Genomic DNA, 69557 nt, shown 5'->3' on the forward strand with positions numbered 1-69557 from the left:
CTGGAGTGCGTCCTTAATTATTTCCTGAAGATCAGTTCCCAGGGGTGAAAGCACTGTATCAGAAGTTAAGTGCACTGTTGTTGTTTTGTTTTAAGATTTTATTTATTTATTTGACAGATAGATAGATCACAAGTAGGCAGAGAGGCAGGTAGAGAGAGCCGGGGAAGCAGGCGCCCTGCTGAGCAGAGGGCCCAATGCGGGGCTCCATCCCAGGACTTTGAGATCATGACCTAAGCCAAAGGCAGATGCTCAACCAACTAAGCCACCCAGGCATCCCGAAATATATAGTTAAGTTACAGCACGGTGGGTTCTCAGGGATAGCAAAACTCACAATGGAGCTTGGGACACTTCCCGAGGCTCAGCCACCGCCCAGGGGCACTATGTAGTGGCAGGAGTTGAGCGGGGGTAGAGAACTCAGGAAAAACCGGACAATGGAACAGAAGTGAGACCTCGGCTGGAATTCCAGCCTTCCTGTTAACCAGTCTCCTCCACAAGGTGGCAATGGTGAGGATGCTTCTCAGTCACTGACAGTCCATACCTCACTGGGAAGGGAGGGATTTTCCAATCTTACACTGAGAATTGTAGGGGCGGAAAGGATCTCAAAAGACCGTCTGGTCCTTCTGTGAGTGAAGGGGACTGGATTTCCCTCCAAAGCTACTCCATCCTCCATGTCCGATGTCAGCTACGGGCCCACATGTTGACAGGGGCACAATGGGAAGTCATCCCCAGTCCTCTCTGTTCTCCGTTATACCTAATAAGACACACCAATAACAAGTGGACTAGTTCAATGGGTTTTGACAGGTGGATACACCCATGTAACCCACACCTCAATCAAGATACAGAACATTCCATTGTTTTTTCCTGCCCCTTGCTTTTCATCCCTTGTCCCCTGACTGCTGGCCCCAAGTAACCACCGATTTGCTTTCTTTGACTATGGATTACTTTGCATTTTCTTTTTTTTTTTTTTAAGATTTTATTTATTTGAGAGAGAGAGTGAGCAAGAGAGATCACAAGTGTTGGGGAGGGGATTGGGAGGGGGGCAGAGGGAAAGGAAGGAGAAGCAGATTCCTGGCTGAACAGGGAGCCCCAGGGTCATGACCTGAGCCCAAAGCAGCTGCTGGAAGCTACCCAGGTGCCCCAGCATTTTCTTTATAATGCATTTATGTAAATGATATCATACAATATGTTTTCTCTCTCTTTTTCTGCAGGGTGTGGGGACGCCTGGCTTCCTGTCCCCAGCACGTTCATGAAATTCATCCACGTCATGTGTATCAAGAATTTGCTCCTTTTTATTACGAGTAGGACGCCTGTGTACAGAGGTACCACACTTTGATTCTCCACAGTCCTGTTGATGGATATCTGGGCTGTTTTCCCAGTTTGGGCCACTGTGAACAAAGGGGCTATGAATATTTGTAGAGAAGTCTTTGTGCAGACCTATGTTTTCATCTCAGGTAAATACGCAAGAGTGGTATGGCTGGGTCACAAGGTAGTATCTAAAAAACATACACTGTCCCATTCTCATTCCCCTGCTTCACCCGTTCAGCGGTTTCCTGTTACACTGGGAATAAGCAGGCTTCCCGCTGAGCAGGGAGCCTGATGTGGGGCTCGGACCCAGGACTGTGGGATCATGACCTGAGCCGAAGGCAGAGGCTTTAACCCACTGAGCCGCCCAGGCACCCAGATTTTATTTTTAAGTAATCTCTACACCCCACATGGGACTCAGACTCATGACTCTGAGATCAAGAGTCACATGCTCCACCAACTGAGCCAGCCAGGCCCCTCTGCAGTGCTGTGTTTAAAAAAGCAAAAGACAGGGGCACCTGGGTGGCTCAGTGGGTTAAGCCTCTGCCTTCGGCTCAGGTCATGATCTCAGGGTCCTGGGATCGAGCCCCGCATCGGGCTCTCTGCTCGGCAGGGACCGTTTCCCCCTCTCTCTCTGCCTGCCTTTCTGCCTACTTGTAATCTCTCTCTCTGTCTAATAGATAAAATAAAATCTTTAAAAAAAAAAAAAGCAAAAGACAGAAGGGGTGCCTGGTGGCTCAGTGTGTTAAGCCTCTGCCTTCAGCTCAGCTCATGATCTCAGGGTCCTGGGATCAAGCCCTGCATCGGGCTCTCTGTTCAACAGGGAGCTGGTTTCCTCCTCTCTCTCTCTGCCTGCCTCTCTGCCTACTTGTGCTCTCTCTCAGTGCCCCATGAATTGATATTTTTAAATTAAAATACAATTACATTGTAAAAATGACACTGCTCAATTGGTTAAGCGTCTGCCTTTGGCTGAGGTCATGACCCCAGCGTCCTGGTTTTGAGTCCCAAATCAGGTTCCTTGCTCTATGGGGAGCCCACTTCTCCTTCTGCTTGCCGCTCCCCCTGCTCATGTTTGCTCTCTCTCTCTCTCTAGCAAATAAACAAAATCTTAAAAAAAAAAAAAAAAAAGACATTACAGACATTAACATGAAAGAGACTCAACTGCTTAAGAGTGATTCAAGGGAGACTTGGAAATATTTCTTGGAAAAGAATGAACACTGACCTGATTTTTGGAGAATGGGAGGCAGGCAGTGAGGAGGGCATTCCGGAAGAAGGGGCTGGTGGTTGAGTTTATGAGAGCCCCAGAGGAAGGGCAGCAAAAATGGAAGCTTCCAGCATCTCCTGCTTATCTCCCCAGGTGGTTCAAAGAGTGGATCCTAGCAAGCATGTCAGCCCTCTGGAGGAAACTCTTAAGAGTCCAGGAGTCACAGGACAGACAAGGATTTAAACCCCAGCCCTGCCACCTGCCAGCTGTGCAGCCTTACTCATGATAACCTCATCTTTCTGAGCCTCAGTTTCCTTATCAATGAATGCGTGTGAAGTTGAAGGTCTGATACTTAGCTGGGTGGTTTAGGGCAAGTGGCTTAACCACTCTGAGCCTCTGTTACCCTAACTGTCAAATCTGGATAATAAAATATATGCCTCCCAAAGTTGTTATGTGCATTCAACAACAAGAAAAATGCAGGAAAAAGGCTGAGAAATTGAAACTCTAATTATCATGGGAGTGGGATTAAGCCTGGGAGAGAAAAAGACAGATTTAGGGATCTAACCAGTCACCCAGGGGTTGCAGAATCAATATCATGGACTATTATTAATCATATTAATAGTTATCATTATATAATCATTATTATATTAGAATTATTATTATATTAGAACATTTATTGTTTGAAGTGTGGGATGCACTATGTTAAGTCTTTTACATTATCTCATTTAATCCTTGCGAAAAACCCAAGGTGGGGTTCATGCCTATTTTATAGGCCAGGAAACTGAGGCTCATGAATAAGGTTACTGGCTGGAGGTCACACGGGTACAAAGTGGTGAAGTCAGAATTCAAAGCCAGGACGGGGGGCACCTGGGTGGCTCAGTGGGTTAAACCTCTGCCTTCGGCTCAGGTCATGATCTCAGGGTCCTGGGATCAATCCCCGCATCCGGCTCTCTGCTCAGCAAGGAACCTGCTTCCCCCTCTTTCTCTCTGCCTGCTGCTTTGCCTGCTTGTGATCTCTCTCTCCCTCTGTCAAAAAAAAAAAAAAGAAATCTCAAAGCCAGGACGGTCCTGACTTGAGAGTCCACGGGCTGGCTCACGAACGGGAGCATGGGGGCACACAGCCTTAGGAAGGCCCTGCTGCCTCTGAATTGGGAGGGAAGGCACGGTCTGGGCTCCCACTATCCTGCTGAAATCCTTCAGGACACCAGAATAAGGGGTGCCCAGGTGGCTCAGTCGGTTAAGCGTCTGCCTTCAGCTCAGGTCATGATCTCAGGGTTCTGGGATTGAGCCCCACATCAGGCTCCCTGCTCAGTGGGGAGCCTGCTTCTCCTTCTTCCTCTGCCTGCCACTCCCCCTGTTTGTACTCTTTCTGTCAGATAAATAAGTAAATAAATAATCTTAAAAAAAAAAAAAAAAAGACACCAGAATAAAACCCAGTAGTTTTCCAGGACTTCTAACCCCATTAAAAGACCCAGTGTGGCTACTTTCTCCCTTCTCAGCTCCAGTCACAGTTCCTCTGTCTCCAGACCCCTGCAGGGGCTGTTAACTCCTGTAAAAATTCATCCTCTCTGTCCTGGTTAACCGCTCTCTTTTAGTTCACAGCTCAGCTACCCCCTTTTCCAGGAAGCCTTCCCTGACCACCGCCCAGGCTTGGAAAATTGGTCCTATGACCCGTACCAAAGCATTTAACTCTGGGTCAGGCATCATTGGAAGAACTTTTCCTGTATCATGTAATACAAGATCTCTATGGCAGTTAGTCTCATCAGAATCATTTGGGGGAAAAAAAAAACTATATATATATATATATATAGTTTTTTAAAATTATTATTATGATTATTTTATTTATTTATTTATTTATTTTTGCCCAAAACTACGCTCAGAAATTCTGATTTAATTGTCTTAGAATGCAGCCTGGGCTTCAGAATTTTTATTTATTTTTTATTTTTTAAAGATTTTATTTATGTATTTGACAGAGATCACAAGTAGGCAGAGAAGCAGGCAGAGAGAGAGGAGGAAGCAGGCTCCCCACTGAGCAGAAAGCCTGATGTGGGGCTCGATCCCAGGACCCTGAGATCATGACCTGAGCTGAAGGCAGATGCTTTAACCCAATGAGCCACCCAGGTGCCCCTGGGCTTCAAAATTTTTAAAAGCTCCCAGCTGTTTCTTACAGACATCCTGAAGTGACTTGAACACTAAGAAGATTGTTTGGGGGTGCTGGTGGGTCATTTCCTTGCTGAGATGGTGCTCAGGCTCTCTGTCCCCTGGAGTTAGGGGTCCAGATTGGCTGGGGTAACAGGGAGGGAGGGTGGGGTGACTGTTGGCTCCATGGGGGGTGTTGGTGTTTCCAAAGATATTTCCCTGTGTGGTGGGGAGGGCCAGGACTACCTCACCCAACACAGTCTTTTCTTGCTCTCTGTCTGGAAAGGAGCTGGAGAACAAACCAGTGTTGAAACTGGATGTGAATTCACACCCCTCCCTCTTCCCTTCCCTAACGGGCAAACTGCCGAGACATCCAAACATATACATCAGACATTCTCCAGGTGCTCTCCCTACGTGGCTTTGTGGGCGAATACATTGGAAGAGTCTCAGGGGAGCTGATTTGGGGACACCTCTCAAATGCAAAATAGGCATGGCCTTTGTGCTGGCAATCAGATCTACAGAAATTTTCCCTAGAAATACCCCACAAGGGGCGCCTGGGTGGCTCAGTGGGTTAGAGCCTCTGCCTTTGGCTCGGGTCATGATCCCAGGGTCCTGGAATCGAACCACGCATCGGGTTCTCTGCTCAGCAGGGAGCCTGCTTCCCTTCCTCTCTCTGCCTCTCTGCCTCCTTGTTATCTCTATCTGTCAAATAAATAAATAAAATCTTAAAAAAAAAAAGAAAAAGAAAAGAAATACCCCATGAGTAGGCAAAGCTGCACAAGCAAGGATGTTCATAGGAGCATTGCTTCTAATCAGGAAAAATGAAAATATGTCAAATGTCCATGTTCAGGAGACTGGTTAGCTGAAGTGATATATACCATACAGGAAGAGGGGAGCTATGTACTGACATGGGTAATATGCCACCATTGTATTATTTAGCAGAAGGAAAAGAGAATTAGTAGCACTGAGGTAGAGTTCAATCCAATGTTTGTTAATAATAATGTTGACATAGGAATAGAACAATTTGGAAGAATAGTCTTACTTATCTGTGGCTTTCTCCTCTAGCAGCGGAGGCAGGTTTATGGTGCGGGATCTTAGACTGTCTCTTCGTATATACAATGCTTGGATTTTATATGCAAAATTACGTGCAGTAATTTTGTAACCAGAAAAAATTATTGTGAAATTGTGAATTAATAATTATTGTGAATTAATAAATATTGTGAAATAATATTATTGTGAAACAGAAAACAGTATGTTAACATCATATGGATTCACTTTCAAACACCTATTTTTATGTTGTCTGATTTTTACTGCAATTAAAAAAAAAAAACATTGCAACTCAAATTACCCAGCCAAAAGAAGAGTCCAGTATTGCTGAGAGCAAAATGTCACATGGATGTTCTGTAACTTTTCCCTTTTTAATTTTTTTAAATTTAAAAAAAGATTTTATTTATTTATTTGACAGAGACACAGCGAGAGAGGGAACACAAGCAAGAGTGGGAGAGGGAAAAGCAGGCTTCCCGCCAAGCAGGGAGCCCAATGGGGGGCTCGATCCCAGGACCCCAGGGCCATGACCCAAGCCAAAGGCAGATGCTTAACGAATGCCTAACTTTTCCCTTTTTAAAATAAAAACATTATTTTGTTTTCTTTATTTGTTCATCTTTTCAGTGGTTTTCCCATGCTTTTGTGTTTGCCCACAAATTGGCCATTATTTCACTTACTTGCTATTAGAAATTCTAAGAAAATCACACACATACACACACACACACACACACACGCACGCACGCACACCACATCACATAGGTCAGTGTTTGCCAGAGCGTCAGCTGACATTCTGATCAATACAAAATTTGCCACAAGAGCACCATCTTCTATTTCCTCCAGACCTGGGTCAGTACTCTGATTAGCCATCTCGACAAACCAGCTAAGGTGGAAAGAAATGGTTGGGGTGCATTTCCAGACCACACCATCAGGGATAATTATATCAACATTTCAACCTCTGGGTAGCACGCCTGCCTCCTTTTGAAGTTCTTAAGCAATCAACATGGGGTCTCCAGGATGTTCCCCCTTTTTCTTTTTTTCCAAAGTATTTTTTTAAATTTAAGGTATGTACTTTTTTTTTTTTTTTCAAGATTTTATTTATCTGACAGAAAGAGAGAGAGCATAAGCAGGGGGAGTGGCAGGCAGAGGGAGAGGCAGACTTCGGTTGAGCAGGGAGCCCGAAGCCCCCTAGGTGCCCTGCCCCTCTTTTTCTTCCCAGAATGCCCCTTTGAGAAATGCTCACCGACCTCTTCTTTCCATCATGTTTGCTCAGTTCTGATACAATGGCTTCCTGGGGACTCTTGAATTCCTGTCCTGAATGCAGGGCATCTCTCAGCCCTGGGAAACCTATCCGGGATTTTCCGGAGAAGGAGTGACATTAATTTATCTTACTCAGCCAGATTTGATGACTGATCAGGAAGTAGTTTAAGAAGGTGGTCATGGGGGCACCTGGGTGGCTCAGTGGGTTAAGCCTCTGCCTTCGGCTCAGGTCATGATCTCAGGGTCCTGGGATCAAGTCCCGCATCGGGCTCTCTGCTTGGCAGGGAGCCTGCTTTCTCCCCTCTCTCTCTCTGCCTGCCTATCTACCTACTTGTGATCTCTCTCTGTCAAATAAATAAAATCTTTAAAAAAAAAAAAAAAGAAGGTGGTCATGGAAAGCAAAGGGCTTTTAGTCTCAAATTGTTTCTATGGCAAGTGTTCATTCCACAGATTACTGATTACTTTTATAGTAGAGACAGAGCAGTTACCTTAACCAGGTGCTTAAATTCAGCTTCACTGACAGTGGAAGATGCAGTGCAAAGTTCACAGAGACGCCCTTCAACTTCTCTAGAATCTAATCAAGCTGGGAAGTCCTGGTTATAGGAAATACAGGGTGACAAAGGAATATGTTTGTCAACACCTCCCTGGGACACCATCAGATGAAGTCAGAATGTGGGACTTCTGCAAGATACCTGTCTTGGGCTCTTCCAAAAAAAAAAAAAAAAATCAATGTCATAAAGGAAAGAGGAAAGGCTGGGAGGCTTGTCTAGATTTTATTTATTTATTTATTTATTTACTTATTTTTAAGATTTTATTTATTTGACACAGAGAGAGAGATCACAAGTAGGCAGAGATGCAGGCAGAGAGAGAGAGGGGAGGAAGCAGGCTCCCCGTGGAGCAGAGAGCCTGACACGGGGCTCGATTTCAGGACCCTGGGATCATGACCCGAGCAGAAGGCAGAGGCTTTAACCCACTGAGCCACCCAGACGCCCCTATTTTATTCTATTTTTTAAGATTTTATTTATTTATTTTACAGACAGAGAGAGATCAGTAGGCAGAGGCAGGCAGAGAGAGAGGAGGAAGCAGGCTCCCCGCCGAGCAGAGAGCCCAACGTGGGGCTCGATCCTAGGACCCTGAGATCATGATCTGAGCTGAAGGCAGAGACTTAACCCACTGAGACACCCAGGCGCCCCGCTTGTCTAGATTTTAAAAGACTGCACATGGAAAGTAAAATGATGCAGCTACTCTGGAAAATAATCTGGCAATTCGTTACAAAACTAAACATGTAATTTCCCATATGGCCCCAGAGAATTAAAAATGTATGCTCACACAGAACTTGGATTTGTTCTTTTCCTTCTTCTTCTTTAGGAAGCCCTATGCTCCTATGGGCTTGAACTCATGACCCCAAGATCCAGAATCACATGTTCTACTGACTGAGCCAGCCAGGGGGCCTTCCTCACCAAAACTTGTACAGGAATGTTCTTAGGAGCTTTACTGGTCAGACAGCAACCCACGTGTCCTTCAATGGGTGAAAGCTTGAACAAACTCATACTTCCATCAACGGAATGCTGCTACTCAGTGAAAGGAATGAATTATGGATTAACCCAATAACCTGGATGGACCTCAAGGACATTAGGTTTGGTGAAAAAGTCAATCTGAAAAATTTACATACCCTATGATTCCATTTATGTAGAACTCTGGAAAATGCAAATTATAGTGACACAAGGGAGTGGGAAGAGATGGGAGGTGGGGATGGATTAAAAAGGAACACCAGAAATTTGGGGGCAGTGATGAATGTGTTCACTATCTGGACGGCAGTAATGATGTCATGGGTGTACATTGTCTCAAAACTTATAAAATTGTGTGCTTTGAGTATGTGTGGTTTATTGAATGTCAATTATAACTCAATAGAGCTGTTTGTTAAAAAAAAAAAAAAAAGGAATGGGAGAGTGGTTTCTGTGAGAACTAAATGAAATGAAGCGTATTACGTACTTTTTGTGTAGTCCGGTACACAGAAAGTACTCAGTGGCTGCTGTCGGAACTTGGCTGGTCTTCTGGATGGTTCCATCACATCTCCCTGCTTCTGTTCTTCATAGCACTGGAATCATCTGTAATTTCCGAGTTTATCTGTTCGTTTGCTTACTTGTGGTCTCAAGACTGTGAGCTCCTTAAAGCAGGGACTGGGTCTAATTTACCGCGGGGGTGGTTTTCCCCTGGGCCACACATCAAGTGTTTGATGGGTCACGGTGGCCCACCCATGTCCAGTTGGATCTGCCATGCGCAAGGGTAGGACTCCCGAAGGCTTTTGTCCAGGGACGCCCCTGGCCTTCCTAACACAGGACAAGACTAGAGGTAGCTGGTGTTGTGGAATCCAGTACACCCCTAGATGTAAGGGCACTTGGTTCCAAACACAGCTATACCTTCTGTTGGCCTACTAGTTGCTTTAAAAAGCATTTGGTTGAGAAATGCCTAGGTGGCTCAGTGGGTTAAGTCTCTGCTTTTAGCTCGGGTCATGATCTCAGGGTCCTGGAATGGAGCCCCACATGGGGCTCTCTGCTCAGCAGGGAGTCTGCACCCCCCCCCCCCTCTCCCCCTACTTGTGATCTGTCAAATAAATAATCCTTTAAAAAAAAAAACACACACTTGGATGAAAACACTGCACATTCCTATTTTTACAAGTCTCCGACTTTCTGAAAAAAGCCAATGAAGAAAGCAGACTTTCACCTCCCTCAGCTTGCAACAAAAGCATTCTTCTAAAATTGTAATAAATCCTACATAAAGTAACTTGAGATAGTGATGAACTAAACAAGTAAAAGATTACCAAATTACATGACTACCCTCACACTACTTTTTGAAAACAAATATATTCAGTCTCCGTAGAGACTGTCAAAAATTGCCAATGCCGACTATATTTCAAGTCGTCATGGCGGGGTATTGGGAAAAGTTTTCAATTAGCAATAATCGCGCCTCGGATAAACCTCATTGGCTACGATACTGCCACTGCGCAAAGCTAAAAATCTATAGCACCCACCCTGCTCCCCCACGGATGACAACTATCTTATCAGTGAGGGTGAGTTACTGCCAGCGAGTTCGTGGATCTGATGCGTTCGGCTTCCAGCAGTTATAGTTAAGGTCCGTCTGCGCGGGAGGCTTGTGGTTGTTGGATCATCTCGGGTCGAACACTCAGATTTTGGAATTGAGAATGCATTCGCAGGGGATGCTGGGTAATCTTATGCAAATCCTCATGACATCACAGAGATGACCAGGTTAGACCTGAATTTTGAGTTAAAAAACCTGAGCGGCGATTTTGAAAGCTGGGAAAACGAGTGAACCAGAAAAAGACGAGTGACTGCAGGCGGAGCGTGGGTCCTGCAGAGGACCAGATGGGCAAAGGCCTCAGGAAATATTTGTGCAATCTCGAACGTTACAGGAACAAAAACCAAAATATTAACCCAAAAACAAGACAAAACACCCCCCACCAACCTACGTTGCTACTGGATTTAAACACAAAGTGACAATAATCATACCCCATCCCATAACTAGCGCCCAACACGGTCTTCTTAACAAAGTCGATAAAACCAGCGAATAAAAACACTATTGTTAAACCAACATATATCAGTCTCCGTAGAGACTGTCAAAAATTGCCAATGCCGACTATATTTCAAGTCGTCACGGCGGGGTATTGGGAAAAGTTTTCAATTAGCAATAATCGCGCCTCGGATAAACCTCATTGGCTACGATACTGCCACTGCGCAAAGCTAAAAAGCAACGCCCCCTAATCATTACCCCCAATAGGCAAGGTTCCTATTACAGAAATGCGAGTTTGAGTCTCATAGAAAAACCATCAGCTATTATTTTATTGAAAATTATACAACCGTATAAAGATCCCTCGAAAATGCATAAGCTATTTCTAAGGATTTATTTCTTGATTTCACTTAACTAAGTTTTGATGGAGAATGAAGCAAAGCATTATGGGAGGGAACATGCTAATAGCCTCATTCATAGAGTGAATTGGGGCCGATGAAAAATGGGCTGTGTCAGCGTGTGTTCACTTGGCTACCGATTCACCGCGTACTATTATCTCCAAGATAGTTTTTTTCATAAATTGGAAGAAACTACTTATAAAATAAAATTCACCATTTTAACCATTTTTGAGTATACAGTTCAGTAGCATTAAGTACGTTTATTCTTTGCAACTACTTCTCCACCTTTCACAAACTTTTCCATCACCCCAAATTGAAACTCTGTACCCATTAAACACTAACTCCCCTACCCATTCCTTCCTATCTCAGCCCCTGGCAACTTCTATTCTACTTTCTGTCTCTACAAATTTGATTCCTCTAAGTATCTCATATAGGCAGAACCATACAATATTTTATTTATTTATTTATTTATTTATTTTAATGATTTTATTTATTTGTTAGAGAGAGAGAGAGCGCGTGGGAGCACAGGCAGACAGAGTGGCAGGCAGAGGCAGAGGGAGAAGCAGGCTCCCTGCCGAGCAAGGAGCCCGATGTGGACTCGATCCCAGGACCCTGGGATCATGACCTGAGCCGAAGGCAGCTGCTTAACCAACCGAGCCACCCAGGCGTCCCAATATTTTATTTTTTGTGTCTGGCTTTTTTTTTTTTTTTTTTAAGAATTTATTCATTTATTTATTTGAGATAGCGCCCACGAGAGAGCACAAGACAGGGGCTGGGAGCGGGGCGAGGGAGAGGGAAAAGCAAGCTCCTAGCTGAGTAGAGAGCCCCATATGGGGCTCTATCCCAGAGCCGAAGGCAGACACTTAACCAACTGAGCAACCCAGGTGCCCCTGGCTATTTTTTTTTTTTTTAAGTTTACTTTTTTAAAAGTTTACTTACTTAAGTTTACTTTTTAAGTTTACTTACTTTTTTTAAGTTTAAGTAATCTCTACACCCAGCGTGGGGTTTGAACTCACCACAATAGATCAAAAGTTGCATGTTCTTCCCACAGAGCCAGACAGACGCCTGTCTGGCTTATTTCATAGGATAGTGTTTTTTTTTTTTTTTTTAAGATTTTATTTATTTATTTGACAGAGATCACAAGTAGGCAGAGAGGCAGGCAGAGAGAGAGGAGGAAGCAGGCTCCCCGCTGAGCAGAGAGCCCGATGTGGGGCTCGATGCCAGGATCCTGGGATCATGACCTGAGCCGAAGGCAGAGGCTTTAACCCGCTGAGCCACTCAGGCGCCCTCATAGGATAATGTTTTAAGGTCTATCCATGTTGTAGTATATATCAGAATTTCATTCCTCTTTACGTCTGATTAGTATTCCATTGTTTGGAATTTTATTACCCATCCATTATTCTATGAATCTGCATTGCTTCTACTTTTTGGCATTGTGAATAATCCTCCTACAAACAGAGCCATACTAGTATCGGTTTGAGTCCTTGTTTTCAACTCTTTTCTGTGTATAGTTGGAAGTGGAAATTCTGGGTCATATGGTAATTTTGCGGGGGTTAATTCTTTTTTAATACCAAAAGGTGTTTTTTTTTTTAAGATTTTTATTTATTTATTTGTCACAGAGAGAGAGTGCGTGCACAAGCAGGTAGAGTGGCAGGCAGAGGCAAAGAGAGAAGCAGGCTCCCGGCTGAGCAAGGAGCCCAATGCAGGACTTGATTCCAGGACCCTAGGATTATGACCTGAGCTGAAGGCAGTGGCTTAACCCACTGAGCCCCTGAGGCGTCCCTAATGCCAAAAGGTTTTTTGTTGGACACCTTAATTCAGAGAGAAGAGGCTGAAGAAGGCTATTTTTATAGAAATGTTCACAGTTTAGGGGCACCTGGGTGGCTCAGTGGGTTAAGCCTCTGCCTTAGGCTCAGGTCATGATCTCAGGTCCTGGGATAGAACCCCCAAATTGGGCTCTCTGCTCATCGGGGAGCCTGCTTCCTCCTCTCTCTCTCTCTCTCTCTGCCTGCCTCTCTGCCTACTGGTGATCTCTCTCTCTCTCTGTCAAATAAATAAATAAAATCTTAAAAAAAAAAAAAAAGAAAGAAATGTTCACAGTTTACAAAGTTTGAAGTAATTTTCGCTCCCACTGCCTGTTTTCTTTGGCAAGTGGAAAGCTGTCAGAAACTTATATCTGAACTTCTTTCTTCCCTGAACTATATTCTCCAACATACTTTTACTTTTTGCTACCCATTAAGATGTAAAAAGCTGTCTCCAAGAAAGTGACGTTTTTCCTAACATTTTATTGTATTTTAAAAATTTTTATTTATTTACAAAAATGTTATTTCTTTGTGAGAAAGATTGAGAGCATGAGGAGGGGAGGGGCAGAGGGCGAGGGAGAAGCAGACTCCCCGCTGAGCAGAGAGCCTGACACAAAGATTTAAGACCCTGAGATCATGACCCCAGCAGAAGGCAGATGCTTAACTGACTGAGCCACCCAGGTGCTCCCCAACATTTTATTATAAAAAATTTCAGGGGTGCCTGGTGGCTCAGTGGATTAAAGCCTCTGCCTTCAGCTCAGGTAATGATCCCAGGGTTCTGGGATCAAGTCCCGCATTGGGCCCTCTGTTCAGCAGGGAGTCGGCTTTCCTTCCTCTCTCTCTCTCTCTCTCTCTCACTGCCTGCCTCTCTGCCTACTTGTGATCTCTGTCTGTCAAACAAATAAATAAAATTCAAAAAAAAATTTTTTTCGGGGCACCTGGGTGGCTCAGTGGGTTAAAGCCTCTGCCTTTGGCTCAGGTCATGATCCCAGGGTCCTAGGATCAAGCCCCCCATAGAGTTCTCTGCTCAGCAGGGAGTCTGCTTCCACCTCTCTCTCTCTCTCTCTGCCTACTTGTGATCTCTGCCTGTCAAATAAATAAATAAAATCTTAAAAAAATTTTTTTTTCAAACATGAGAGGTTCCTGGTGGGCCCAGTCGCTAGAGCATGAGACTCTTGACCTTGGGGTTTTAAGTTTGAGCCCCACTTTGGATGTAGAGGTCACTTAAAAATTAAATCTTTTTTTTTTTTTTTTAAAGTAGGCACCATGCCCAGCATGTAGCCCAACACAGGACTTGAACTTACAACCCTGAGATCAAGAATCTGAGCTGAGATCAAGCGTTGGGTGCTTACCACCTCTAAAAATAAAATCTTAAAAAAAAAAATTTCAAACATGAAATGTTCAGAGTGTTGTTTCAGTGAACACAGTCATCACCTAGATGCAAAAATGACATTTTTAAAAGTCCTGTTTGATGGCGATGTGTAGTTAATTTTTTTTTCATAAGGTAAGAAAAATTAGCAGGGGTGGGGGGAGATTAACAACTTGATTAATTTTAGATTATTTTACTTTGATCCAATCAAAGACTTAGTCATTAAATTCCTGGTGTGGTGAAATTGTGTGTTTCACCAGCTGCCTTGGGTGACTTCATTCTCCACGGATGACTTTCCAGCACTAAGAAAAATTGAAAAGTCAGCTAATTTATCCCTGGAACATGAGCATCTTTGGGGCCTAAGAGCACAATCGCCCTGTATCAGGCAGTCTCGCAATAAATGATGCTCATTCCACTTCGCAAACTGAGAAAACAATATGGGTTGGAAATTTTTCATAATAAAATGTGGCTGGGGGAATGTCAGTGTTTTGCCATTTCAATAGGTTTTGGTCAAATACCCAGAAATGCAGAAAATGTTGCTGATTACAATTTTTTTGACTTAGTAAAAATTTCCAGTCTATATTTTGGGCCTTTCTTTCAGCCAGTGTGGTCAGGTTAACTAGGGCACAAAAGGCTGTCATGTCAGGTGATTATCCCAGCAGGGTGACCTATCTGAGCTGTTGCTGGAGGTCCTACCCTCAAACACTAACCTGGGTGACTTTACCAATATTTACCTCCACACATTCAGTGAGAGGATCAGGAGTCAAACTTTGACTCCAACTTCTAGAATACTCTTCTGGGCTTCAGTTTATCTTAAAATGGGTGAAGTTGTTCCTTAGGTGATCTTCAAGGTCCAGGTTAGCTGGCCTTTGATTATGTTCTCAACACAAATTGATAACTTATTTAGGTGAGGCTAGAAAACAAAGGTTCTCTTTGGTTACATATTAGAAACAACTGGGAACTTTGTAAACTGATTGATGCCCAGGCATCTCCCCAGACCAATTAAATCAGAATATCTGTAAGTGAGACCTAGGCATTGTGTTGGTTAATTTAATAAAAACAAAGAAGGAGAAATAAAATTGGAGAAGCCAAGTGGGCAAACACACGATTCCCTGTATATTATGTGTGGAGTTAGTTGTTCATATAAACTCCAAAAACACCAGTTTTTCAGATATTTGTTCACAAACTGCTGCAAGGTGGAAACTTGATTTCCTCATGGTGAGTGCAAAGGATCATAATCACTAAAGTTGAGTATGAGTCTAGTCTAGATCCATTATTAAAGTTTCTATTTTTTAAAAGATTTTATTTATTTATTTATTTGAGAGAGAGAATGAGACAGCAAGAGAGGGAACACAAGCAGGGAGAGTGGGAGAGGGAAAAGCAGGCTTCCGGCTAAGCAGGGAGCCCCTGCGGGGCTGGATTCCAGGACCTGGGATCATGACCTGAGACAAAGGCAGAAACTTAAGGACTGAGCCACCCAGGCGCCCGTAAAGCTTCTATCTTAAGAAGGAATTCCTAACTTAGTGCTGTTTGGATGTATTATTTTGCCCTTAGCACTCCGGTGTGGAAACTCGAACCATTTCTATCAAAGGGACACTGTGTTATTTTAGAAGACCGCGGCCCATCTCCAAGGTTCAAAACCTCTGACCCTGAACCGCAGACAGGTGGCGCTACTAGACAATCTGGGCCTCTTAACTGTGAAGCCCAGAGGATTGTGGGACTTGTAGTTTTTATGCAGCATTTCCTCTTCATGAACTACATTTCCCCAAATGCAAAAGTAGCCAGTCAGTTGCATAGTCAGTCGTAAAGTGTCGTTTAAGCTGTGAGAGGTGAGTGTGTTCTGGGTGAGCTTCGGGTTTCTTGAAGGGGTTTGTTGTAAGGGGTACTGTATTAACTCTTTGTCCTTTGGTGGAACCTGGCAGGGAGCTGCGGTTCTAATAGAGCGTGTTTTCAGAGGGGTTTCCCCAGCCCTTTGGTCTCAGGAATCCAGACCAGATTTGTTTAGCCGTTCACGTGTTGCTGTGGAATGTCTAGAGAAATCAGGGTCCTGAACCTGGATCTGAAAAGCCAGGCATAAGATAATGTTTACAGGGACGCCTGGGTGGCTCAGTGGGTTAAGCCGCTGCCTTCGGCTCAGGTCATGATTCCAGCGTCTTGGGATCGAGTCCCACATCGGGCTTCTTGCTCACCAGGGAGCCTGCTTCTCCCTCTGCCTCTGCTTGTGCTCACTCTCGAGCGCGCTCTCTCTCTCTCTCTCTGACAAATAAATAAATAAAATCTTAAAAAAAAAAAAAAGATAATGTTTACATACGGGGTGCGATCACTAGAGAATTTCTGCATTATGTTAAATAATATGTTAAAACCTTGTTTTTACAGCTAGAAAGTTGGGGTAGAATGTCGTGCCAGACCTCACTATTCTGCTGTGTCCCACTAGCGAGCGGTGTTTGCGATTGAGGGTAAACTAATAGAATATGGGAGAGAGAGAATAAAAGATGTGCATGTGCTTAGTTACATTAATAAATAAAAAGCCATAAAAAGCTAAGTCTGAAATGTCTGAGCTACGACTTCAACACCTAGCAAACTAGAATTCAGGTGCACTCTTTGTTATTATTTTTTTTTTAACAGAGAGAGGGACAGCGAGAGGAGGAACACAGCAGGGGGAGTGGGAGAGGGAAAGCAGGCTTCTTGCTGAGCAGGGAGCGGAGGTGGGGCTCGATCCCATGACCTTGAGATCATGACTGGAGTGGAAGGCAGACGCCCAACGACTGAGCCACCCAGGCACCTCTGAAATGTGCTCTTTAGTTTGTGAAGAAATACTTATTTAGAAAATGGGAAGTAGGTTTATGGAACACACGGTCTCCCAAGGGATGTTAGTAACAAATTATAAAGGTAGTCCTCCAATGGAGACTCTTTAGATGTAGTCTAGATGGAATAACAATGAGCTATTAAGGGATTTAAAAAATATATTGGGAGTAGGCCATTAATATTTTGAAATCTATAAGAAATTTTTTAAAAAAGATTTTTATCTACTTGACAAAGACGATAAGCGAGCGAGCGAGAGAGCGAGCACATGAGCAGGGGCAGAGGGAGAGGGAGAAACGGATTCCCCTGCTAAGCAGTGAGTCCAACCCACAGCTCCATCCCAGGACGCTGGGATCATGATCTGAGCCAAAGGCAGATGCTTAACTGAGGCACTAAGGAACCCCTTATAAGAAATTTATTTCTAAATCATTTTATTTATTTATTTATTTATTTGACAGAGATCACAAGTAGGCAGAGAGGTAGGCAGAGACGGCGGGGGGTGGGGTGGGTGGGCAGGGGGAGCAGGCTTCTTGCTGAGCAGAGAGCCTGGATGTGGGGTTCGATCCCCAGGACCCTAGGATCGTGACCTGAGCTGAAGGCAGAGTCTTTAACCCATTTAGCCACCCAGGTGCCCCGAAATACTAAGGTTCTGATACATTCTTCCTTCTAGTCCCTGGCAACTACTAATTTACTTACTGTCTCTATATATTTGTGTATTTTGGACAAGTTATATAAATGGAATCGTTCGGTATTTGTCCTTTTTGGCTGACTTCTTATACTTAGCATAATGTTTTTAATGTTTATCCATGTTGTAACATATATCAGAACTTCATGCGTGGGGTGCCTGGGTGGTTCAGTCAGTTAAGCCTTGGCCTTTGGCCCAGATCATGATCCCAGGAACCTGGGATCGAGTCCCGTTTTGGGCTCCATGCATATCACAGAGCCTGCTTCTCCCTCTCCCTCTGCCCACTGCTCCCCCTGCTTGTGCTCGCTCTCTCCCTGTCAAATAAATAAATAAAATCTTAAAAAAAAAAAAAGAACTTGATGCTTATAGGTAAATAACATTTCATTGAATAGATATGCCCCATTTTGTTTATTCATTCATTGGTTGATGGTTGCTTCAGTTTTTGTAGTTGTTTTTGTTTGTTTGTTTTGGGTTTTTTGGTTGCTTTTCTTTTTATTTATTTATTTTTTATTTTAATTTTATTTTTTTAAAAGATTTTATTTATTTATTTGAGAGAGAAAGAGAGCATGAGAGTAGAGAGGTCAGCAGGAGAAGCAGACTCCCCGCCGAGCAAGGAGCCCGATGTGGGACTTGATCCTGGGACTCCAGGATCATGACCTGAGCCGAAGGCAGTTGCTTAACCAACTGAGCCACCCAGGCGCCCGCTTTTCTTTTTTAAAACCCGGTTTCTCACATCAGGTTTTTTTCTCTCTAGAATGAGGATGAGTTTTGGGTTGACTTTCAGGGCAGCAAAAAGCCGCTGGATGGTGAACGTCAGCCGGCAGTGCTCACATGGGTCTGTTGGGTTATTTGTGCCACCAAGTCCTCCTCTGGACCCTGAGAAGGTCAAAGAGTTACAGCGCTTCATCACTCTTTCCAAGAGACTCCTAGTGATGACCGGGGCAGGAATCTCCACCGAGTCGGGGATCCCAGACTACAGGTCAGAAAAGGTGGGACTCTACGCCCGCACTGACAAGAAACCCATTCAGCACGGGGATTTTCTACGGAGTGCTCCAATCCGCCAGCGGTACTGGGCGAGAAACTTTGTAGGCTGGCCTCGGTTCTCCTCCCTCCAGCCTAACCCTGCACATTGGGCTTTGAGCAATTGGGAGAGACTTGGAAAGCTGTACTGGTTGGTGACCCAAAATGTGGATGCCTTGCACACGAAAGCAGGGAGTCAGCGCCTGACAGAACTCCACGGATGCATGCACAGGTGCAGGAAGTTCCAAATAGTTTGAATGCAGCAATGTGTGCTCCATAAGAGCAGAGACCTTGGCTATCTTGATCGCTGTGGTTTTCATTAGGCTTTGAGAAAAGGATTTGGAGCAAACTGTTTATTTTGGAGTCGATCCCAGCAAACTCACAGAGGAACAGACTCAGTGGGGAAATGAAACAGGGTAGGCAAGAAAAGCCAAGAAAAGGGCAAATTAAGGAATGGGTTGCTGCTTTGGGGAACTGAGCCTCAATCCTTTGAGGAACCCTCTGTCAAGAGCATGCTTCAGAATTGTCTCACTGAAAGTCAAGGAAGCTGGGGCATTTGTCCATCATGTCCCATCCCTCATTGGTTGTGGGTCAGTTTAGGGGAATTAAGTCCCTAACACTGACTCTTCAACTCTGGAGGAGGCTTCCTTGGCCAGTGAACACCCTAAGAGAGATGCAGGAAGTTACTTACAGGGGAACTGTGTGCAAGTGGCCTATAGGGTGTCTTGCGGGGACTATGAGCAAAGTGCCAACAACATAGGCTATAAGCCAGTAGATCTCTGGTGCCTAGACACACAGAACACAATACAGCCTGGCATATAGTCAGAACCCAGTAAATACTGATGGAAGGAAGACATGTAGCCCTGGCAATAACTTGAAGCTAATTGGAAACCATTTCCTTATTTTTAAGCCCCAGAGATCTTGCCAATCATAAAATATTTATTGGGCGCCCACAACATGTCATGTGCTACTTGGTGGTAGGGAGGAGTCAAAGCCAACGTATAAAACATGGTCTACTTTATATACGAGAACTTTGTGATCTTTTTGGGGAGGGGGGAAGGAACCAAAAATAACATGTTTAACAAATAACTCCACACAATTGTTAAATTATGTGGTCCTTGATAGGCATGTTTTGTAAGTTCAGAGAAACATTTAGGAAAGCTTGGAGTAACTGGTCATGCTTTTATGGGAAAGATGGGGCTTAAGCCTAGCTCAGTTCTAACTAGGCAAAAGAAGGGAGAGGGCTTTCTAAATGAAGAGGACTTGCAGAGCCCAGAGGAGTCTGGCTTGGCCTATGTGGAGAGTTACTATGAAATCAGATTGTCTGGGAAGGCTAGACTCAAATCATGGGTGCGTCTGAAAATAGTGCAGTGCAATTTGGGTCTGTCGTGAGAGACCAAAGGGGAATATTAGTGGTTTCTGAGCAAGAAAGCAGTATGATAAAAATAGCATTTGAGGAAAGCCACACAGAATTAGAAAGAGTGACTCAGGGAGGTCAGCCCAAGGGACCTGTAACCAGGTAGTATCAGGGGAACTCGAGAGCTAATGATGGCCATGAGTCCATTAAAACTTTCTTTGCATGATAAAAATTTCAAATGTCCCTAAAAGGAAAGTAGCATAATGAACTCCCATGTACCATCACTCAGATATAAAGATTTTATCATGTCTACTTTACCCTCTCTCTCCTTGTCTCTTAAAATGTTTTAAAACAAATCCAAGACTTCTTGTCATTTCATAGGGGGCCTTTAGTTGTTTTTTAAAGATTTATTTATTTATTTGAGGGAGTGTGTGTGTGTGCACACAAGTTGGGGGCGGGAGAGGGAGAAAATCTCAAGCAGACTTCCTCCTGAGCGTGGAGCCCAACATGGTGCTTGATATCACAACCCTGAGATCATGACCCGAGCCGAAACCAAGAGTCAGATGCTAAACTGACTACATCATCCAGGCACCCCTTTTTTTTTTTTTTTTTAAAGATTGTATTTTTTTACATAATCTCTGTACCCAAGGTGGGGCTTGAACTCAGAACCCTGAGACCAAGAATCACATGCTCCACCAACTGAGCCAGCCAGGTGCCCCTCATAGGGGGCCTTTTAAGTAAAATAATCAACATAATCTGAAGGCTGACTAGATAAAAAGGAGCAAAATGAGTAACAAGTTTTTCCAAGGGTTCCCGCCCAAGTAACTGGAGAAAGGACAGTGCTGGAGAAGTTGGGGAAGGGTGGGTGAAGACAGAGGTAAGCTGGACAGGACAGTCAAGATGACTTGGAGTTTGGGAGAGAGGCCAGGAGTGGAGTCCTGTACGGGGAGAGGATCGTCAGCACAGAGGCATCGTGGCAGTGAAAATGGAGAGTCCCCAGAGTGGAGAAGGTAGAAGAAAACTGGCTGGAAGATTGAGGAGTAGAGAAGAAACCAACTAAACCGCCTTTTGTTTTTTCTTTTAGCAGCTATTTAGGGAATGCCCACTGTCTGTAGGCACCGTTCTAGTGGTGGGCATAGCACAGTGGTCAAAGGACTCAATGTTCTTGCTCTCGTGGAGCTCATGATTAGAGACGTAAGAGGAGAAAGAGAAGGGGTGCCTGGGTAGTTCAGTGGGTTAAGCCTCTGCCTTTGGCTCAGGTCATGATCTCAGGGTCCTGGGATTGAGCTCCGCATCAGGCTCTGCTCAGCAGGGAGCCTGCTTCCCCCTCTCTCTCTGCCTGCCTCTCTGCCTACTTACGATCTCTCTGTCAAATAAATAAATAAAATCTAAAAAAAAAAAAGGGGGGGTGAGAAACAGAAGACACTGGGTAAAGACACCAGGAGGAAGAGTGTTTTTTAAAGAGACTGTGATAGACAGCGACCATCACCCCAGAGGAGGAGAGAGAGGGTAGGGAAAAGCATGGGTGTGGGCACTAAGGAAGTCATCTGCAGTTGTGCTAAGGATATAAAAATGAGCCAACAGGGTAAGCAAGGAGTCTAAGTAAGGAAAACAGATGTACACTCCTTGTTCTGTGGGTTGGCAGTAGAAGGAAAGTGAGAAATGGTGGTACTTAGAGGTCATGAGAAGGTATTCCTAACATGGAGAAAAGATTCCATGTTGGGAATGGCAAGCGCTGTTGGAGGACTTAAAAATGGTTGGAGATGAGACATCTTTGGCAGCTTCCTTCCTTCTCGGAACCAACCATTGAGTCAGCTTCTTTGGTTTCAGGGTCCTTTGCTTGGACTGCGGTGAAAAGATTACCCGCAGAGCGTTGCAGGAGCGTTTTGAAGCCCTGAACCCCACCTGGAGTGCTGAGGCCCATGGCCTGGCTCCTGATGGCGACGTCTTTCTCACAGAGGAGCAGGTGCAGAGCTTTCAGGTCCCGTCCTGCGCTCGATGTGGAGGTCCCCTGAAACCAGACGTCGTTTTCTTCGGGGACACGGTGAACCCTGACAAGGTTGACTTTGTGCGCAGGCGTGTAAAAGAAGCCGACTCCCTCTTGGTGGTGGGATCGTCCTTGCAGGTATCTGACTTGGGATGGAGATCTCCGGAGAGGATCCCTATTTGGTTTATTTCTTCCTGCATCGAGAGTTCTCACCTGTGTCTTCTTGTTGTAAGGTGTACTCCGGCTACAGGTTTATCCTCACTGCCCGAGAGAAGAAGCTTCCAATCGCGATACTTAACATTGGGCCCACACGGTCGGACGACTTGGCATGTCTGAAACTGGATTCTCCCTGTGGAGAGTTGCTGCCTTTGATAGACCCACATTGACCAGAGCCTGATGCTCCTGAGCCAGAAACAGACTTTCACTGTAATCCTGCTATTAAAGGTAAATGCTTTCTTAGATAACAGTTTCTAGTTCCCATTCAACTGAGAGCACTAACAAAATACAGAAAGTTCTAGGCTTTTTTTTTTTAAGATTTTATTTATTTATTTGACAGACAGAAATTACAAGTAGACAGAGAGGCAGACAGAGAGAGAGGAGGAAGCAGGCTTCCTGCTGAGCAGAGAGCCCGATGCGGAGCTCGATCCCAGAACCCTGAGATCATGACCTGAGCTGAAGGCTTTAACCCACTGAGCCACCCAGGTGCCCCTAGGCTTTTTTTTTTTTTAAGATTTTATTTATTCATTTGACAGACAGAGATCACAAGTAGGCAGAGAGGCAGGTAGAGAAGAGGGGGGGAAGCAGGCTCCCCACTGAGCAGAGAACCCGATCCCAGGACCCTGAGATCATGACCCAAGCTGAAGGCAGAGGCTTAACCCACTGAGCCACCCAGGCGCCCTTATTTACTTATTTTAGAGAGAGAAAAAGTATGAGCCAGGGTGGGGGGCAAAGGGAGGAGGAGAGAGAGAAAAGCAGACTCTCCACTGAGCGTGGGTGGAGCCCCACTCCCAGTTCAGTCCCTTGGCCCTGAGATCCTGACCTGAGCCAAAATCAAGAGTTGGTCGCTGAACCAACTGAGCCCCCTGTGCGCCCCTTAATTAAAACTAATTGTTTTAATGTGCATTGAGCTATAGTGTTTGAAAGACTATGATTTTTAGTTCTGTGTATGTGCTATCTGTTTCTATCTAATCCATCTAATTACTTAATTAGAGGGAGAGAGAATCTTAAGCAGGCTCTACGCCCAGCTCCAGCAGAGGAAGGGCTCAATCTCACAGCTCCGAGATCATGACCTGAGCTGAAATCAAGAGTTGGATGCTTAACTGACTGAGCCACCCAGATAATTTCAAAATCTGCCATTGCTTTCTTTCCCCCGTTTTAAAAAGATAACAGCTTTATTGAGACATAATTCATGTACCATAAAGTTCACTCTTTCGAAGTTGTCTTACAGTACATTCACAAAGTTGTACATTACTCCCCACTGTCTAATTCCAGAATATCATCATCCCAAGAAGAAACACTGTACCCATTAGCAGTCACTCCCCATTCCCAACCCCACCACCATTCCCCAGTCCCTGGCAACATCTAATCTATTTCAGCCTGTTCTCGACATTTCATATAATCTGTGGCCTTTTGTGTCTGGCTTCTCCATGTGGCATAACAGTTTAAAGATTCATCCATATTGTAGCATGTACTTCATATCCATTTTAATCTATGAGTACAACCACTTAAGCTTTGTTGAGATATAGTTCACAAACCATACAGTTTACTCATTTAATCTGTACACTTCAATATTGCTAGAGAAGTACAATCACTTAAAAAAAAAAGACTTTGGGACGCCTGGGTGGCTCAGTAGGTTAAGAAGCTGCCTTTGGGGACGCCTGGGTGGCTCAGTTGGTTAAGCAGCTGCCTTCGGCTCAGGTCATGATCCCAGCGTCCTGGGATCGAGTCCCACATCGGGCTCCTTGCTCGTCAGGGAGCCTGCTTCTCCCTCTGCCTCTGCCTGCCATTCTGTCTGCCTGTGCTCGCTCGCTCTCCCTCTCTCTCTCTGACAAATAAATAAAATCTTTAAAAAAAAAAAAAAAAAAAAGCTGCCTTTGGCTTGGGTCATGATCCTGGGGGGTCCTCGGATTGAATCCCTTGTTGGGCTTCTTGCTCAGCGAGGAGTCCGCGTCTCTCTCTGCCTGCCACTCCCCCTGCTTGCGTGCTCTTGCTCTCTTTCACAAATAAATAAAATCTTTTTTTTAAGATTTTATTTATTTATTTGACAGAGAGAGAGAGAGATCACAAGTAGGCAGAGAGGCAGGCAGAGAGAGGGGGGAAGCAGGCTCCCTGCTGAGCAGAGAGCCCGATGCGGGGCTCGATCCCAGGACTCTGAGATCATGACCTGAGCCGAAGGCAGAGGCTTAACCCACTGAGCCACCCAGGCGCCCCACAAATAAATAAAATCATTAAAAGGAAAAAGAAGACTTTAATTTTTGGAGTAGTTTTAGGTTCACAGCCAAGTTGAGCAGAAAGTACAGAGAATCCAACATGCCCCTTTGCCCTGGGCACTTACACAGTATTTATCATTCACCTACTGACATCTTGGTTGTTTCCAAGTGTTTGGCAATTATGAATTAAGTTGCTGGGTATAAGTTTTCAACTCATTCGGGTAAATACCAAGAAGCAAGATTGCTGAATCGTATGATAAATGTTTAGTTTTGTATGCAGCTGCCAACTGCCTTCCAAACTGGCTGCCCCATTTTGCGTTCCCACCAATGAATGAGCGTTCCTATGTAAGCACTTTACAAAAACGATTTTAACTGAAGTATACTATACATACAGAGAAGAGCATGTATTATAAGTAGACAGCTTGATGAAGACATATAGCATCTAGATCAAGGAACAGAACACTACTGGCCCCAAAGAAGCCCCCTTGGCATACAAACTTTTTAAAGTAGTAGCCTCCAACCCCCAACCCCAATATGGGGCTTGAACCCACAAGCCTGAGATCAAGACCTGAGCCCAGATCAATAGCTGGAAGCTCAACCGACTGAACCACCCACGCGCCCCAACACACACTTTTTTTTTTTTTTTAAGATTTTTACTTTATTTATTTGACAGACAGAGATCACAAGTAGGCAGAGAGGCAGGTAGAGAGAGAGGAGGAAGCAGGGTCCCCGCCAAGCAGAGAGTCCAATGCCGGGCTTGATCCCAGGGCCCTGGGATCATGCCTGAGCCAAAGGCACAGGCTTTAACCCACTGAGCCACCCAGGCACCACCCCCCCCCTTTTTAAAAGATTTTATTTATTCACTTGAGAGGGCGGGAGAGAGAGCACAAGCAGGCAGAGAGGCAGAGGGAGAGGGAGAAGCAGACTCCCTGCTAAGCTGGGAGCTAGATGTGGGGCTCAATCCCAAGACCTGGAGATTGTGACCTGAACTGAAGGCAGATGCTTAGCCATCTGAGCCACCTGGGTGCACCCCCCCCCCGACAACTGCCAGCTTTTTAATACATTTTTTTAAACTAGGTTCTTCTTCTTCTTCTTTTTTTTTTTTTTTTAAAGATTTTATTTATTTATTTGACAGAGACAGAAATCACAAGTAGGCAGAGAGGCAGGCGGGACTCCCTGCTGAGCAGAGAGCCCGATGCAGGGCTTGATCCTAGGACCCTGGGATCATGACCTGAGCTGAAGGTGGAGGCTTAACCCACTGAGCCACCCAGGGGCCCCTAAACTAGGTTCTTATACCAGAATACTACATATTTATTGTAGAACATCAAGATGATACAGATAAGGGATGCCTGGGTGGCTCAGTTGGTTAAGTGGCTGCCTTTAGCTCGGTTGTGGTCTTAGGGTCCAGGGATTTGAGTCCTGCATCCCGCTCCTTTCTCAGCAGGGAGTCTATTTCTCACTCTGTCTGCCACTCCCCCTGCTGCACTCTCTCTTTAATAAATAAAATCTTTAAAAAAAAATGACACAATTAAGTAAAAAGAATATAATACAAATTACCCATTATCCCATCACCAAGATAACCAAAGTTTAACATTCTGGTATAACCAAATCTTTTTTTACAAAAATCGAATCAAGGTTGTTCATGTTTTATCATATCCTGTTTTCACTTAACTAGATGTGGTGGCCATCTTTACACGCCCTAGATGCTGTGTTTTTTTTGAATGGTAGGCTGATGTTCACAACCATTACCCCCACTCACTCTCGGCTTATTCAGCATTAACTTGTTTCCTTTCTTTTCAGATCCGTGGTAAGGATTCCTCCCTTCTTCCTCTACCTAATCAAAGCTCACTGGATGCAGCCTGTAGAGGGCAGCAAACCGACATCTTTCTCCAGCCCCTCTCTGAACTGGGCAAGTTTGAGTGTGACCGATGAGATTTGACCCTTAAGAAAGATTTTTCAAAGCAGTGGCTGCTCTGGGTAGGGAAAACTGCCCTCACTTGCTTTTTATCTCACCAGGCGGAAGAAACAGCTTGGGAAATAATGTAGGCCAGAACAGTCTCTGGAGTGCTAGCTAACCCAGGAATCTCACTGAGGTGGGGGGTGAGGGGAGAAGAAAATGACTTCATTTATAATTACAAATGGTTAAGTGTCTCTAACTGAAACATTCTGATATATTTTTTTAAGATGAGTAATGGTATGAGTGAATTTTTTATGAACGAAGGAATAAAGGAATCATATTTTTAATAGCACACTTAGGTATGTGGGCTTTAGGTTTATATTTTTTTAATCAGCTAAAAGAGAATGGGCTTTATGACACAGTTCTCTGAGGATTTCTGCTGGATTTCAGCTGCCAGAATGAGACATTTGCCTTGAACCTGGTCTGTAGAGAGGAAACATGTGGGCTCTTAAACTGATTTGTTTCTGCCAAGTAAGGCAGCAAGCCTGTACAAGGCTAAAGCTTTCAGCACAATCTCAAAGTAAAAAAAATAAAAAAGTAAAGCGGATGAAAGAGTCACAGCCTTTTCTAGCTAGTCTTTTGTCTAAAATTAGGGCAAGGAATACATGTTCATCTTGCACCTGCCTAGGAAGTAAATTTTAGTTAACGGATAATCCAGGATCTTGAAACCAACAGAGTTCTTTTCATCTGCACAACTGTATGTTTTCCCATAGCCGCTAATTCTGAAGAGGTGTACGGTTGTTGTAAATCTCATTTCAGCTTTTTTGCAGAGGATCCTAAGGTGCTTTGAATCAGATTTGCTCAGTTACCAAAAGTCAGTACCAATAATTGTATTCAGATCTGGGTCTTTCAGATCTCAAGCTATTCTCATCCCCAAATTTCATCAGGGGTTACTATATCAGTTACAGATACTATATTAAGGTACTAAGGCGACAATCTCTTGGCTTCAAGTGGCTCACAGAAAATGTGCTATTTCCCCATCCTTACTCTCTACCACAGAATGTCACAGATTCATGCATGAGATGAGACAGAATGGGAGCAAATTAAATGCATCCCCCTCATTTTATTTTGGGGGAAACTAAGATCCAGACTTACTGAAGGCCATACAACATAGTTTCAGAGCCAGGACTAGAATCCAAGACTTTCCTCCCAGTTCTTTTCTTTTTGAACAACTGCTTCCTATTTGTCTGAGGCTTATGCTTAGAAAGAAGCCTGAATTAGAAGCCAGCAGTACAACTGGCCAAGGAGACCAGGAATGGTTAAGCTGCAGCAGGCCCTGGAGAGCAGGTTAGGTTGCCAGGGAGGGAGGCAGGCTCTACCACCTAATGCTGGCATGATTCATGAAACCAAGTCTTCAGGACCTCAGGAATGTTCATTTTGTTCATAGTTCCTCCTGAGGTGGAATTCCTCCCCCAAAATTTGTCCCAAGACAAACTCTGCAAAGATCTCACATCTCCTCACTTTACATCTTTTGCTTTTTACCAGCATGGCAGTTCCTAACCCACTATAAGTGTCCTCTGTTGGAATAACAAACTGACTAGTGGGCGCCATCAATGTGTCACTGCCCCGGTTACAGCCTTCCAGCTGCGTGTAGCTTTGGGCATGACCCTCCTCAATTGCTTATATGGCTCTGCTCTGCTATCACAGTTTTAGTAAGTAGAAGTCACAAAGGCAAACAAGTACATGACACTCAAAACCAATTTCCCACTAACTTATATTCCTTCTTTTATACTGTCATAAATTATCTGTCTTTTAGCTCTCCCTTAAATAATAACATTTATTGAGCACACTATATCCCAAACACTATGCAAAGTATTTCACAACACATTATCAGCTCACTTGATGAGTTAACCCAGTAAGAAATGCTTGGCCATGCGTAAGGGTCAGTCTTCAGCCAGTGAATGCCAAACTTTTCCTGAGAGGATCCATTAAGGACCAATAGGAAATTCAACACTCCTAGGTAGGGTACTAACTGTCCCAGATTGCCCAGTACTGAGGGGGTTTCCTGGGTTGCAGGACTTTCAGTGCTAAAATCAGGATGAACTGGTTACCCTGCTCCTAGGAATGGGGTATTAGTTATCAGTTAATTGAAATAGTTAATTCCAGATATATTATCCTTCTTGGGATTCCAGATGGTGCTCAGATCCAGATTTTTTATTTAATCTTTATGTCACTAAACAGATAAATTCCACTTTGTGAAAGGGAGGGGGGAGTTAATCTCGTCCAAGAAAGGAGAGAGAGTGAGTGTGTGTGTGTTTCCTCTATTAGAAAAGGGATATAGCACAAATTGAAACTCTTAGGATATAGACAGACCTGGATTTCCATCCCTGTCTTGCTACTTACTAGTTATGTGAATTTGGGCAAATGATTAATCTTCAGTCTCTTTGGATGAGGATACCAGTAGCTACCTAACTGGGTTGTTAGGAAGATTAAGAAAGGTAGGGATGCATCTGAAACTCCCAGCACAGTGCCTGGCACACAGTAAGCAAATGTCAGCCATAACCACTTGGCTAAAACTCTGTCCTCTACTGAATACTTCAACTAGACTCGCATGGGTCTTTTCCAGAGCTACATTCCTTTTTGTGTATCTGTCGTTTTTTCAGAAGATTACAAAAGCCAAGTCTTACCTGATAGAATAAAGCCTTTCTAAAGAAAATAAAGAGTATCCTTGCCTCTCCTTCCCCTTGGGAAAATAGTTATTTATGGAACATTTACTATAGAACAAGCAATGTAGGAAGCATTTTACAAGGTGTTGGCTCACCTAATTCCCACAACCCTATGATCTGCACACTATTATTTCTTTTGAAAGATGAAGATCCTGAAGCTTGGAGATTTTATGTGACTAGCTCAAGGTCACCTGGAGTGACCTGGCCAGTAACCAAAGCCAGTCCGTCCAGTTCTGAACTCCCTTTCTTTAATGATCTATAGAAGCCCGGTGAGGTGACTGCGCAACTGCACTTTGGGAGCGAAAAAGGACAAGACTCAAGAAACCTCTTGAGGTGACCCCAACTAGGTCCTGAGCGATGAACAGGCAAGCACCAGGCGGGAAAAGGGGGAGCATTCCAACCGGAGGTCAGAGCTGCAAATCCCTTCACATTCTGTTTCCCCTCTTCGAAAATGGGGACTTTAGGTGCAGAAGCCCATGGCTCGCCCAACATCCATTCGCCTCTCTCCTCGCGCCAGTTTGGCTCCCCGCACCCTAGCTTCCCGGTCGCCTCGTCCCTTTCCGGGATGGGAGCCCTGGAGCAGCTCCCCACCGGAAACCGTTATGGGGCTGGGGACGAAGGGGCGCGTGTGGGGCCGACACACCCACAGGCACGCGCACCGCAGGAAGGTGGACCCCAACGTCATACCTACGTGAGCTCGCTCTTTTCTCACACTCGGCCCGCCCACTCTTTCCTTCCCGCCGGATTCTGACCACGGAGAACAGCGCACCGAGGACCCAGGAAGCCGCGCAAGGAGCCGTCGCCGCCACCTCACTCTGACGTGGGCTGGAGCAACCGTCACCAACCACTGCGCCTGCGCCGGCTCGCGCCCACGCGCGAGGGGGCGGGGTCAGAGCCTGGACGGTGCGGAGGTGGGTCGGGGGCTGGGCCGCTTTTCCCAAGTGTAAGGGGAAAAAAAAGGAGGAACCGGGTACCACGTGTCCAAAAGATACCCAATCACATTTCCTATTCTGAAATCCCTGCGGGCAAGGAAATGCCGGGGTTGGGCTCGGGATCACGTGATCTTAAAAGGTAAATATAGCCACGTGGTTTTTCCTCGACTGCCGCAAACCTTGGCGCCAAGACTTGTCTTCGCTGAACAATAATTATTCAATGAGCGTGTGAGATGTGCTAAGCACTGTGAAGACGCTGTGGCTGCTGGGATGTAATCGCTACTTCAGAATACTCACAATTAAGTTTATTCATTTAAATCTCTGCCACTGTACTAGGGTTTCCCATATTCCATTTCCTTTAATAAGCACCCAGCAGATGCTCATTGAAAGATTGTTAAAGGGGAGAGGCTGGGTGGCTCAGTCGGTTAAGCATCTGTCTTTGGCGGGGGTCCTGGGATGGAGCCCCATATAGGGCCCTCTGCTCCGCAGGGAGCCTGCTTCTCCCTCTCCTATGCTTGCTCCCCCTGCTTGTGCTTTCTCTTGCTCTCTGTCAGATGAATGAATAAAATCTTACCCCAAAAAATGATTTTTTAAAAAAGATTTTATTTATTTATTTGACAAAGCGAGATCACAAGTAGGCAGAGAGGCAGGCAGAGAGAGAGAGAAAGAAGCAGGCTCCCTGACAAGCAGAGAGCCCAATGCAGAACTCCAACCCAGGACCTGAGCCAAAGGCAGAGGCTTAACCCACTGAGCCACCCAGGCGCCCAAAAAAAAGATTGTTAAAGGGATTTTTTGTCTCTCTCCCCCAGCCCTGGGGATAAGGAAACAGGGGTAGGATATATTACTTCAGAGGATATATTATGTAGTTCAATCTGGCACCGAGTAAATAATCAGCACTTGTTAATCATTATTCAGGACTCATGGTGTTCATTTCCTAGAAATATCCCCCAACATCAATTTCCAAGGCTAGAAGGAATGATGCTTATAAAGAACTAGGGAGAGACTTAGAGACACAGATAGAGAATAAAACAGTTTCCAAACGGAGGCCTTTCATCAAAGTGCTTTATTAGAGGACACAGGCTAAGGTGAAGACAATGAGGCATGTAGGGATGATGATTTCCAGAAGGGATACTCAACTTTTACAGTACTTCTTGGTGTCAAGGTTCTTGTGCTCCTTGTTATATGGAGCCTTTGAAAAGCAGATGGCAGCATTGCGGTCACAGTTGCAGATGAAGGCCTGACAGTCTTTGTTTTTGTCTGGAAAAGAGCAAGACGAAAGGACTGAGCCAAGGCAGATCCTGCTTTGTCCAATGTGGGTCAGGAAGAATTAACGAATAATCTGGTGGCCATTCCATTGATACAAATTTAGGGTTGACAGATTTAGCAAATAAAAATACCTGAATATCAGATAAACAATAAATGTGATGTTTGACATGTAGAATAAAAAAACTTCATTGTCCATCTGAAAGTCAAGTTGAACTGGGCAACGTGGGTTTATTTTTTTTTTAAGATGTTTATGTATTTATTTGACAGACATAGAGACAACGAGAGAGGGAACACAAGCAGGGGGAGTGAGAGAGGGAGAAGCAGGCTTCCCGCTGAGCAAAGTCTGATGCGGGGCTCAGACCCAGGACCCTGGGATCATAACCTGAGCCAAAGGTAGATGCTTAAGGACTGAGCCACCCAGGCGTCCCAGGGCAACATGTGTTTAATCTGGCAATCCCAGGTGTGATAGGTGCCTTTTGGAAAGTTCCGTCTATTTAACTTAAAATGAGCTCTTTAAAAAAAGGGGGGGGCGCTTGGGTGGCTCAGTCCCAAGCGTCTGCCTTCTGCTCAGGTCATGATCCCGGGGTCCTTGGATGGAGCCCTGCATCCGGCGCCCTGCTCTGCAGGGGGTCTGCTTCTCCCTCTCCCACTCCCTCTGCTGTGTTCCTTCTCTAGCTGTGTCTCTTTCTGTCAAATAAATAAATAAAAATAATTTTTTAAAAGAAAAGATTTTATTTGTCAGAAAGAGCACAAGCAGGGGGAGCGTCAGGCAGAGGGAAAAGCAGGCTCCCAGGGAGCCCGTTGTGGGACTCAATCCCAGGACCCTGGGATCATGACCTGAGCTGAAGGCAGATACCTAACCAACTGAACCACCCTGGCATCCCTTAAAATAAGCTCTTAAAACCCATATAGCTATAGATCTCTGATAACATAGGCAAGCAATTTATAAGCAATATGAAAAACACTAAAACATATACTCAAGGAACGAAGTATTGTACATTTCACCTTACTGAAATTTAGCAAGACAATTTCTCTATTTTATAGCACATATTTAAAAAATTATAGAATGTTCTTACAGTAGAATATTATACAGATATTTAAAATAATTAAGTACATCTATATGTAGAAATGTGTCCAAGATATTTTATTAAAGGAAAATGAAAGGTTGGGGCTCCTGGGTGACTCAGTCATTAAGTGTCTGCCTTCAGCTCAAGTCATGATCCTAGGGTCCTGAGATTGAGCCCTGCATCGGGATTCCTACTCAGTGAAAGCCTGCTTCTCCCTCTCCCACTCCCCCTGCTTCTGTCCCCTCTCTCACTGTGTCTCTCTCTGTCAAATAAATAAATAATTTTTTTTTAAAAACTGCCAATGAGTAACTGCTTATAAATGAATGAACGAATGAATGAATGAAAATGAAAGGCAATATATCCAACTCTTTGTTTTGGGAGATAAGATTATAGGCAACTTCTCCTTTCTATGATACGTTTCTGAAGAGTTTGAAATTACATTACTTTGGCCTTGTTTACTTTTTTATTTTTTATTTTATTTTTTATTTTTTTTTTAAGATTTTATTTATTTATTTGACAGAGAGATCACAAGCAGGCAGAGAGGCAGGCAGAGAGAGGAGGAAGCAGGCTCCCCGCCGAGCAGAGAGCCTGACGCGGGGCTCGATTCCAGGACTCTGAGATCATGACCTGAGCCGAAGGCAGCGGCCTAACCCACTGAGCCACCCAGGTGCCCCTTGTTTACTTTTTTAACTAAAGAAACAACAACAATAACTTTTAAAATGAATTTCAATTTTGTTAACTATAATTATGTACCTCTGCTTACATTCAATAATTTCTTTTAAAAGAGATTTCATATATTTATTTGACAGAGAGAGCACAAGCAGGGGGAGAAGGATGGTGGGATTCCTGATAATTTTTTTCTTGGCCTCCTAGATTTGAATTGTGGTTATCCCAATGTTGTATGTACAGTTTTGAAAAGTGGGACCTGTCTCTGGGTGCATAGTAGAGAGTAGTGCAAACCAGAATGCTGACCTAGCATGACAATACCCTTCACCTCTATTCTTCACAGCCGCCTCCCTGGAGGGACGTACTTCATCAGGAGCTCTGCACAACTTAGTGGTTAAGACCAGACCCTTTGATATAGAAACAACTGAGTTCAAATGCCAGCCCTACCACTTAGAAGCTGTGTGATTTGGGGCAAGTGGCTATTTTGAGTCTCAGCTTCCTCACCTGTAAAATGGGGTCATTAAAACCTATCTCATCTATACCTGGTATGTAATAAGGAACTCATAAATGGTAGTTCTGAGCTCTTTTTATGAAACAACGAAGCTGAATAGCATGGCAGTTAAGAGCAGAGACTCTGGAGTCGTATAGACCTATGTTCAAAACCAAACCACCATTTATGAGCTGTGTGCCCATTGGCAACTGGCTCAGCTTTCTGAGCCTCAGTTTTGTCACCTGTAAAATGGGTATAATAATAATACCGATCGCCTAGGGTGTTGCCAGGATTCAAGGAACACCTTGAATTCAAGGAGCACCTGGCACCAACGAAGTGATTGATAAATGGTGGCTCTCATTACTATTATTTCTTCCCCTATCTACTGAGGGGAGACAAGCCAACAAAAGATTCAACCTACCGCTGCAGGTGATCTCAGAGCCAGAGCACGAGTACGAGTAGACTTTGGTGTAGGGGTTGTCCAGGAGGAATTTACAGCTGTCCAGTTTCTTGGCTTCTGAGTAGCAGTGGTCGTGGATCTGGCAACACCTGGAGAGGGGGATGGACAGAGCTTAGGCAGGTGCAGGGAAGCAGGTCAGCCTCAGGAAAATGGAGGGATGATTAAGCTGACACGCTCCGGAAGATATTGGTCCTGTGGCTTGAAAAAACTTAAGTCCTTTGATCATGTTTATTGAAGGCGATTTAAAAATGGTCGCAGGTTTATAATACAATCATATATTATGAAGACGAGGTGAGAGTCTTAACCATTGCTGGAAGAGGACAATTGAATCGTCGCTGTGGTGTCTTGTATTATGATGTTCTGCCACTAGAGGGCAGACGCACCCGCTCCTACTTTACATCTCCACTCTGGCTTTTCCTCCCGATAGAGCATTGGATTCAGGGTCCTCTTGGAGTATGTTTGTTTATACCGCAAGAGGGGAAAATATGTTATCTTTAGCAAATATGCAAACCTCTTTTCTGTGCCTCCTCGTGAGATCTTTGGCTTGTGCCCTCCTCCCACCCCACGGGCATCCCGCTCTCCCTGCTGATCGATCACTCACTTGTCCAGCTCATCCACAGGGGTGCCAGATCCACCCAGGCCACAGTAGCAGCCGTAGTCGTTGTAATCCTTCAAGGGGTTACTCCCAGGGATCGTGCACTTGATCATGTTGCGGAACTGCCACACCGCCCGCGGGCTGATGCCCCCATCCGTCGCGGCCACTGCAAGAAGACACGTCCAGAGTTTAAATACGTCCTGATCAGCTCTGCCAGCTCCCAGGGGCCCTGCTCACTGCCTGCCGGCTTTCTGGCCCCCCACCCCGGACCACACCAGATGCCTCCTCTGGAGAGAGCTGGATGCTGGAACCTGGTAATACGAGTAGAGATTTTTTTCTTTCTGTAAAACTTCAAAAAAAAATTGTTAGAGATAAAATTGACATAACATAAAAGTTACCATTTAACCACTTAAAATGTACATTTCAGTGATTTTTAGTATATTCACAGGGTTATGGAACCATCACCACTAATTCCAGAACATTTTCATCACCCCCAAAGGAACACCCTGTACCCATTAGCAATCATTCCCCCTCTCCCCTCTGGTAACCATTAAAATGCATTCTGTCTCTATGGATTTGCCTATTCTGAACACTTCACGTAAATGGAATCATACAACATGTGGCCTTTTATGATTGGCTTCTTTCCCTTAGCAAAATATCTTTGAAGTTCATCCACATTATACTATATAACAATACTTCATTCCTTTTTGTAACTGAATAGTATTCCACTGTATGTATAGACCACATTCTGTTTATCCATTCATCACGTGATGGACATCTGGGCTTATCCGTTTGGGCTCTGATGCATAGTGCTGCTATTAACAGTTACATCTTAGTTTTTGCATGAACATATGTTTTCAGTGGAGTTCCCTTTATTTATCCAACAAATGTTTATTGAGCACCTACTATGGACCCAGTCACTGCCCTAGGAACCGGAGATACACCCAAGAGCAAATAGAAAATCTATTTGAGCTTACATCCTAGTGGAGGAGGAAAACAATAAGCAATAAATGAAATAAAGAAGAAAACCGGATATTGTGTTAGAGGGTGGAAAAATTGGAACATGGTAAAGGGAATCTAAAATGGGTTAGGTGGGGAATGGCGGGGTTGAGATGGGGCAAGAGTATAAGGGATAGTCAGGAGACCTGGGTGGTCTACCATTCTCAACAGGACAAGCTCCTTTCTGCCTCAAGGCCCGTGTACCCGTTGTTTCTTCTGCCTGGCACACTTGTCATCTCACTTTTCAAAAAACCTGGAGGATCTTGGTTTAATTGCCACTTGCTCTGGGCGCCTGGGTGGTGAAGTTGGTTAAGAGCCCGACCCTTGGTTTTGGCTCAGGTCCTCATCTCAGGGTCATGGGGTCGAGCCCTGCATCAGGCATCACACTTGTGGAGTCTGTTTGGGATTCTCTCTCCCTCTCCTCCTGCCTCTCCCCTTACTTGCTCACTCCCTCTTTCTCAAATAAATAAATGAATCTTTAAAAAAAAAAAAATGCCACCTCCTTTTTCTTGAAGACCCAAGCTGAGTGGCTCCTTTGCTATCACTTTTCTTTATGTTCATTGTCTCCTCATACCTCTAGCAGTCTGTATCTGTTTATTTAATGCCTCCCACTCACTAGAGCATAAATCCAAGGACTGGCCTCCGGGCAATTTTAATTCCCCAGGGCCTGACGCTTAGTAAGCACTCCGTAAGTATATGATGAGTTATGCGAATGAAATAATCAACACACCAATTAAAGAAACTACATGGCACATAGTAGGTGCTCAATAAATATCTAATAAATAAGGTGGGTTTTTTTTAAGTTTCCTTGTAGCACAAAGTTTGACACAGAAGACACAGGGAGCAGGACCCTTCACCTCATTTTCAGAGCCATACCCTGTGAGATATGGTGCCCTAAAGAGAAGAGGACACTATATGATTTGGGGGTCCCATTCCATCAGCCACCAGTATTATCTCTTTGCCCAGCGTCATGCCCTTTCTTCCCTTGATCTGCTGTGCGCACTGGAGCTGCTCCGTATGTTTAAACCCCGGGGCAGGGGCGCCTAGTTGGCTCAGTTATTTAAGCATCCAACTCTTGGTTTTGGCTCAGTTCATGATCTCAGGGTTTGTAGGATTGGGCCCCATGCCAGGCTCACGGTCAGGGTGGAGTCTGCTTAGGCTTCTCTCTCCCTTCACACCTCCCTGTGGTCAACTAAATAAATAAATCTTAAAAAAAAAAAAAAATTAAACCCCAGGGCAAAGGAAGGGTGACAGCTGCTCACTCTTCCCTATGAGCAGCCTCCACACCGACAGCAGACAGTAGTGGCCTGGCCACCTTGGCCCATCTCCAGACCTCCCTCCTGCCTCCCTGTTTCCTCTGTCTCTGATCCAGCCAGCTCAGCTCTTTGCACAAAGCACTTCTCACGTGTGCGCCTGTGTATGCGTGCGTGTTTGTGTGCGCGCGTGCTTGTGTGTGTCTGTTCCCTCCACAGGGAGCATGGCTTGTTCATCTATGAGTCCTCAGTCCCAACCCAGAGCCTGATACCTTGGAGCCTCTGAGATATCGGTGTGGAATGCATGAAAGACTGATGGATGAATGAGGTGAGATCTGAATCCCAATGTATCTGATTCCATTCATTCATTCATTCATTCATTCATTCATTCAATAAATGGCGCAAACAGCTCTATGCCTGCTCTCCTGGAGCGCATGCTTATGTGGGGGTGGAGAATAAAAAGGAAATGAAGTGGGACATCTAGCTAGTTCAGTTGGTCGAACATGCAGCTCTTGTTCTCAGGGTCTTGAGTTCAAACCCCATGTTAGGGATAGAGTTTACTTAAAAATAATTAATTAACTAATTAATTAAAGCTTTGAAAAGGGAAATGAATCAACAAAAACCAAGATACAAATTGCAGGCAAAGGTAGGTGCTGGGAAGATTCCATACCAGGGCTGTATGGTAGAGAGAAAGGAGAGAGGTCTCTCTTTGCTCAGGTGGGCAGATAGGCCCTTCTGAGAGCAATCTGAGTTCAGACCTAAAGGTTGAAAAGCTGGAGCTGTGGGGGGATTTAAGGGAACCCAGCACGGGTGCTGTTAAGCCTGATAGAGAGCCCTGAGTAAAGGCTCCAGGTACAGCCAGCCCTGTGAGCTGGGGCCCCCATTCCTGAAGAGTGAGATCTTAGCACTGAAGAGGTGGGACTGGGGAGACTCGCTTACCTGTGAGCAGAGCAGCCAGTACAAGGAATTTCATTTTGTTGTCAAGTTGCTGAGCAAGAGAAAGGACTAAAGCCACCTATGGCCTCCCTCTTTATACCCACACTATGTCCCCAAGATAAGGCTGTAGTGTTTGCTTTGCTTTGAACCTGCTCTGAGTTGGCCTTGACTCTGTTACAGGAATAACCTTTATCAACAAGCAAACCCTGTCAGCAAGGGATCCTTGGAAGTAGTGTATGTATTTTCATTAGCACCTTTTTTTTTTTCATTAGCACCTTTTAATGGAAGGGATTATTTCTGGAGTTTGGGAACCTCGACCCTCACCCTACCTCCTCTGCACTCAACCTAATTCTACCATTGTCTCCCCGTCTTCTCATGGGCCTGGGTCTCCATGGTGGGTCTCAGTGAATAGTCCCTACCAGTCATGCATCTCGCAGATGAGTGAACAAGTTCAGAGAGGTGAGGTAACTTGCCTGAGGTCACACAGCCAGCAAATGGCAGAGCAGGGCCTCAAACTTAGGCATGCCTGATTCTAAGGCACATGTTTTATTTTTCCCCACTCTGTTAATACCACCCCCTCTCCCATTCCCCAGCATGGGTTTGTAAGGAAACCCTGGGCTTTGGAGTTCCAAAGGCTTGGATCTGACTCATAGAATTAAAAAAAAAAGGGGGGGGTCTTCTCAAATGTTTGTATGGCATTTTTTTAGGAGAGATTCACATAGCATAAAATTAACCATTTCTTTTTTTTTTTTTTTTTGAAGATTTTATTTATTTATTTGACAGACAGAAAGAGATCACAAGTAGGCAGAGCAGCAGGCAGAGAGAGAGGGGGAAGCAGGCTCCCCGACAAGCAGAGAGCCCGATGCAGGGCTCAATCCCAGGACCCTGAGATCATGACCCGAGCCGAAGGCAGAGGCTTTAACCCACTGAGCCACCCAGGCGCCCCTAACCATTTCATTTTTAAAGCAAACAATTCAGGGGCAGCTGGCTGCCTCAGTTGAAAGAGCATATGCTCCTTGTAATCAGGGTTGTGAACTCAAGCACCATGTTAGGTATAGAGATAAATAAAAAAAAAAAAAAAAAAGAAAGAAAAATTAAAAAAAAAAGGTAAAGCGAACAACTGAAGGGCATTTATTACATTCACTGCTATGCAACCACCATCTCCAGTTCCAGAATGTTTTCACCCCCCACCCCCTGCAAAGGCAACCCCCTTCCCATTAGCAGTCATTTGCCCCAGCCTCTGGCAACGGCTAATCTGCCTTCCCTCTCTATAGATCGACCTGTTCTGGACATTTCCCGTAATATGTTCTACTTTGTAATTGGTGCTCTCCTATTGACTACTGACGTGGTCTCTGCAACAGCCCTGAGTTGGGAGGCCCTCTTGTTTTTTAAATTATTTTTAAAGATTTTATTTATTTATTTGAGAGAGAGAGTGTGCATGAGTTGGGGGGAGGGGCAAAGGGAGAAGCAGGATCCCCTGCTGAGCAGGGAACCAGACAACATGAGGTTTGATCCTCGGACCAGGAGATCATGACCTGACCCAAAGGCAGATGCTTAACGGACTGAGCCCCCGGGAGCCCCCTAGATTCACTTGGTGTTGATGACCGTGACTGTTGTGAGGATTGCAGCCAGCTACATCATCGGATGCCCCTCTGTTAGAATTTGTAATCATGATGTTTATCTCATGATTACAGTAGGGGTTGGTTAAAGGTTTGGGGGAGGAAGAGCACAGAGGTAAAGTGCCATTTTCCTCACGCCGCCATGTTTTGTTTAATTGTCTCTTGTCCTGGGTGGCATCTTGGCCACCTTCCGGGTGAGGACACGGAGGCTCAGCCTGAGGTAGAGCTGGACGTGGCCACACCCGGACATGAACCCACACCTCCCTCTTCCCGCTGAATGCCTTCCCTCCAGCCTGGCATGGTTGTGCTGTGTCTGAGTCAGTACCGCGTCCGGGGGCCTAACCCTAACCCTGTAGCCTCTGCCCAACCCTCTGGGATTCCAGCTCTTTCCACTTTTCCCTTGGGTGCGCACCCAGGCCAAAAAAGAAGAAATCCATCTGGAAGGGCTCCCCATGTGTTGTCCTGAACCAGGAGCCCCAGGAAAATTTCTTCAGCTAATGAGTAACACTGAAACAGCATTTAGTAGGTAGGTGGGGAAACTGAGGCCGAGAGGGCAAGTGATTTATTTGCTTGGCCCTGGCTCTGCCTGCATTCCGTTTGGGATCATTTCAAGTTCCTCCCACTCTTCATCTGCATCTGAGGTTTCTACGTCTGTCCAGTATGGTAGCCATTAGCCACATGTGGTTACCTAAATCCATTACAATTCAGGAACGTTAAAAATTAGTTTCTCAAGTGTTCAGCAGCTACATGTGGCCAGTGGCCGCTGTGACACACAGATACAGAATATTTCCATCGTCACGGAGGGTTCCGTCGTCACAATGCTGCTCAGGATGACAGAGACTGTCTGTCTCAGTGCCCACCAAGAGGTGTGGAGGTGGTGCTGGGAGAGCCTTTCCAGCTAACCTGGAAAGGTTAGCTCGGGACCCCACATCGGCCTGACAAATGGGTCTGCCCCTTTAGTCTCCAGAATGGTGGGGGCTGCCCAAGGAAAGGGAAGGCTTGGCCAGCAAAATGCTAACTAAGTCCCTCTTGTGTGGGTTCTCTGGGGACAGAATGAAGCAGAGGAAGAAGCACTGTTTCTTTCTTTCTTTTTTTTTAAAGATTTATTTATTTATTTATTTATTTGACAGACGGAGAGATCACAAATAGGCAGAGAGGCAGGCAGAGAGAGAGGAGGAAGCAGGCTCCCCGCGGAGCAGAGAGCCTGATGCAGGGCTCGATCCCAGGACCCTGGGATCATGACCCGAGCCGAAGGCAGAGGCTTAACCCGCTGAGCCACCCAGGCGCCCCAGAAGCACTGTTTCTATGGGGTCTGAGGAAGGAGGAGAAATCGGTGCTATGAAATCCTCTAAGGCTAATAGTGTTAGCATCTATTTCCTGAGCACTAACTCTATTCCAGGTCCCATGCTAAGAAGCTGGCATAAACCTCTGAGGTGGGTCCAATGACAAAACTCCATTTTGCAGAGAAGACTAAGACAATCGAGGCTCAGAAAGGTTAAGGGACTGCCCCAGTGTCACACAGCAGAACCAAGATGTGAGCTCCATCCGGTGCTTATGATACCACAATGTCACCTCCTGACAGGGAATCGTAGTAGTGGGTGGGAGTGCTGGAGGCCCCTTGAGGCCAGAAAGAGGGTTAGCCCTGCCTGCATCCCTCCTTTTCTCCTCCTCCCTCCACCAGCTGGAGGCCTTCCACAAAGGCAGGCTGAACACATACCCATGTGCATTTCATGCTGGGGCTTAGGCAAAGCTACTGGTGGGGAAGGGGTCAGGCTGCTACCAGACCCCCCGCCCCCTGGAAAAAGACGTGCGAAATGTGACAATCCAAACCTCTGCAGGGGACAGAGAGGTGGCAGAGGAATGGACCTTGCAAGTACCCAGTATCCCGCCAGGCCCCTACACTCTTTGTACCGTGACCTCAGGTTGCCCCAGACTCATGCACAGGTGTGTCTCACACAGCTTCTCCCAGCCTGGGAATAACACACTCTCCAGTGGAAAGAACAGCTAAGGATAACTTCTGGCTCCTTCAGGTGATGGCGTACCCACACTCCAGCAAGGTCGCCCCTGCCCCGCCCCCGAAGGACAAGGCTCTTGCCTTCAGGAAATGTTTAAAAGCAGCAATGGGCATACCACGTGCTGAGCACTTCTGTTTGCTTGGTCCTGGGCTGAGAGCTTCACATACATGGCTTTCCGGCCTAGCAACCATCTTTGTACCCAGTTATGCTTGTTGTTACCATCTTCCCTTTTCTACAGTTGGTGACACAGGTTCAGAGAGCTTAAGTCACGGGCTCAAAGTCACACAGCTAGAAAGTGATAGGGCTGGGATTCGAACCTATGCTTACCTGCCTGTGAGCCCACAGCCCCCTTCAACACCACCACCACCAACAAACACAGCAACAACGGCAAACACTGCTTGAATGCTGGGCTGGGAAAGATACTAAGAGCTTTATTTACACAGGGGATCCTATGACCAATGCCAAGTACAGATGAGCACCTTGAAGCCGTGTACCAAAATAGCCAAACCTTTTTTCCCCTACACCCAAACCATCCAGCAAAGGAGTTCTTCATGTATTCGGACAGTAACTGCTTATCAGATCATTTGCAAATATCTTCTCCCATTCCGTAGGTCACTTTTTTTTTTTTTTAATTTTTAATTGCATCATTTGAGAGGGGGAGAGAGAGAGCACAAGCCGTGGTTGGGGGTGGAGGGGCTGAGGGAGAAGCAGACCCTCCAGAGTGCAGGGAGCCCAACGTGGGTCTCGATCCCAGGACACTGGGATCATGACCTGAGCTGAACGCAGATGCTTAACCAACTGAGCCACCCAGGAGCCCTATTGTATCCTTTATTTACTTTTTTAAAAAAGATTTTATTTATTTATATTTCAGACAGAGATCACAAGTAGGCAGAGGGAGAAGCAGGCTCCTTGCTGAGCAGAGAGCCCTGATGTGGGGCTCGATCCTAGGACCCTGGGATCCTACAACCCTGGGATCCTAGGACTCTGGGATCATGACCCTAGCCAAAGGCAGAGGCTTTAACCCACTGAGCCCCCCAGGCACCCCCTGTTGTGTCCTTTAAAGCACAAACATTTTTGAGTTTGATATAGTCCTAGTTGTCTATTTTTGCTTTTGTTGTCTGTGCTTTTGGGGTTATATGTAAGAAATCGTTACCAACTACAATGCCATGAAGCTTTTCCTCTATGCTTTCTTCTAGGAGTTTTGTAGTTTTAGTTCTCACATTTAGGTTTTTCATCCATTTTGAACTTTTTATTTTTTATTTATTTGGTTGCAAGACAGAGAGATCACAAGTAGGCAGAGAGGCAGGCAGAGAGAGAGAGGGGGAAACAGGCTCCCTGCTGAGCAGTGAGCCCTATGTGGGGCTCAACCCCGGGACCCTGAGATCATGACCTGAGCTGAAGGCAGAGGCTTAACCCACTGAGCCACCCAGGGCCGCCCCCCTTTTTTTAAGTAAACTCTAACCCCAGTGTGGGGCTTGAACTCATGACCCAAGTGTTTAAGAGTCATGTGCTCTAGGGGCCTGTGGGTGGCTCAGTCAGAACAGCATGGGACTCTTGATCTCTGTGGGGTGGGAGGACCTCCTGATTCGGGCCCCATGTTGGGTGTAGAGATTACTTAAATTAAAAAAAAAAAGGAGGGAGCACCTGGATGGCTCAGTCATTAAGCGTCTACCTTGGGCTCAAGTCATGATCCCAGGATCCCGGAATCGAGCCCCACATCAGCCTCCCTGCTCAGTGGGAAGCCTGCTTTCCCTCTCCGACTCCCCCTGCTTGTGTTCCCTCTCTCGCTCTCTCTCTGTCAAATAAATAAATAAAATCTTAAAAAAAAAAAAAAAAAAGAGTCACCTGCTCTGCCAACTGAGCCAGTCCAGTGTCCCTGAGCTCATTTTTGTAGATGGCTTAAGGGCCCAACTTCATTCTTTTGCATGCGGAAGTCTAATTTTTCCAATACTGGTTGTGAAGACATTGTCCTTTGCACACTGAATGGCCTTGGTCCCCTTGTCAGAGATCATTTGCGCATGTAAGTGAGGGTTTATTTCTGGCTTCTCTATTCTATTCCACTGGTCTATGTAGGTCCGTATGCCCATACCCCAGTGTTTTGATTACCATAGTTTGTAATATGTTTTGAAATCAGGAGGTATGAATCCTCCAACTCTTTCTTTCTTTCTTTTTTAGGATTATATTTATTTGTCAGAGAAAGAGAGCACAAGCAGGGGGAGTGGCAGAGGGAGAGGGAGAAGCAGACTCCCTGCTGAGCAGGGAGCCGGATGAAGGACTCCATCCCAGAACTCAATCCCAGGACCCCAGGATCATGACTTGAGCTGCAGGCAGACACTTAACCAACTGAGCCACCCAGGCATCCCTGTAAAGATTTCATTTTTAAGTAATTTCTACATATAGTTAGGCTCGAACTTAAAACCCCGAGATCATGAGTCACATGCTCCACCTACTAAGGCTGCCAGGTGCCTCCAGTGTTTTGCTATTTTTCTTTTTTGGAAGATTTTATTTATTTATCTGAGAGAGACAGACCACAAGCTGGGGTAGAAGCAGAGGGAGAGGAAGAAGCAGACTCCCCACTGAGCAGGGAGCCCAGTGCGGCTGGATCCCAGGACCCCAGGATCAGGATCTGAGCCAAAGGCAGACGCTTAACCAATTGAGCCACCCAGGCGCTCCAATGTTTTTGATGCTAATGTAATCGGAAATATTTTCTTAATTTCCTTTTCCAATTGTTCATTGTTAGTGTGTAGAAATGTACTTGGTTTTTGAGTGTTGATTTTATAGTTTGCAACTTTACTGAATTTGTTTATTAATTCTAACAGTTTTTCTGTGGCCTCTTTAGGGTTTTCTTTTTTTTTATTTTTAAGATTTATTTTATTTTAGAGAGAGAGAGAGAAAGCAGGCAGAGGGGTAGAGGGAGAGGGAGAGAATCCCAAGCAAAGTCCCTGCTGAGGGCAGAGCCTGACATGGGGCTCGATCGCACGACCCTGAGATCACAACCTGAGCTGAAATCAAGAGTCAGATGCTTAACCAACTGAGTCACCCAGGACCCCCACTTTAGGGTTTTCTACATATAAGATCACGTCATCTGTGAACGGAGATAATTTCACTTCTTCCTTTCCAATTCGGACGGCTTTTATTTCTTTTTCTTGCCTGATTGTTTAGGCTAGGACTTACAAGACTATGTTGAGTAGAAGCAGCCACAGTGGACATCCTTGCCTCGCTCCTAATTTGAGAGGAAAAGCTTCCAGTATGAACTCTTTTTAAGATTTTATTTTTTAAGAATTTTATTTTTTCAAGTGGGCTCCATGCTAGGCTCAGACTCACAACCCCCAGATCAAGTCCTAAGCTGAGATCAAGAGTCAGACACCTAACCAACTAAGCCACCCAAGTGCCCCTTAAGATTTTATTTTTAAGGGGCGTTTGGGTGGCTCAGTCGGTTAGGCGTCTGCCCTTAGCTCAAGTCATGATCCTGGGGTCCTGGGATTGAGTCCTTCATCAGGCTCCCTGCTCAGCAGGGAGTCTGCATCTCCCTCTGCCTCTTCCCTCTGCTCTTGCTCTCTCTCAAATAAATAAATAAAACCTTAAAAAAAAAAAAAGAAACAAAGCCAACCAAGAGACTCATCTGTCCCTACCTACCTCTCAACATGGAGTAGGACGGGATACCTTCTACTCCAGCCCCAACGGGCCTTCTTTGAGCTCTTGCTTAAAGGCTTCATGCTTCTCCCCATTTCAAGGCTTTTGCTCCGGCTGGGCTCTACTCCTGGTAGGCTCCTCCCACTGCGCTGCCTAATTATTCTTCCCTCACCCCTCCCTTCCCCCTTCCCTTCCCTTTCCTTCACTTCCCTTCCCTCCACTGTCCCTTTCCCTTCCCCCTTCCCTTCTCTTCTCAGTAATCTCTACGCCCAACATGGGGCTTGAATTCATGACCCCAAGATCAGGAGTCCAAGGTGGAGATTTATGCTCTACCAAATGAACCATCCAGCTGCCCCTTACTTTGCTTTCGGATCTCAGTTGACCTTGACACCCCCCCCCACACACCCATACTAAATCAATGCTTTCAGGTGACCAGTTGTTCTGGTTCTTCCAGGGAATGAAGTGTTCTTGGGACTCGTGGAACTTACTATTTGCAAACCAGGAAAGTCCCTGGCAAAGCAGGATGACTTGGTCACGCTATTAGTGCCTAACACATAGTCTTGCACACAGTGGATGCTAAGGGAATATTTGTTGAGTGAATGTGTGAATGGCAGCTGTCGGCCCCACTCAGGAGGGGGCAGCCGCTATTGAGCTCTGATCACACACTCCAGGCATCTGGGGCAGCCCGATATTAATAGTAATTACTATTTACCTGAAGCACTTACTCTGTGCCTTGCCTGGTGTTGAATCCCCTGTTCGCCCCCCATTTAATTCTCAATCACTCAAGCTATGGCTAGCACTCTCTTTTTATCGAGGTGAAATTCCCATAACATAAAATTAAGCATTTTAAAGTGAACAATTCAGTGGCATTTAGTACATTCCCAATGTTGTGCCACCAGTGCCTCGAGTTCCAAAACACGTTTATGACCTCAGAGGCCAGCCTTTAATCATTAAGCAGTTACTCCCCATTCTCTGTCCCCCCACCCCTCCCGATCCGTTTCCTGTCTCTGTGGATTATAAATGGAATCTTACAATATGTGGCCTTTATCCTTCTCCTTCGACACATGAGAAAATTAAGGCTCAGGGAGGTTTGGGATCCCGTTCAATGTCCTTCAGCTAGGAAGGGGAAGAGCTGTGTGTTGGAACCCCCACATCTGACCATTCGGCTATACTCATACTCGGACTTCAGCCAGTTTTTCCAATTTACCCTCTTTTTTTTTCTTTTTTTTAGAATTTACTTGACAGAGAGAGAGAGAGAGAGAGAGATCACAAGCAGGCACAAAGGCACGCAGAGAGAGAGGGAGAAGCAGGCTCCCCGCCGAGCAGAGAGCCCGATTCGGGCCTAGATCCCAGGACCCTGAGACCATGACCCGAGCTGAAGGCAGAGGCTTAACCCACTGAGCCACCCAGGTGCCCTCCACTTTACCCTCTTAAGATTCTCTTAAAGGCGACAGGAGCAAAGGGTCCGATGCTAAGTTTTTGTTTGTTTCTTTGTTTTAAATATTGGACTGTAGCAACAGATAACTAACATTTATTCATATTTCTTATTTTTTTAAAGATTTTATTTATTTGTCAGAGAGAGAGATCGCACAAGCAGGGGGGAGCAGCAGGCAGAGGGAGAAGCAGGCTTCCCGCTGAGCAAGGAGCCAGATTTGGGACTCTATCCCAGGACTCTGGGATCATGACCTGAGCCAAAGGCAGAAGCTTTAACCCACTGAGTCATCCAGGCACCCCCCTGAGAGAGAATCTTAAGCAGGCTCCACACTCAGCACAGTTCCCATCGTAGGGCTCAGTTTTATGACCCTGAGATCATGACCTGAGCCAAAATCAAGAGTATGCTTAACTGACTGAGCCACCTAGGCACCCCTGTTTGTTTTTTAAACAATCTTTACACCCAACGTGGGGCTTGAACCCACAACCCTAAGATTAAGAGTTGCAAGCTCCTTATTTTCTTTCTTTTTTTTTTTTTAAGATTTATTTCTTTGACAGAGAAAGAGATCACAACCAGGCAGAGAGGCAGGCAGAGAGAGAGGAGGAAGCAGGCTCCCCGTTGAGCAGAGAGCCCGATGCAGGGTTCAATCCCAGGACCCTGAGATCATGACCTGAGCCGAAGGCAGAGGCTTAACCACTGAGCCACCCAGGTGCCCCTAAATATATTTTAAGTTATTTCTACACCCAATGTGGGGCTTGAACCTACAACCCCGAGATTAAGAGTCGCATGCTCTGCCTACTGAGCCAGCCAGGTGCCCCTCATTAGTATAAGGTCTAAGTCTCATTTGGGTTGCTGCATGTACGAGCACCTCACTCCTTTTTCTAGCTGAGTAATATTCCATTGTATGGCCAGAGCCATTTTTACTTATCCATTCATTTGTTGTTGGAAACTTGGATGGTATCCACCTTTTGGCCATGGTGGGTAATGCCGTTATGAACACTGGTGTGTAAGTGTGAGAGTCCCTGCTTTCAATTCCTTGGGGTGTATATACCTAGGAGTGGAGTTGTTGGATCATATGGTAATTCAGTATTTAGCTTTTTGAGGAACCACCAGACTGTTTCTCATCGTAGATGCACCATTTTCCATTCCACAAGCAATGCATGGGGTTTCCAATTTCTCCACGTCCTCACCAACACTTGTTATCTCCCCTCCCCTCCCCTTTTTAAAAAATAATGGCCATCCTAATAGGCATGAAGTTCTATGTCATCAACAACAGTAAGCTTTGAGGCTGCTCAAGAAGTTGTCAATGGAAGCTGGGTCAAATGGAAAGTGTAGACTTTCAAGGGAAGAACAGAAGGTAGGAGAAAACAGGCTGTCACCGGGGTACTTGGACCTGAACGTACACAGAGTTGGAAGAGACTCACAAAGCCAGCACCGTTTTCAAATAATTTATTAGGAATTTAAAACTGAAAATAAAACCTGGAAAAAGAAGTTACAGATGTGGAGAGAAGAGACACCGGAGGGTGGTAACTTGCTGGCTTCAAAACACCGTGTAACATCTTTTTTAAAAAATTCCCCAAACAAATCAGAAAACGGAATTCCAGGGCCCTGAGCCCATAGGTGGGCCCAGTGGGGGTGGGATGGGGTCACAAGAAAGGGAGGAGAAGGAAGCTGAGTCTCTCACGACTCAGCTCAAACGTGTAGAAAATTAAAAACCAATAAAATGCAGCTTCTCTTTTATTAGGAAACATTAAAAAAAAAAAAAAAAAAAAACCACGAACAGCCGCGCATCTCAGTAACAAAGATTATTGCTTTGTGTTCTCAGGGCTAATAGGTTAAGCACCTCACACAGACAATTAACTCTCCAAAGGGGATTTTCAGGGATGGGAACTGTGATGGGGAAGAGAACTTAGGTCCCCAGCCTCAGACCTGGGAGAGAGGGACACAGAGAGAGGGACAACAATAGGTAGGTAGGCCTCAGCCCTGCCAAGCCAGCCAGGTCACTCACTGTTCATGAAGAGTCAGACCCTGAGCCTCTTTTTCCTTTGAAGGGGACTTGGGGGGGCTCGGGCTGCCAAGGGACCATCCTGGTGGGAAACTTCAGTGAGAAAATGTGGGGGTTCCCTGAGAAGCCCTTTGCTATCCCCTGGGTTCCACCCCTTCCCAAAGTGCCCCCTTGATGCCCGCTCGTGGGGGGCTCAGAGCAGAAACCATGAAGGCCTGACCTAGGTAGGGGCAGGGGGAGACCTTTGGAGAGTTAATTCCTTTCCAGCAGTGGCTCCGGGCGAGCCCTTCTCTTTCCTCACCCCTTGCCCCCACGCTGGGTTTTTGGGGTGAGCAGGCCCAAGGCCTTGACCCCTAGGGCCTGAGTGAGCGGGCTTGCCTTGGCCACAGTTGAGGCTTGCAAGCTTACAGTAACGGTGTCTGAGGAGGAGACAGAAACACAGGGGGAGACCTTTGCCAGGTGGGGTGAGGCAATGCCCTCACCCCCAAGGGGTCTTAGAGAGGGGTAGGGGCTTCACCTCACAGTATTTACATATGATACAGGACGGGATGGTTCCAGGGGCTTGGCCTGGCCTACACAACCCTGTCCTCCTTTCCAGGGCTGGAGGGAGGTGGCCAGGGGCCCACACCCACATAGACATTTTGTTCTCAGCTGGTGGGGGGGCACCTGGCCCCTTGCCCCCTGCGGCCTGGGGCTTCACATTCACAAACCTAGAAATAGTTTAAAAAACGGTTTCTTTAAAAAAAAAAAAAAAAAAAAGTAAAGAGAAAAGGAGGGGAAACCAGAATAAAAAACAAGCATAGGGCTTGCGGGCCTATAGCAGACCCCCTCCGCCCTCACTCTAGCTATGCACAAATACAAAAGCCTTCTGGGGGGGAGGGTCCTATGGGGGCGCGGCAGGAAGGGAGGGGCACAGACCTGAGAGGGGAGAACCAGGTAGGTGGGGGGCAACCGGCTAATCCAAAATAAATAAAAGCGGGCAGGAGAGGGGCAGGTGGGGGAGGGGAGCCAAGGGCGGAAGAGGGGGAGGTTAGTAGGGGAGCCAGACGCTGTCCGGGGGCAGCAGGGCAGGGGCTGGGCCCAGGGAGTGGGGGGCAGGCAGTAGCGGTCCGAGTCGCTGCGGGGGACGGGGCGGCGGCTGCGGCTGAGGTGTCCCCGCCCCCTCGCTGGCTCACTGTGGTCCTCAGTCAGCTGCAGGCTGGGGCGCTGGAACACAACAGGAGGTTAAGAGGACGCCGGGTCTACGTGTCTCCGCGCCCGCCTCTCTTAGGGGCTCCTGTAACACGAGCAGCCTCTCCTAGCAGAGCTCTGTTCACACACTTCTCAGGCTCTGTTCCCTGTTAGGAATGCCCTTTCCCTAGATTTTTGCATGACTGGATTTATTCAAGTAGTGCCTTCTCGGAGGCACTTTTTCTGAACCTTTAATCTCAAGCAGCCTCTTCACACGTAATTTGGATGTTCATCATTGGTCCACTTGATTTTTGTCTGTAGCATGAGAGGGGCCTTGTCTGTCTCCTACATCCCTCTTTCCTGAAACAGTGCTCCACTAATGCTCGTTGGAATCAACGCAGGAAGGAAGGAACAAACGAAATGCCCCAGGTTCACCCAGGATCCCCCTGTGACCATGTGTACAGAGTTCTCGCTCTCTCTCTCTCTCTGGACATGCATGTATGCTGACAGTATCCCGTTTTCATGGCTGTGTAATATGCCGGCGTATGCATATGCTGACTTAGTACTCACTCTCCCTTTGATGGGCATTTCAGTGTTTTGCAGTTTTTATATTTTTTAAAAAATTTTATTTAAGTAATTTCTACACCCAACATGGGGCTTAGAACTCAAGACCCTGAGGTCAAGAATCACACCCTCTTCCAACTGAGCCAGCCAGGTGCCCCGATTTTTTGCAGTTTTTTAAATAAATGCCTAGAAGTGGACTCGTTGGGTCAAGGGCATGAATGTTCAACATCTGGATTAACAGTGCCAGTCGCTCTTTGGAAACCCTGAGACAAGTTACCTGTTGCTTCTCCTACACCCTCATCAATGTTGGGCATTAGGCATCTTAAAAAAAAAATCTTTGACAGGTGGCATTGGCTGCCTTATTGTGGTTTTCATTTACGTTTTTTATGTAGCAGGCTGAGCAGCTTTTCAGGTTCATTGACCACTGCGGTCATGAAAGTTCTGTCTCCTCCCTGCACCGTGGGCTCCATGAAGGCGGGGACAAAGTCTGTGTGCCAGATGGCGCTGCTGGGTGCCAGCCTCCCCAGTGCCACCCCCACCCCAGACCCTGGCCCACCTCCTCACCTCCTGCCACCTGTTTCCTGCTTCAGTGGTACCCATTGGTGAAAGCTGTGGCAATCAAGGGGCCCTGGGGGAGAAAAGAATTTGACTCCTAGAATTCCTAGGGATGCAGAGAAGACCCAGGGGCTCCTCTCTTCTGAGGAACACCGAGGGTGAGGCACAGACCCTTGTCTAGCCCTGCCATACTGCCCCCACTGCAGACGCAGGAGAAGACACTCTAGGGTAGGGCTTGGGATCTGCGTATTTCCAGTACCCTGGTTAAAATGAGGGCACCCCTGAGCTAGAATCTAGCCTCCATGTGGCCAGAGACAGTGAGTCTGCATGATATCCCCAGAGCCCGCCTCATGCCTGGCCCATGGATTGAATGATGAGCCCCACTGTTCCCCCTTGGTGACCGTCTCTTTCCATCCATCCTCCCTCAGCCCCTTTCTGCCCCTGCAAACAGACAAAACCTCTCCCTCCTCCAACTTGTGAGTCTTCCAGGACTGGCCACTCACCCCAAGACTGTGGCCAAAGCCGGTGCTGGGGGCGGGGCTAGCAGCGCTGATGTAACTGCTGACCCCTGAGTCCTGGTTGGCTGCCCCATAGAGCTCGGCCATGGGGCCAGGGCTTGTGGTCCCCAGGAAGCCCCCTGTGCGGCTGGGAGTTGAACCTGGAGGGGGAGCCATCGTCCAGGGGTGAGAGCCTGGCAACCCAGAAAGAAGACGGTGATAGCCCCGGCGCCCACTGCTGCCCCACGACACCCCCCCCAAAACAAAACCTGTTCCACCCACTTAACATGACCTTGAGCCTTCCCTCTCCCTTATCCCTACATCCCAGCGGGATGGTGGGTCCACTCCCTGGAGGTCTCCCCAGGTCCATCCACCGCCACCCATCTGGCAGCCCAGTGCATTTTCCAGAATCGACATCGCTCCACTGCTTCAATGTTCTGTGTCTCCCAGGGCCTGGTTCCTCCTGCTTGTCCTCCCCACGCCCTGTTCCTGTACTCCCCCCAGGCTAACTGGCCTCTGCTTGGGACACTTTTCTTCCACTTTGCCTTCAAGTTAGAAGTTAAGGGGTGTGTCCTCCTGGAAGCCTTCCTGAGAGGCTCCAGCTGTGAGCACCTCTGGTACCAGGCTCGCTCCAGCAGAGCAGGCTTGTCCTTCAGAATGCCTGCCTCTGTCACACCCGATGCCCCCACCAGCCTGTAAGCTCTGGAGGACAGGAGCCTCCTTCCTGGCTGGCTCGCCAGGTGCTCTATTAATACTTGGGGAGCAAAGGAATAAATAAATAAGTCCTTCTGAAAAGGGTGGCAGTAGCTACCTCCTCTCCCCTCTAGACTTCTCTGCCCCGAACACCTCTCCTCTGCTTCCTGCACCCCAGAAGTCCTCACCTGTCCCTCGAACCACAGCCGCCGCTGCCGCCGCTGCCGCCATTGGTCCGTAAGCAGTGAGAGGAATGGCTGAAAGGAAAGGTATGGGCACTTCAGTGTGCTGGGTGAGGGGACTGAAGTGGACAATGGAGGCCCCCTCTGGGCAGCATCAAGGCATCCGCATCGAGGCAGAAGGCACTCCCTTAGGGCACCAGCTGTGCCCTGACCCACAGAATGGGTAGAGAAAGGAAGGAGAGTGGACAGCTTCCTAGCAATGGACTCAACCTCAGTTTCCTCCCACCCCCAAACTCAAGCAACACAGCTAAACAACGCAAAACTCAGGGTGGGGAGCGGGGCACCCCACCCTGAGCTGCTCTGAGTGATGCCCCCTTCTCTAGAGAGTGCCGCTGGCCGGACGGGACCACCTAGCCCAGAGGCTCCCAGGAGCTTATGGCCAGCAACCCAACCCCAGGCAACTGCAGCCACTGGCTGACTGACATTGGGTACAAGAAGCCAGGCCTGTTGCTTCAAGGTGGGGCCAACGCTGAGGTGCAGTGCCTGTCTCAGAGCTCCCGGTGGGATCGGGCGGAAGCCAGACTCCAGTCCAGGCCACAGTTCAGCTTCAGACCTTCTGCCTCTCCTGTTTCACTCACTGTCCTTCTCCTGAGGCCGGTGCCCTTGGTAAATTATATGCACCCAATTCCCCGCCTCAGGGCTCCCCTGACGGCCTCCGAAACGGAAACGACCACTATCTCCCCCAAATTCCCCTAGCTCCTTCTCTAGTTCCCTTCTTCACATACAGATACTGCTATATCCTTGTTTGCTGTCCACCTCCATGGTGCCCAGCACCCTGTCTTACACACAGTAGGTGTTTAATAAATGCTGAAGGAGTAAAAGGAACCTCTTCTTTTTACCCCTAAGATATCTCTACACCCAATGGGAGGCTTGAACTCACAACCCGGAGGTTAAGAGTTGTATGCTTTTAGGACTAAGCCAGCCAGGCGCCCCTAAGAGGCTCCTCTTCTTAAATAAGGGGTTGGCTTGAACCTGGAGCTCCCTGGGGCTGCGGTAGTGGGTGAGCGCCCTCTACCGCCTGGCTCTGACACTGCAGCCCCTGAGGCCGCACCCCACCCAGAGTCCTCTGAGTTGGCATTTGCCCTCAGGAATACAGTCTGCCATTCCAAAATGCACCCCGTGGGGCTGTTTTGGCGACCTTGACCCAGAACTGGTACTGGATTGGGGCTAGGGACTCCGGAAATGGCCCCTGAACAGCCTTGGGTCTGGGGGATTAAAGTCTGGGGACAGCATGATTCCTAAACTGTGGAAGAGCCTTGCCTAAGAGCCAATACAGTTGGCTCCTCACCCCGACATCCCCTTCCTTGGCCACCCTCACTAAGGCAGCCTCCTGCCCTTGGCCCTAAGGCCTTAAAGCATCTCCCGGTTTTATTTTCCCTGTGCGACTTCTCACCCTCTGCAATTACTTCATTCATTTGTCTACTTATTTACTGCCGTCTCTCTCCACTGAAATACCAGCTCCAAGAGCCAGGGACCTTGTCCGTCTCATTCATGGCTGCATCCCCACCTGGAAGAGCATCTGGCATGATAAATGTCTCCTGAATGCCTGAAGGAAACACCCACATCTCCTGAAGGCAAGAGAAGAGTCCAAACTCCAGGCCTCCAGGGAAAGCCTCTGCCCCTGCACCAAGCCAGCCGCTAAGGGGACATGTCTTCTCTCAGTTCTTTTAAGGGCAGGGGCTGGGCTCTGATGCCTGGTTCTCAGTCTGGTTAGGCATTTCCACAAAGCAAAGTCAGCGCCAACCTGAGTAACTGCTTATCACAACTGTAAGGGATTACTCATTTATATAATAAGTATTTGGTTTCCTCTCTAGACTGCACGTCCTGTGAGAGCAGGGCCTGGCCCTGTCTTGTCCCTGCCGTGCCCCTGGGGCCTGGCTTGAGTAACCCACGTAGTAGGTCCTCAGCACAAAGTTCTGAAATGAGGAGAAAAGAATCTTCCTTCCAACATCTCCATGGCGGGTCAAACCCAACTCTGCTCAGGGAGGGGCCTCTACCACCCCCCACCTACAGGACTCTTTACTCCTTCCCCTTTCCTCACCCCCTGGTTTTCTTCCCCTTTCCCCATTTTGGGGGGCCCCCCGAGCACCCCTTGGAAGGAAGGAGTCATCGCAAGCTGCATCCATGCTCACGTCCTCCACACACGGCCAGGTTGGGGGGGAGAGTCTGGGGTGAGGTGGGGGAGAAGCAGGTTGAACAGAGAAACCCCCTGCAGCCTACCTTCGCCGCACATGCCCCGCCCCCCCCCCCCCCCCCGGACTTGGCCACGCCCCCAGCCCCGAATCAGGGGCTGCGGGTCCCAAGCAAAAGCTGCAGGGGGAGAGATGGCTCCGGAGGAGGCCAAGTGCGCCTTCAGGCAGCTTGTTCGGAAGCTGCAAAGGGGCAGCCTGAGGGCTGGATTTGGCCCTCACAAAGGTTTCGTTTGGCCTGCAGTGGCTTAACAATTTCAAATTCGTTGCCAACATCTGAGAACTATTGAAAAATCCATTCAGAAGCAAAAGCTGGGTTTCTGGCTTCCCTCAGAAACTGAGATCTCCGACTACTAGGTGGGCATCCCCTCCCGGCAAGGGTCGGCTGGCACAGAGTGGAGGCATGCGCACTCCAGTATGTCCAAGACCCCACCGGGCCCACTCTAGTCTGAGTGTGAGGCCCTGGCTCTTCACTGCTGGATCCCAGAGTCTAGTCTACTCGGTGCCTGGCACATGGGAGGCGCTAGATAAATATTTGCCAAATAGATGAATGAGTGATTTCTCCTCCATCTGCTGGGCTTGGCCCCATGCCCCACCCTTCAGGGCCATGAGCTACACAGACTGGCCAGGGCCCGGGCAGAGTCTGTTGTCCCCACAGCCAGAGCGCTGCTGGACAGGAGAAAAGGGTCCCACTAGCTTTCCCCGGGGAAGACCCCTGGGTCCTTCTCTTTCTCCCCGTGTGGCCTGTGAGGTGTAGGAAATCCGAGCGACTGACCTGTAAGCTCGGGGAGGACTGGGGCGCTCGGGAGAGGGGTCCGCTCTACACGGAATTCTAAAATGAAACGTAAAACAGCTTAGGAAGATCCAGGGGAGGCCCCTGGGGCACGGCCCAGGGAGGACGGGTGCACCCACAGGGACACTGGGTAGGGGGACAGGCCATGCACAGGACCCCAGAGCTGGGATGGGGAGAGCACGGTGCCCAGCAGGCAAAGGTGGAGAAGGCAGAGGAGAGACAGAGAGAAAAAGAACAGGCGGAGTTGCCACCTACACCCTGGGCGCTGGCCAATGCCGGAGCGACTGTTCTGGTGTTTCTTAAAAGATGTTAAGATTGCACCAAAACGCCTCCCAGAATCCTCCTCTTCTCCTGTGTGTGTGTTTGTTTGTTTGTTTGTGGGGAGGAGCTGGCGAGGCAGCACTGATGAAAAGACCGTGACCCCAGAGCCTGTCAGGCTCAGGCTGGGTTCCCAGCTCCACATCCTTCTAGATGATGGGTTGTCTTAGCAAGGCCATTTGCTCTCTGAGACTGTTTCCTCACTTGTAAGATGAGGATGGTCATCCCTCCCCCGTGAGTGTTGTCAGGATTAGACAACATCGTGTCGAGGAAGGACGCCAAACTGGACAGCCCAAGAGGCAAAGGATGCAAGTGCTCAGGGACCCTCTTAAAAAGGCTCCCCCCCGCCAAAAAAAAAAACCAGAAATGGAAAAAGAAAAAAAAAAAAGCATGCAAAAATTTGATGTCTGATATTTCAAAGAAAACAACACTGAAGACCCACCATGGCAAAATTCAGAGCTGTGTTGGGCTTCCTGCCACTTACTTTAAGGTCTAGTGTTATTTTTATTTTGAATTACAAATGAGGGTGATGATCATCAAGGTTTTGGATTGCTTTTCCGCATGGCGGGGTGGGGGGCGTGAAAAGTCTTGTGGGCCTTTAGAGGGCTCAGCGGAGCACGTGGTCATTGTAAGTGTGACCATAAAAGACACAACTGGCGTTGGCCCTCAGGGAGGCTTCTGCCACAAGTCTGATGCCTTCTTTGGTGGAAGTGGCAACTCAGAATGGCGTGATGAGGGGAGAAAAGGCAGGATGCAGGCAAAGATCTGCCTGAGAGAGAACCGTGCCATGCAGGACCACGTGGGGGTGGGGGGGGTCCCCACCTTCTGGGGAGGAGTGGGGGAGGGGATGGGTGGGGAAAGGTGCTTCTTCCTCAGACATGCCCTTCCTTCCAAGCCTCCAGCAGGCAGACCCGCCCTCCCCCAGCCATGCACCCCCAGACACCGCCCTGAGGAGTCAGACTGCCGGGGGGAACCGGGGACATGCTGGCAGCAGAGGGACAACCAAGCAGGACTTACCAGGGAACTGGTAGGTGTAGCCAGGGGCGAGGCCTGTGTAACTCCGGCTGGCATAGGTTGTGGCCTGGAAACCGGGGTAACCTGATAGGATGAGGGGGCTAGTGTCAGAGGCCTCACCTAGTGCTGCGACCCTGCTCAGCAGGGAAGGATCTGAGCCACTCTTTTCCCTCCCCACCTCACAGCACAGATAACAGCCACATTTACCAAACACCTTCTGCATGCCAAGCCCTGGGCTAAGCCCACTGCATACTTCATTCTCTCCTTAAGCCTCACAGGAATCCTAAGAGGCAGGTACTATCAGGAACCCCATTTTACAGGTGGGGAAAACTGAGGCTCAGAGAGGAGACACATTGGCTGAGAATAGTCCAAACCCTGACCAAGACCCTTTGCGCTGACTCCTGCCTCCCTTCTGTCCTCATCTGCACTCTCCTCCAGTCACACTGGCCTCCCTGCTGTTTCTCAAAGCCACCAAGCTCCTTCCCACCTCAGGGCTTTGCACAGGCTGTTTTCTCTGCCTGGAACACTCTCCCCCTGCCAGTTTTTCCCGTGACTGTGTCCTTGTCATTGTGCAAGTCCCAGCTCAAATGTCACCTCCTTGGAGAGGTCATTCCACAAGATTCCTCCCTCCCATCAGTTACAATATTTATCAATTTTCCCATAGCACCAACGATAACATTATCTGAACTTATCCCAGGGCTTTGTTGTTGTTGTTGTTTTTATTTTAAGTAATCTCCACACCCAACACAGAGCTCAATCTCAGGACCAACCCTGAGATCCAGAGTCACGCTTTCCTCCAACTAAGCCAGCCAGGAGCGCCTCCCAGGGCTTTTTCAAAGAGCTGATTTTCTGTCTTCCCCATCTTTTATTTCTTATCTCCAGGACAAGCTCCTGGTTCCTGCTACATGTACGCAGCTAATATGTAACTGCGGCTTTGCCAGAAAAATCACAGAGTAATAATAACAAACAATGAGAGTAATAATGGTGTCACGGGGATTCGCATTCAGAGCTAACTGGTTCTAAGTCTCTTAACCACTCTTTCCTTCTTTGTCGTTTTTAAGATGGGGTGAAACCAGCTAATGAATCACCTTGAAAAGAAAACGGGTCTCAGTGTTCCAGACCGAAGGAGGCTAACGAGACGAGACAACTGAACGCAATATCGGATTCTAGCCCGGATCCTATTTGGGGGCAAAAACATGCTATAAAGAACATTACTGGGCCAACTGATCAAACTGGGAAATAGCTTAAAATATTGGAAAAACATAATTGTATGAAGTGGATTATTATCATGTGGCTTCATGGACGAAAGACCCCTAATCTTAAGAAATAACACATTGAAGTATTTACAGGCTAAGGGCCATAATGCATGTGATTTAAGCTCAGATGATTCAGTGGAAAACCACCAGTGTATTATGTGCGTGTGTCTGTACATTTATATATACACACATATATACGCATACAGAGAGAGCAATGGGTAAAAGCAAATGGGATATAATATTAACCATAAGGTACATGGATATTCTTTGTATCACATTTTTGCAACTCTTCTCAAAGTTTGAAATTACTTCTGAATAGAGAGTTAAAAGAAAACTTGAAGCAAAGACAGTGCCCTGTGTGGATGCTGCTTTCCTCATCCACTCTATCTGTGATCCCAATCCTGACCCCTAGCCCATGCCATGGCCCCCGTGCCCCCACCACCACCTCTGAATTCCCAGAGCTCCCTTTCCTCCATTCCTGGCAAAAAGACTCCTCTACATAGTTCTTTCTGTGTGTATGCATCTTGTCTCTCTAGGGAGACTGTGAGCTCCCTGGGGCGCCCAGCTCAGATGTCACCCCCCCATCGTTGTGGGCCCCCAGCACTGTTGGATCCTGCTTACCTTCCAAGGCTCATGGCCTCCTGCACTTACTCCAGGGGGCCTCCCGGACCACCAGGTGGGTTTTGGGTGCCTCCTTGGACCTCCCACAGCCTCCCAAGGCTATGCTATAAACCTAGTGACTCCTGCCTCCTGCTTGATGGGAAAGCCCAGGAGGGCAGGGCCTGCCTCTCAGAAACTGCTCAGTGGGTATCAGTTGAGTGACAAGAAGCAGCTGCTTTCTTTTTGCCTTCCCCAAAGTCTCTGGGTCTTTGTAAATGCTCTCCCCTCTGCCTGTAACACTGCACCCTTCCTTTCTCCCCTGACCTTCTGCAACCAGCACCCACTCAACCCACAGCCCTCAACTTAAATGGAACTTTCTTTCTGGCTTCTCCAAACCTCCGTCCCAGTTCCCTACGCCCATGCCCTCTGCGCCCCCTAAACTCCATCCAACCCTATTTATTCATATTCTTACTTGTTTTCCCTGCCAGACCACAAAGCTCCAAGGAAAGTCACTGCTCTCTTTGCTGGCACACTGCCCTGCATTTTATAGTTGCTCAATCACTACGAGTTGGATGGATGGATGAACAAGTGGACAGATGGACAGAAGGATCGATGAAGGAGCAGCTGAGCCATTTTCTGGCCACCGCCAGAGGGCAGCACCCCACAACCAAATCGCCCCACCCTGGGTGGGCTGGGAAGCTTGAGCACCTCGGTCCCCACTCCAGCCCAGGGACTCATGCAGGAGGGCAGCCCACAGAGGAGAGGCAACACCTACGCAGCCCCTAGGAGCCCTGGGAGCAGTTCCGGGCAGGAAGTAGCCACAGGTGCAGGCCTAGCACATACCCAGCATGCCGATGCCCAGCATGAAGGCGTCCATCCCATAGGGCATGACTCGAGACCTCCCCCGGGCTGAGCCCGTTGGCGACATCACCTCTTTTGGCTGAGCTTTCTTACATTCCACCTGCAATGAGACCTGAGGGTTAGTCCCTCCTCCAGACAGCAGGGTCGCAGATCCTCTGGTTCCCTAGCAGGCCTCCTGTCTGTTAGGTTCGTAGATACCATTCATGGAGTGCTCGCTGGGTGCCAGAGATTACATAAATGGTTTTGCAGGCCGTAGTGGCTTACACCAAGCCCGTGAGGGGGGTACTACGGGCACAGATGTGGAAAAGGGCTCTAAGCAGGAGATCATCTGCCTAACGAGACTGGCAAGTGGTAGAGTGAGAAAGGTTAATCGGGCCTCTCGCCTCCACCAGCCATGTTTTGTAACCACAAGGAGACACGGGCTTCAGTGTCCAGATCTTCAGGGGGTAGGAGAACCCGGCTCTGCCCCATGGACTGTGATTCCCTTCTGCGGGCCTCTAGAACCTCTGAGACCCCCCCCCCCCGCCGCCCCATCTCTCTCTGCACCTCCACCCGTCCAGTCCCCCCTCACCATTTTGTTGTTGATTTCATGGAAGTGGATTTCACACACTTTCTCCACGATGTCCTCGCTCTCAAACGTGACAAACCCGAACCCTAGAGCACAAAGGGGACAAAAACCAGGGCTTATGGTCAAAACCCAGCCTCCAGTGATACCACACCAGCACTCCTCTCTTACAGGCCACTGCCTGAGAGTTAACAAAAGCCTCTGCCCACAGCCTGGGAGTCTTTCTCCTCTTCTTCTTTCAACTCCCTGCCTGCTGAAGCGGGGTTTCTAGCCCCTGCATTACAGATGTGAAAGCCAAGGCTCAGGGAAGTGAAGTGACTTGTCCAAGGTCACAGAGCAAATTAGAAAGCATTACAGCCATCATGAAAATACACTCAACGTGCCTTTTCTCCTTCTCAGGTGCTTTCCAAAGGAAGGAAGAGCACACGCAAACACTTATGTACATTTACACAGAAGCGTACACACACAAACCTATGTTTGTACACGGTCACATACATTATGACACACAGATGCCCGCATGCACGCGCACACGCATGCACACACACACACCTAGGGACCCACATATCATACAGATACCTGGCAGCACTCACAAAGGCCCCCTCTACACGTGAATAGTTACCCTGACACACCAAACACATACAAAGATTCAGACACAGATACCGTCGCACGCACAGATACAAATACACACATACATACACACATACCCACCCTAGCACATACCCCAATCCCCAAACAGGCTAATACACCCTGAAGCAACTGGAGAAACAAACCATGTCCTCCGGGGTGTGCCCCAGGGGTTGGAATGGGATTTCTCAGAAGGCAAGGCCCCTGGGAGAAAAACAACCAGGCAATGCACACTGTGGCCCAGATGCTCACAGGTTCAGGGGCAAGGGAGTTGGGGGCTGGGCTCAGCCCGCTGGTGGGGGTGGAACGCAGGAGCAGACTGCTGGAGGCTGTGCAGTCAGCCTGACCCTGGGGCGGCCTGGCCTAAGCTCTGGTTACCAGGGACAAGGTAAAGCCCCAGCAGACACAGGCTGGGCAGACAGCGGCTGGGGCGGGGGTGGGGGTGTGTGGGGAGGGCTCAGTTTGGAAGGGGGAGGTTGCTCCTCTGCTCCTCTCGGGTGTCTGCAATTGGGCGAGTTTCTAGCACAGGAAACGGCGGGACAAAAGCCTTCTGTAAGACCAGGCCCTGGAGAGGATGCAGATCCTTGGGGATAGGATGTCAGGAGGCAAGATGAAAGGGCAGCTGTGACCTGCAGCCCCCAGGCTGACCACAGGCCCCCAGCCTGGCCTGGGGAGGGGGAGGCGCCACACTCACCTCGGTGCCGATTGGTGGTTTTGTCAAACATCAACATGGCATCGTCCACCTGAAACAGAGCCCGCCATGGTGGACCCACCAGAGACCAGGGTACCCGCCACAAGCCCGCAGCAGGGGCTCCCACACCCACGTGCCTCTCGTGCAGGCTAGGCTTTCGCTTTGAACCTGCTCCCAGTGCAGGGGATGACTTTCCATCCGCTACCCCACCTGGATGCCAAGGCACCTCCCAACCAACCACCAGATTCTCCACGGACAAGCCTGCAAATACGAAGCACCGAATACATGCCTGCCTCTTGGCCCCATCATCCTCTCTACAGTCCCGGCAATGGAAGAGCCTCGTTCTGTAGATCAGGAAGTGGGCTCAGAGAGGTAAAGTCACCCACCAAGGTCACACAGCAAATCCTAGAGCAAGCCTGGGAGGAGGAGGAGGCACGGAGTGGGTGCTCAAGAAGGAAATATGGGAGCAAGATAGAAACGGGGCAATGAAAGCCTCTTCCCTTTCTGCAAAAGGCCAGGAGGACAGCAGCCACTCCAGCCAGACCTGACTCCCCTCTGCTGGTACAGATCTTTTCCTCTAATTGAGGTTTCCTTTTGCTAGAGGCTGTAATTAAAGCAAGTAGAGTTCAGTGCCTGGGCTGCTTGCCTCCCACTGACTGGGGGAGGGGCAGGGGCTGAGGAAGGGGAGTGGGCTACATGATCCCCCCTCCCTTGCACCCCAGTCTCCTCTTCTTGCTACTCCCTCATGGCACCCCCTTGGATACATGGACAGCCAAAGGCTTTAGCTTCCCTCCTGCAGTCTCATTTCCCTCCCTTTGCCTACAGCTGGTACTTCCTTCTTGTCCTCTTAATTCTTCAGCCAATGTCAGCCACCTCATGGGGTTAAGCTAAGGTTTGATTTGTCCTTGGTGGAAATCAAGGGCTGCTTCTGTACCCTGCCCACCCCCATCCCTCCACCCCCCCAACACACACATCCCATTTTAGCTGCTGACCCTCCCCCAAATGGTCAGACACCCAAGGGATGAAGGAAAAGTTCCTGAAGCCATTGGGTACAGCCTCTCCTCCACTCTCCTTGGCTCTCTTTCCAGCCTGTCATCTGCCTCATTAAAGTGGCGAAGGCAGCCTCTGAACAGGGTGGTCCCCCAGCTCTCCTGAGGCGCCAAGCAGCACCAGGTCTCTGACGCTCCCCTGGGAGATCCAGGACCCCACTAAGCCAGGAGGCAGCGGGGTCCCTGGAGGATCTCAGAGGGAAATGACACCTCCCCTCCCCAAGGAGCTTCCTGTTCCAGGGGCCTGCGGCAGAGTACCCCTGCCACTCTCATCCTTATGGACCCATTCTGTGTCCAATCCCAAATCAGCTAGACCTGCCAAACTGGATAGAAACTTTGGGCTCCGCACATCTTCCCCTCCCTCTTATTTTAACAATGGAAAAGAGAAATCCAGAAATCCAGTTGTGATAAAAATACAGGCTGCCAGTAGGACAGACTAGAAATGGAATCTGAGATCCTGCATTTGCTGGTTGGGTAACCTTGGGCTAGGTTTCCTCATCTGTAAAATGGGTGTAACAGTGTTTATCAATTGTATAGAGGAGATAAATGACATAGCACCTGTAACACGAACTCACATTACCTGGGATAGTAAGTGCTTAATAAGTAATAGCTATTATGACCTTTATTAGGGAGGGGCTTACCCACAGTCACATGGGGGAAGAGAACGAACAGCCCAATACCCCTTGCTCTTGAAGGTTCCCTGAGGACAGCGCCCAGGTCAGCTATGGTGATGGCCATCCTATCTAGCACCTTGACTTGTACTCAGTAATTATTTTTGAAATAATGAATAAAAGCCACACCCTCTTCCTTAATCCTATAGCTCTAGTTTCCTGCCTGACCCACAGAGTGATTCAGCCCAAATCCACAGCCCTTCTGGCCTTCCTTCACCCAACCATCCAACTCCACCACTCCTGGCCCCCCAGATCCTTCAAACCTGGCCTTGGCTAGACAGACCCCTAGCGAGGCAGTGGGGTTGAGGCCAGGGCAGGGAGCAAGGAAAGTGGCTGGGGGTCCAGGGGACCCCCACTGGTGTCCCCTCCTGAGGCCAGCTGAGGGGAGGGAGGCTCCCAGCCCAGTGTCCTTAATAGGCTTTGGTCTCCATGGGAACCCGGGGGCAGGAGGGCTCCAGCAGGGGGAGGGGAGGCGGCCGGGGCCTGCTGACCAGTGGGAGCCGCCAAGTTCGGCGGCCGCTAAGCCTGAGTGGCAGCCATGGCGGCTGACCATTGTTCCCCCCTCGGCGGCGGCCCCTCGATCCGGGCGGGGGGCCCCCCGCCGCGGGGCCCTTGGCATTCCCGGCTGTCCCCCTCGCTCCCTGGCAGCCTATTCTCCGGCTCCCCCTGGCCTCCCCGGGCCGGTTTCACATGCCAACGCCGATTTAGGCCCGAACAAAAGACGCGGCCGCTGACGGCTTCTCCTGGGGCCCGGTTGCCATGGCAACGCCGGCCCCGGGGGCAGGCGGCCTCCAATCACAGCTGCTGGATCAGATTAGTGCGAGCTCTAATGCTCGGCGCTCAGACACAAAGACACCCCGCCGGAGCCGAGCGGGCCTGCTGCTTCCCAGGAGCGCCCTTCCCTCTGGGGCCGAGACCGCCGACCTGCCCTCCGTCCTGTACCCGGGTCCCCACGGAGGCGCCTGAGCCTAGGCCTCTGGCCCCCACGCCGCCTGCAGCCGCTGGCCAGGGGCCCTCCCACCCTCTCCTCTTCTCCCCTAGAGACAGGGCCCTGGAAACCCACCCAGTCCCCAGCTCACATCCCATTCCCAAGGCTGCCGCCCTTGGCCTAGCAGGCAACTGAAAACGCCTTGATGGGTAGGTAGAGACGAAGCCTGTAGACTGTCTCACATTATGGAAAACCAGGGACATTAAGCATTAAGCACAGCAGCCCTCCTTCACCCCCAGTCTTAAAACTTGGCCCCCTCTTTGCCATATCCCCATGGGACCTTGATGCTCCCATCACTCACCTTTCTGGGGACACCCTATTGTCTGACGATGCCACATCTCCTTCGTAAACTAAACGGTCCAGAAATTTAAGCTCAATGCACTTCAGAGCTGAGAGCCAATCTGCTGGGCCTGATCAGGAATTTAGGGTGCTCTCCTCAGTGACCCCCCTCAAATAGCTAGGGAATCAGCACCTCCCCCCAGCTCCCACCTGTGCAAGCAGGGTGCTGAGTGCAATGGGGAATCATATTTATTGCCTCCTTATCATCCTCACCAGGAAGAAGTGGGGGAAGGTGCAACCGCCCGTGGCCTGGACAGGTGCAAACTCCCAGGAGGCTAAGGGGTGACTAGATTGAACTGGCTAGGGGAGAGCGGCCTCCCTTGGGAGAATGAAGATAAGCAAGAGAAAAACACAGGGGAAGGGCAATAACAGGGACAGCTACTGTGTGGCTTCTCTCCCTGGAGCTGGTTCCAGAGGCTGGGGCCCAGACAGGACAGGAGCCTGGCCTCACCCACAAAAGGACCCAGTCCCCTTTTCACCTTTTTTCTTTTGCAAGAATTGGAATGACCTGGCTGGACTCTGCCTGGTACTGACCAATTCTGCAGGGCTTCCATAGCCCGTGAAAGCAACCCCAGCAAGCACCCCCGGTTTTGACCCACCTTCCCGAACTGTTCAAAATACTGCTTCACGTCCTCCACCGTGGTGTTCACTGACAGCCCCCCCACAAAGATCTTCTTCGTTCGAGTCACCATCTGTTAAGGGGAGGGAATGAGAAAGTGGGCATCTGAGTCCTGTGGCCTACTGCCACCAGCAGGGGCTCGAGCCCTCCTGCCAGGGCACCAGCTGACAAGCTCTCTGTGGCCCTAGCTACTCAGAACCCCCCCCCCCCACCAAGCTCCCCCATGGACCCCCGCCTCTAGGCCTGTCATGGGCAGCTGTGCACCCCACACGCTGGCTGGCTTGAGTGTGCCTCCCTCCTGCCTCCATCCCTGGGGTCTGTGTAGGGGAAAATGCCTTCCATAAGGACCAATGCAGGGAAGGGGGCGGGTTAGTGACCCAGACCTATAGTGTAACTCAGAGACCCCCACCAGCACCCCTGGGAGAGACCAAGGCCCATCACAAGGTTCCCCTGAACTCAACGCCGACATTTTCCTCCTCAACCTCCTCCCAAACCAACCTCTGGCAGCCCTGTGGCCCCAGCCCCGTTTTAGGAAGAACACATGGTCCTAATTACCCCAGGAGCGCATGGCTAATCCACAGCAATTCCCAGCCCCATCCTAACACTAAAGCACCTTCTGTCACCAAACTGCTTAATGGAATTAACCCAATTCCGACCACGTGCTCCCTGGTGCGGCTTCCTTCCAATACCTGCTCCATAATTGCTTTCAGGCCCTCTGCTGGATCCTTCTAGAGATGTCCCCTTCCTGTCTCCTACAACTCATCCCTCTCCCTTTGCTGTGGCAGGAGCTGGGCACCATGGTGGAAGCCACTGGCTCAAGACCTTAAAGCATCCTGGTTCCTACCTAACCCCTCGCAAAGGGGGAAAGAGATCTCCTGGAGGAGGACCTAGTCCTAGGACCCAAGTCAGCAGACTCAGGGGTCCTCCGCTCCCTGTTCTGTAATCAGCCTTCCTTCCTGTCCCCTATATTTAACCATTTAAAAATTAATATTTGGCTAGTTGCCTTGAGGCCTGGAATAAAATCTCAGACCCCTACCCTGCACCAAAAGTCTTGAATGCTATATAGCTCAACTGCTCAGAATTCACACACACCCAGAAAAACTCACCACCACACCGGAGAAAGAAAACACTGGGAGGGCAGCCACTCACCCAAGTTGAAAGACAACAGGTGACCAACTCCATGCTCCCTTCCCCCTTTGCAAGCTGAATACAGCAAACTTGTATGTAGGAAGGAGACTGGGGGTTAAAGACAGCTCCCCGGCCTGACTCTAGCTCAGCCTCAGGGGGTGTCTGTCCTGGGTTTGACCTCCCCAGGGGCACTGGGTTTAGAGGCTGTGATCTATGAGGTCAGACAGAAGTCGACTCAGGATCTGAAGGGTACTGGCTTCAAATACAGGACAATGAATCCCCCTGAGGGGTTCCTCCTTCTCCCAACACATGCAGCCCCCTCCTAGTCCATCCCAGAGCACAGATGGAAAGAGGCAGGATGTCTTCAATTCACAAAGCCAGGACATTAGGGATATATCTTCCCATCCCAGTCTATTCCAGAAACACTCCCAAGAGAGGTTCCAGAAGCATCTCCCATAGATGGGAATGCTAGGGAGACCCCTACCTGAAGTAACACGGCTCTTCCCAGACACAGACATACCCACCTTAGGCTGTGCTCGCCGAGGAAAGGCCACCTTGGGATCAATCTGAAAGAGAAGGGAGAGGTAAAGGGACCTTGGTTCTCGCACTTCAAATGGGTGAGCACACAGCCTTCAGCCCTGAAGAATTCTCTCATCCCAGGACACAGAGGTGACACAGAGGGGAGAGGAATCACCACAGCCTCTAGCCGAAAAGTGAAGTGGTTCAGCAATTAGGCCCTAGTGCCAGGCTGCTGGGTTCAAATCCCACTTACATTTTTTTCCCAGCTGTGAGACCCTGGGCAAGTTACTTAACCTCTCTGAGCCTCAGGGCCAACCTCTCCTGCAAAACAGGCAAATAGTAACACCCATCCCAAAGGGTTTGTCCCCAGACTTTGAGATAATGCTTACAAAGCACTTGACAAAGTGTTTGGCTCACAGCAGGAACCCCAACAAAGTAAGCAAAGTCTTAACTCCTTTGAGCACAGGGTACTACTCGAGGGCCCTTCTCACCTAATGACTTCATGCAGGTACCTGTCTAGGTGAGGCATGCAATCCAGACTTTGGAAGCCTTGTGGATGGAAATAACTCTTTGCTTTAAGGTAAGAGTTCATAAATCACCAGGAATGGACTCAGTTCTATTCCCTCAATACTATCGACATCTAACAGCCCTCTTTGAGGCTGCAAGCGAAAATGCGGCCAGGCTTGGAGTGAATCAGGGCGCGGGTTCTGGTAACGTGCAAGGGCATGGGACTTGGACTCCATCAGAAATTCAGGGTTCCAGCCCAAGCCTCTGATTTTGGCAACCTGCCCGCCCCTCTGAGCCTCAGTTCCCTCATCTGCAAAGTGGGGATAATCACACGCACTTTTCCCAGGGGCAGCCATGGGGAATCAAATGAGATAACAGGGGAGAAAGCAGCCCTTTGTGAACTGCCCTTCATTGAGCAAACAAAGGTGCTTTTGCCAGCAGGCCACCTTTGCCCTTGGCTGTGAACAACCAAAGGAGAAAAGCAAGACGCACCTGGGTGCTCCTGGGTACTGATAAACAGCAAATGCCAGGGCAAGAGACATGGTGATCAATGCAGGACCGATGGGGCCTGGTCATTCCAGAGTTTCTTGCCACCCACCTGGGTGGATATCACTCAGAAGTTCACCAGCAAATCGCAGGGAAGGTCTACCTTGTTCCTTCCGTTCAAAACTCAGCCTCATTCTAGGCAACCGGCTCTGGCTCCTCTCTGCCTAAATGGCAAGAACCAGGGATCGGCCTCCTCTGGGCTCCCCCACTAGACCTGCCCACAGAGAAGGAATCTCTAAAATCCATGCTGGGGCAATGTCTCCTCTCTCCCAAAGTCCCACTGGGCTCCAGGGGACATCACAACTGCCCATTTCCCCTGTCTGAAGGTGTGATTTCATACCTCTACGGACATTTTCATCCTTCTCTTTCTCCTGGAAGCAGCCTCCCCAGCCACCAGAGCACCTCAGACAGTCCCCCTGCGCAGACCCTGATGGGGAGATGGTACCCAAGCCACGTCCCACAGACCCACGCACACCCGATCCCTGACACACCCCACCTCCACTCTGACTCACGGCTGGTAACATAAATAAAACCCAACAAGTAAATAAAAGGTGAAAGCCAGAACCCAAAATAGACTCCCCACAATAAACCTCCCTCCCACCCACCCCCCCAGACCCAGGCCAGAGAATGCCAAACACAAAGCCCTTGCCTTTTTGAGTCCCAAACCCCAGAAGGATGCCCATCACACCCTCCTTTCCCTCTTCCCTCTTCTCCTTATCAATCTTCCTTAACCCACCCCCACCGACCCCCTCCCAAGCCCCAGTCCCTAAATCTCAGCTTCCTGAGCGCTGCTGAAGCCATCAGTGCATTCTGAGGACAGGGGATGGTAGAAGAACTGGCAGCTTGATGGCAGATAATCACCAAAAACAATAGGCCACTGTCTCTCCATTCCCAGCTTGGGTCACTCACTCTGCGCCAAGAAGATCCTTTCAGAGCCGGCAAAGTTGAGGCCTGGCCTCATTTGCTCATTACTGTGAGCAGGAGTGGGAGCCACTGGGCAGAGATAACAGGAGCTGGGGACAGGCGGTAATTTAGCAAATTCTTGGGCACAACCAGCTATTGTTACAGGTAAACAGGAGCCAGGGACTGACCCAAGCAGGGAGGCCCAGAGCTGGAGGAGAGTGGGGGAGTGTGGAGAGAGATCACACTGTCCCAGCCCCCTGGCCTCCGGTCACCCCATCACAGAGTAACCCCTCCTCTGACTTTCTCCTTTTCCCTCTCCCCTAGAGCAGGGGCCTGGGCCAGCGCCCCCTGGAGGGCCCAAGACACTGGGGAGCAGTGGGACAGCAGTAAAATGTTTTAGGAGTTTGAATGCCAGAAAAGCAGCCTCTCCTCGGATCCAGCCCTCAGAAGGGTTGTTTCCAGGCAAGCTAGTCCCCTTCTCATAAATCCCTTCTCGGGCAAAGCAGGTTCCTGTCTTCCACACAAAGCGGGGATCTCATAGACCAAAAGGGGAGGGGGGGAGAGGGGGACTCTGTGATGCTTTGCTATTGGTTTGGAACGGTGGTGGTGGGGAATCAAATACTAGAGTCCAGAGAAGCCACGGGGTGGGTCTCTGCAACCCTGACTCACCCAGTCTGGGCTAGGGGAGGGACCTAGCCCCACCCCAAGCTGCTCCGGGAGGCACCAAGATTAGTAGGTACGGGGAGGGGCTGGGGGATGTTAGCATCTCACCGCAGGCCTGGGATTCTTCTCCTCTCCCCACCACCCCCGACTCTAGTGACAAAGTTTCGGAGCTTGGTAGCCCTTCTACTCAGAAAACTCCTTCCTTCCTTCCTTCCTTAAGGACCCCATCCAACTGTCCTCTGGGGAGAGTCCTGACCCTCTCCTCCGGCGGCCTCCCTCTCCCAAAGGACCCCCGACGCCCGGAGGGCCACTCACTGTTTTGGAGTCGAGCTCGTGCCGCGACTGCGCCAGCACTTTATCCACCCCCGCCTGGTCCATGAAAGTGACGAAGCCGAAACCCCTGCGCGCGGTAGTGAGGGAGAGGCAGATGGTTACAAGGCAGTGAGTGGCGGTGGAGGGGGGCGAGCCGGGAGCAGGAGGAGGGGGTGAGGGGCTCACCTGGATCTCTTGGTCAGAGGGTCCCGCATCACCAGACACTCCTTCACCTCCCCGAACTGGCCGAAGTATTCGCGCAGCCCTTCTGTAACCACACACCCGCCTTCGGACCAGCTCCGGGCCCGCGCCCTTCCCCCCTTCCCCCGTCCTTTGCCCCCGGTGACCCCGCCGCGGCCCGGCCGCCCCC

At 48.3% G+C, this 69557-nt stretch overlaps 3 protein-coding genes across 4 annotated transcripts in view; 1 reads left to right on the plus strand and 2 right to left on the minus strand.

The window, feature by feature from the left end:
* The first annotated feature begins 15845 nt into the window (after nucleotides 1-15845).
* Nucleotides 15846-28933, plus strand: LOC111156525 (sirtuin 4). Its single transcript, XM_022517478.1, has 5 exons — nucleotides 15846-15869; nucleotides 18282-18779; nucleotides 21735-22029; nucleotides 22125-22335; nucleotides 26121-28933. Exons 2-4 carry the CDS (start codon nucleotides 18283-18285, stop codon nucleotides 22275-22277), a joined length of 945 nt encoding a protein of 314 aa, XP_022373186.1. The 5' UTR covers nucleotides 15846-15869; nucleotide 18282; the 3' UTR covers nucleotides 22278-22335; nucleotides 26121-28933.
* Nucleotides 28934-30920: 1987 nt separating this feature from the next.
* Nucleotides 30921-37670, minus strand: LOC111156318 (phospholipase A2 group IB). The gene is made up of 4 exons (XM_022517083.1): nucleotides 37611-37670; nucleotides 34426-34585; nucleotides 33786-33913; nucleotides 30921-31132 (listed from the first exon to the last, which is right to left on the minus strand). Exons 1-4 carry the CDS (start codon nucleotides 37642-37644, stop codon nucleotides 31008-31010), a joined length of 447 nt encoding a protein of 148 aa, XP_022372791.1. The 5' UTR covers nucleotides 37645-37670; the 3' UTR covers nucleotides 30921-31007.
* A 12961-nt stretch (nucleotides 37671-50631) lies between these two features.
* The window catches only part of LOC111156513 (musashi RNA binding protein 1), a 19657-nt gene continuing 731 nt past the window's right edge, over nucleotides 50632-69557 (minus strand). Inside the window, exons 3-14 of one of the 2 annotated variants that reach the window (XM_022517457.1) lie at nucleotides 69374-69455; nucleotides 69191-69275; nucleotides 66262-66303; nucleotides 64590-64682; nucleotides 60947-60995; nucleotides 59635-59717; nucleotides 59046-59163; nucleotides 56350-56430; nucleotides 54997-55053; nucleotides 51979-52047; nucleotides 51104-51291; nucleotides 50632-50673 (exon numbers count right to left, since the gene is read on the minus strand). In XM_022517457.1, the coding sequence (XP_022373165.1) occupies nucleotides 50632-50673; nucleotides 51104-51291; nucleotides 51979-52047; nucleotides 54997-55053; nucleotides 56350-56430; nucleotides 59046-59163; nucleotides 59635-59717; nucleotides 60947-60995; nucleotides 64590-64682; nucleotides 66262-66303; nucleotides 69191-69275; nucleotides 69374-69455 (989 nt within the window). Of the gene's footprint in view, nucleotides 50674-51103; nucleotides 51292-51963; nucleotides 52048-54996; nucleotides 55054-56349; nucleotides 56431-59045; nucleotides 59164-59634; nucleotides 59718-60946; nucleotides 60996-64589; nucleotides 64683-66261; nucleotides 66304-69190; nucleotides 69276-69373; nucleotides 69456-69557 lie in introns of both variants that reach the window. The other variant, XM_022517458.1, reaches the window with a different exon arrangement.

The sequence above is a fragment of the Enhydra lutris genome, unplaced genomic scaffold (genome assembly GCF_002288905.1).
Source record: "Enhydra lutris kenyoni isolate GAN:26980312 unplaced genomic scaffold, ASM228890v2 scaffoldscaffold46, whole genome shotgun sequence".
Classification (NCBI taxonomy): Eukaryota; Metazoa; Chordata; class Mammalia; order Carnivora; family Mustelidae; genus Enhydra; species Enhydra lutris.

What these genes read in the sequence shown, in the direction of transcription:
- LOC111156525 (XM_022517478.1), top strand. Translation starts at nt 18,283, where the DNA reads ATGAGGATGAGTTTTGGGTTGACTTTCAGGGCAGCAAAAAGCCGCTGG. An exon ending in CTCCACGGATGCATGCACAG is followed by an intron (nt 18,780 to 21,734) that starts GTGCAGGAAGTT and finishes CTTTGGTTTCAG; the next exon opens with GGTCCTTTGCTTGGACTGCG. An exon ending in TGGTGGGATCGTCCTTGCAG is followed by an intron (nt 22,030 to 22,124) that starts GTATCTGACTTG and finishes TCTTGTTGTAAG; the next exon opens with GTGTACTCCGGCTACAGGTT.
- LOC111156318 (XM_022517083.1), bottom strand. Translation starts at nt 37,644, where the DNA reads ATGAAATTCCTTGTACTGGCTGCTCTGCTCACAG. An exon ending in ACTGGCTGCTCTGCTCACAG is followed by an intron (nt 34,586 to 37,610) that starts GTAAGCGAGTCT and finishes GTCTTCTTGCAG; the next exon opens with TGGCCGCGACGGATGGGGGC. An exon ending in CCTGTGGATGAGCTGGACAA is followed by an intron (nt 33,914 to 34,425) that starts GTGAGTGATCGA and finishes CCCCCTCTCCAG; the next exon opens with GTGTTGCCAGATCCACGACC.